Source organism: Phyllobates terribilis, unplaced genomic scaffold, assembly GCF_046119375.1.
Source record: "Phyllobates terribilis strain yellow unplaced genomic scaffold, ASM4611937v1 Scaffold_1__5_contigs__length_1240528914, whole genome shotgun sequence".
Lineage (NCBI taxonomy): Eukaryota > Metazoa > Chordata > Amphibia > Anura > Dendrobatidae > Phyllobates > Phyllobates terribilis.
Window position 1 is genome coordinate 1,119,053,942 of NW_027362761.1, and position 72,089 is coordinate 1,119,126,030.

Consider the following 72,089-nt stretch of genomic DNA (forward strand, 5'->3'; position numbering starts at 1 on the left):
GCAAAACAATTGAAGCAGAAACCATCCAAAACCTGACAAATTCAATGGACGAGAGAGTTCAGAAGCTCCTTTCGAACAAGGGGTCCTATGTGAAAATGTAACATCACCTACAATAAAGTTTTGAGTTGAAAACTGTTTGATTTCAGTTTCTAACAACCTGCTAATGCTTATAATTTCAAAAATGACCATTTTTTTGGTCTTTATTAAAATGAAAAGGTTGATCGAAAAGTTTGGGGGATCTAAGAGTGTGGCAACCCAGTAGTCATGATTACTTCGAATTCTGACATTATGAGGGTCATGCTGCAGGTAGTGCAGCAAGAAGGCACTTATGTGTCTTGCGCATCTCGGAGCCCCAAAATTATTTTCCGGGCTAGATGCAGCTAAAAATTATTTTTAATTTTAAATCTGGTGGAGCTTATTATAGATGGCCTAATAGGATCAGTGCTGCACACTGCTACAAAGCCCAAATTATTTTCCAGTCAAGATACAGATAAACATGATTAGTAATTTGAAAGCTTAAAACGGTTGGTAGGGTGATTTTAACCAATCATCAAGCTTTTACTCTCCCCAGGATGACACAGGGGTAGAAAAGTCGTTTTGGATCCATGATTTGTTCATCTTTATGAACGTGAGTCTGTCTACATTATCAGTGGAGAGCCGCGTGCGCTTATCTGTCAGCACACCACCAGCAGCGCTGAACACACGTTCAGACAGAACGCTGGCTGCGGGGCATGACAAGATCTCCAAGGCGTAAGTGGCTAGCTCCGGCCATTTATCCAGATTGGAAGCCCAAAAAGAGCAAGGGTCCAGTGACACAGTCGTGGCTTCAATGTTTACTTGGAGATACTCCTGTACCATCGTCTCTAGGCGTTGACTATGTGTCAGACTTCTTGTCTCCTGTGGCCTTGCATAGGATGGGCTAAAAAAGTGGTGAAATGATTCCGCAAAATTGATGTTACCAGCAGATACTGTGGTTCTGTTACGGTTTGAGTGCTGAACACTTGACGGTCCCACGGTTGGCAAGTTGGAACTGTGAGATTCACTACGTGCACCACTGGTATTTTGTGGAAAAGCACATGTAAGATTCTGCAACAGTCTCTGCTGATACTCCTGCATGCGTGCATCCCTTTCTATGGCAGGAATAATTTCTGCAAATTTACTTTTGTACCGGGGATCTAACAGTGTGGCAACCCAGTAGTCAGGATTATTTCTAATTCTCACAATTCGAGGGTCATGTTGCAGGTAGTGCAGCAAGAAGGCACTCATGTGTGTTGCGCATCCAGGAGCACCAAGTCCCTGTTGTGTTGGTGGCGAGGTAACAATCATGCTTCCTTCCTCTGTCCTCTCCCCCCAACCTCGCACAACAGAAATGTGATCAAGGTCTCCCTCATCTGATGAGTCTTCCATCAGTTCGTCCTCCACTTCTTCCTGGGCTCCTGCACCTTCCTCACTAGTTTGGCTGCTACCATGCGCCCTGGTAAAATCATCTCCCCCACCCTCACATGCCTGCCGCCCTGGTGCTGCCGACCGTCTCGACCTTGCAGATGTTAGCCCTTCCGCATACAACTCCTCCTCCTCTACTTCCTCCACCTCCTCTTGTGCCACCACCTGACTCCGAATTCTGTTTAACATGTGCTCCAGCATGTAAATCACCGGAATAGTCATGCTGATAATGGCATCGTCAGCACTAAACACCTTCGTCGCCATTTCAAAACTGTGCAGAAGGGTGCATAGGTCCCTGATCTGAGACCACTCCTCCAGCGTGATTTGCCCCACCTCTGAATCTCGTTGGCCCAGGCTATACATCAGAACGTATTGCACCAGGGCTTGTCGGTGCTGCCACAGTCGCTGCAACAAGTGCAGAGTTGAATTCCACCGGGTAGGCACATCGCATTTTAGCCGGTGAAGTGGCAGGCCCAACGACTTCTGTAGAGATGTAAGCTGCGTGATGCGAACGGCGGAAGTGAGCACACAGCGACCGTGCCCTCTGCAGAAGGCCATCTAGTCTGGGATAGTGGGCTAAAAATTGCTGGACAACCAGGTTCAACACGTGAGCCATACAAGGCACGTGTGTGACATTGCCCCGGCGAAAGGCCGCACCCAGGTTTGCAGCATTGTCGCACATGGCCTTCCCTGGTTTCAGGTCCAGTGGAGACAACCATTCATGAAATTGGTTCTCCAGAGCTGACCACAACTCCTCAGCTGTGTGACTCACATTTCCCAGACATTTCAAAGTAAAAACCGCCTGATGACGTTGAGCCCTACTGCCAGCATAGTAAGGAGGTGTGCAGGATCCCTTCTGCGCAGTTAGAAAGCTTGTGGCATGACCAGACAGGCTTTGGGTGCAGGTGGAAGACCGAGAGGAGGTTGAGGAGGCAGAAGCAGTGGAGGAACTTTGACATAAAGCGGATTGACGCACAACTCGTGGGGACGGCAAGACTTGGACAGCAGCCCCTTGTCCTGCTGTCACCATAGTTACCCAGTGCCCAGTCAGCGACATGTAACGCCCCTGTCCATGCCTACTCGTCCAAGTGTCTGTGGTGAAATGCACCCTGTCACACACAGAGTTTCTCAAAGAAGCGGAGATGTTGTGTGCGACATGCTGGTGGAGCGCAGGCACACCTTTCTTTGAGAAGTAGTGCCGACTGGGCATCTGGTACTGGGGCACTGCGACGGACATAAGGTCTCGAAAATCCTCTGTGTCCACCAGGCGGAAAGGCAGCATTTCTGTAGCCAAGAGCTTGCAGATGGTGAAATTCAACCTCTTAGCTTTCTCATGGCTAGGAGGAAATGGTCTTTTACTTGTCCACATCTGAGGGACCGAGGGCTGGCTATTGTGCTTAGACGAGGTTGATAAGGGTGTCCCCGGCAAACTGCCGGTCTGTGAGGAAGATGCAGGCGGACATGTTAGGTTGCCTTGATCCAAAGGTTGTGCTATCGATGTCGGACAGCGCTCAACACCAGCTGGTGTTACCACCTCCAAAGAAAATGATGACCTGCCAATCACGCTGGCTGTTGCGGGTAAAGAGGTGGCAGGTCTGCGCCCCAAAAGAGGTGTGACTGCTGTCCCCCCAGTCACAGAGGATGAAGAGGCCGCGGATGCACAAGAAATGGCAGACGGTGGTTGGCCCGGCCGGCTAGGCCGCATTGTAGCACACTGAGCTTCCCACTGCAACTTATGCTTCATGTCCATGTGCCGGTTCATGCATGAAGTACTCAAACTATGTATTTTTTGGCCTCTACTTAGCTTTTGCTGACAAATGTTACAGATAACACGATCTGAAAAAATGCCCAGGCTATGCACGGCTTAGCACCCATGCGACCTGAAGAGCCACCACGACTTGTGGTGAGAGGCAGAGTTGTGTTTGAGGATGCAGTTGTTGACGTGCTTCCAGTACTACGTCTCTGTCCAGGAAGGCGCAACCTGACCTCGTCGTCACTAGCATCTTCCTCCACCTCCTCTGCTGACCTCATCTCTTGGCTGACTGTGGGTTGACAGTAAGTGGGATCTCCAACCTCATCATCATCACCCTGTGTGTTATCACACCCGTCGTCCTCAGAGCCAACCTGTTCCTGCCCTGACAAAAAACTAAAGTTGTCGCTCCAATCAGGTATTTGAGTCTTATCATCGTCTTCCTCATTGTCTCCACCAACAGGAGTTACAGTTTGGGAATGAGGGTCTACATTATGGTCAGAACCTTCTGCGTCTGGTCCTGGATCTGACTCATAAAGATTCTGGGCATCAGTGCAGATCATTTCCTCGTCTGGATTCACAGAAGCGCTGGAGTCGACCTCTGATTCCCAGGCTATAGTATGAGTAAACAGCCTGCAGACTCAACCATCTGTTCTACCTCATACTCAGACGGGCAGCTGGAGATTTGGGAGCTGTGAGGAAGCAAGTGCGATTTGGGTGACACCTTTGAGGACTGGAGTATTTGTGATGTTGAAGTTGATGTGGAGGAGAGCCCACTTAAAGGAGCACTTGATATCCGTTGAAGCACCTGCTGTTTTTGTGCCTCATCTGGAATTTGTAGCGATTGGCGTGGCCGTAAGAAAGGGATCTTATCACATTGTCCGCTAAAAGAAGTAGACATTTTAGTTTGGCTGGAAGATGGTCTTTCTTCTGCAGATGTTACTGTTGCTTTAACACCTACCCCACGGACACAACCTTTTTTCCCCTTCCCAACACGCCTATTCCCCTTTCCACCAGCAGCAGGCTTTTTCCACTCATTTTGGTGGTTAACTAATTCACAACTCTGGAGTTGTTTGCACAAAAAAACAATGGATGGTAACCGAGCAGAGCTCAGTGGGCAAACTGTGGTATTAGGCCAAAACTATTGGCTGGGTTAGATGCAGAAAAAAATTATATTCAATTTGCAACCTGATGGAGGTCAGTATAGATGGACTAATACAACAAGTCCCACACACAGCTAGAAGCCCAATATTTTTTCAGAGGTAGATGCAGAAAAAAATATATTCAGTTTGCAACCTGAAGGAGGTCAGTATAGATGGACTAATACAACAAGTCCCACACACAGCTAGAAGCCCAATATTTTTTCAGAGGTAGATGCAGAAAAAAATATATTCAGTTTGCAACCTGATGGAGGTCAGTATAGATGGACTAATACAACAAGTCCCACACACAGCTAGAAGCCCAATATTTTTTCAGAGGTAGATGCAGAAAAAAATATATTCAGTTTGCAACCTGATGGAGGTCAGTATATATGGACTAATACAACAAGTCCCACACACAGCTAGAAGCCCAAATATTTTTTCAGAGGTACTGTAGATGCAGATAAAAATTATTTTGAATTTGCAACCTGATGGAGGTCAGTATAGATGGACTAATAGAGAAAGTCCGACACACTGCTAGAAGGCCAAATATTTTTTCAGAGCTAGATGCAGAAAAAAATTATATTCAGTTTGCAACCTGATGGAGGTCTGTATAGATGGATTAATAGAACAAGACCCACACACAGCTAGAAGCCCAATATTTTTTCAGAGGTAGATGCAGAAAAAAATATATTCAGTTTGCAACCTGATGGAGGTCAGTATAGATGGACTAATACAACAAGTCCCACACACAGCTAGAAGCCCAAATATTTTTTCAGAGGTACTGTAGATGCAGATAAAAATTATTTTGAATTTGCAACCTGATGGAGGTCAGTATAGATGGACTAATAGAGAAAGTCCGACACACTGCTAGAAGGCCAAATATTTTTTCAGAGGTACTGTAGATGCAGATAAAAATTATTTTTAATTTGCAACCTGATGGAGGTCAGTATAGATGGACTAATAGAGAAAGTCCGACACACTACTAGAAGGTCAAATATTTTTTCAGAGCTAGATGCAGAAAAAAATTATATTCAGTTTGCAACCTGATGGAGGTCAGTATAGATGGACTAATACAACAAGTCCCACACACAGCTAGAAGCCCAATATTTTTTCAGAGGTAGATGCAGAAAAAAATATATTCAGTTTGCAACCTGATGGAGGTCAGTATAGATGGACTAATACAACAAGTCCCACACACTGCTAGAAGCCCAAATATTTTTTCAGAGGTACTGTAGATGCAGATAAAAATTATTTTGAATTTGCAACCTGATGGAGGTCAGTATAGATGGACTAATAGAGAAAGTCCGACACACTGCTAGAAGGCCAAATATTTTTTCAGAGCTAGATGCAGAAAAAAATTATATTCAGTTTGCAACCTGATGGAGGTCTGTATAGATGGATTAATAGAACAGACCCACACACAGCTAGAAGCCCAATATTTTTTCAGAGGTAGATGCAGAAAAAAATATATTCAGTTTGCAACCTGATGGAGGTCAGTATAGATGGACTAATACAACAAGTCCCACACACAGCTAGAAGCCCAAATATTTTTTCAGAGGTACTGTAGATGCAGATAAAAATTATTTTGAATTTGCAACCTGATGGAGGTCAGTATAGATGGACTAATAGAGAAAGTCCGACACACTGCTAGAAGGCCAAATATTTTTTCAGAGGTACTGTAGATGCAGATAAAAATTATTTTTAATTTGCAACCTGATGGAGGTCAGTATAGATGGACTAATAGAGAAAGTCCGACATACTACTAGAAGGCCAAATATTTTTTCAGAGCTAGATGCAGAAAAAAATTATATTCAGTTTGCAACCTGATGGAGGTCAGTATAGATGGACTAATACAACAAGTCCCACACACAGCTAGAAGCCCAATATTTTTTCAGAGGTAGATGCAGAAAAAAATATATTCAGTTTGCAACCTGATGGAGGTCAGTATAGATGGACTAATACAACAAGTCCCACACACAGCTAGAAGCCCAATATTTTTTCAGAGGTAGATGCAGAAAAAAATATATTCAGTTTGCAACCTGATGGAGGTCAGTATAGATGGACTAATACAACAAGTCCCACACACAGCTAGAAGCCCAATATTTTTTCAGAGGTAGATGCAGAAAAAAATATATTCAGTTTGCAACCTGATGGAGGTCAGTATAGATGGACTAATACAACAAGTCCCAAACACAGCTAGAAGCCCAAATATTTTTTCAGAGGTACTGTAGATGCAGATAAAAATTATTTTGAATTTGCAACCTGATGGAGGTCAGTATAGATGGACTAATAGAGAAAGTCCGACACACTGCTAGAAGGCCAAATATTTTTTCAGAGCTAGATGCAGAAAAAAATTATATTCAGTTTGCAACCTGATGGAGGTCTGTATAGATGGATTAATAGAACAAGTCCCACACACAGCTAGAAGCCCAATATTTTTTCAGAGGTAGATGCAGAAAAAAATATATTCAGTTTGCAACCTGATGGAGGTCAGTATAGATGGACTAATACAACAAGTCCCACACACAGCTAGAAGCCCAAATATTTTTTCAGAGGTACTGTAGATGCAGATAAAAATTATTTTGAATTTGCAACCTGATGGAGGTCAGTATAGATGGACTAATAGAGAAAGTCCGACACACTGCTAGAAGGCCAAATATTTTTTCAGAGGTACTGTAGATGCAGATAAAAATTATTTTTAATTTGCAACCTGATGGAGGTCAGTATAGATGGACTAATAGAGAAAGTCCGACACACTACTAGAAGGCCAAATATTTTTTCAGAGCTAGATGCAGAAAAAAATTATATTCAGTTTGCAACCTGATGGAGGTCAGTATAGATGGACTAATACAACAAGTCCCACACACAGCTAGAAGCCCAATATTTTTTCAGAGGTAGATGCAGAAAAAAATATATTCAGTTTGCAACCTGATGGAGGTCAGTATAGATGGACTAATACAACAAGTCCCACACACAGCTAGAAGCCCAAATATTTTTTCAGAGGTACTGTAGATGCAGATAAAAATTATTTTGAATTTGCAACCTGATGGAGGTCAGTATAGATGGACTAATAGAGAAAGTCCGACACACTGCTAGAAGGCCAAATATTTTTTCAGAGCTAGATGCAGAAAAAAATTAGATTCAGTTTGCAACCTGATGGAGGTCAGTATAGATGGACTAATAGAATGATGCTATGCCCAAAAGATTTTACTTCACTAGGTGCAGTAAAAAAATTGGTATTCTATACACAGGTGGTATATCTTGCAACACAGATAGGCTACTTCACTGACTAACACACTCTGCAATAGGCCAAAAAGGATTAGCTTTGCTAGATTCAGCCAAATGCTGTGAAAAAAACTTGCACAGCACTGGCACAGACCTGCCTGGCAAAAACTGTTAGGAACTGATGTAACCTAGTCCTGAAAAGGACTCCAATTACAATTAGTCTTTACTCCCACAACCTATCTATTTAAGAGCACAGACCTGCCTGATAAAAGTCGTAGGAAATGCTGTAACCTAGTCCTTAAAAGGACTGCAATCACAACTATTCCCTACTCCCAAGCAATCTGTATATTTGTGCGAAAATTGGCTTGAAATTAACAAGGTATAGCGCACACAGCAACAGCGGTGCCGTCTAACACGCAGCTGCAGCAGTGAGAAAATGGTGGCGACGGGGAAAATGGCTTGGTCTTATAGGGCAAGGACATGTGACATACACTGCCAATGACACATGCCCTTGCTTGTGTGAAAAAAAGCACTTCGCTCCGTGTGTGCGCTGCTGATACGCTGACAGATTGCACCTCCCCACTGTAAATGCGGGAAAGAGAAAAAAAAATGGAGATCTTCATTGTTCCTGCAGAGATCCATCCCCTGCCCCTCCCCCACCCCGCTGTACACTCAAACTGCGTATTAACATTAATTTTCATCATTACTGAGAAAAAATCCAGTTATGATTTTGGTGCACGAACAGTTATCGAACATAACCTCGAACAGCCGAATTTTTCTCAAATTGTTCGTGTTCGCCGAACGGCTCGAACACCGCCCAAAACAGCTCGAATTTGAGATTGGCGAACAGTTCGAGTAGAACAATGCTCATCTCTAATCACAATTTGTCTAAAAAAGAAAACAAAGAGTAATCTTGCTATTTTCATAATGAGCCGAAGAACTATACTAAACTCACTTCCTTTTCTTTCAGGAGTTTTCAGAAGCCTCATTATCATCAGAGGCAGGGTTACAATGACAGGTAACACTTCTACGCAAAGCTAACAATACAGGATCTACCATTCACAATAGGCGATGTCACCTCTTCTCCTGTTCCTCTCACTTCACATTGACCTTTCTACACTCTCATTAGATACTTCAATACAAAAAAATAGGGTGTGAGTCAGTCTACTGCTGCTAATGAACGTGTGTTGTTTCCTGAAAGAACAGGAAGTTGAAGTCTAAAAAAGCCCCAGTGGCCGTTGTGAAAATTACAATATTTTTTATTTTTAATATAGATTGTGATTTAGAGAAACAAATTTAAACAAAAAGCTAATTTAAATGAGAGGTTGTTTTCTGATGACGCATGCCCTTTAAACATTTGTTTTGTACAAGGACATTTAGTATCCTCGTCACTGAACTAACTAATAATTTATTTTGTATAATTTTTGTATAGTAAAATAAACAAAAAACATATTTAAATTTTTCGACATCTACCCTTCCAAAAAATGTCATCACTTGCACATTAATATGTAACTTATGATGCCTATATTAGTACAGCTCCTCCTGGCTGCTGAGAGTAAAAATAAAAATAATTTCCAGCACAATCAAGACCAAAAGTGAAAATAATAATAAATATATTATTAAAAAAATAAAATAAATAATCTTCTTTGTTTCATAATTGATGGGCGTTGCATCTCTTCAGAGAATGAACGGAACATACTTTGAGAATATTTACTTCATTTACACCGTTACCTATGTTTTTGTGCTCTGGTCAGTCCATGTTTATGATTTTTATGTTTATGCATAAATTACTTGTAGGGATTTTACCAAGCAAACAATGCACAACGCCCCTGGGCAGATGGAGCCCCAATATCTCACTATAAGGCTATGTTCACACACGTTGGGTTTTGCAGCGTATTTTGCAGCAGAGTTTTATGCAAATTTTCAGCTGCGTTTTGCAGTCCCAGCAAAGTCTATGAGAAACCAGAATTCTCTGTTCACACATCTTGTTTTTTTTTTGCTGTATATTTTGTGCCTTGGTTGGGTTTTTGGAAAATAGAGCATGTCACTTCTTTCAGCGTTTTTTTAGCGTTTTTTCACCCATAGGAAGTAATGGGTGGTGAAAAAAATGCTGCAAAAAAAGCACCAAAAAACACAAGTAAACTTTTTCAGCGTTTTTGATGGCAAAATAGAATTGCGTTCTTTTTTTTCACAGAACTTTGTGTACATGCATAAATAGAGACAGAAGGACAGTGAAAAAAACACATAAAAAACGCATCAAAAAATACAGCAAAACATGCATTTTTGACGCAGCTGATTTCTTGCCAGAGATCAGTTTTGCTGCAGATTTATGACATAAAAAATACACAACATGTAGAAATATAGCCTTACAGTAAGGTGTATGTGGCAAAGTCTAATAGATTATGTTAGTCTATTAAAATATAATTAGCCAGTGTCATCCACTGTGATTTGTTCGTCATCAGATTAAAACATTTCTTGCTCTGTAATAACATGGTGCTCTGGAGGCAGGAGGCGAGGCAAGGTCCAACCAAATAAGCACATTGTCCATTCTACATCACTATACCGATGGAGGGGATTTACTTTTCAGAGCGAATCTGAATTTCCAGCTTTATTATGAACGGTTTATCTTATCTCCGCAACGCACATCTGAAAATTTCAATTCTGGATTTCAGCAGTCAGCATTTCATATACATGTCAAAATTAACATCCTCGAGCAGCACGAAAAACATCAACATGTCCGATGGGAAAAGCCAAGGTGAATAGGGAAATTTATAGGAAATCCACGGTCGCATAAAGGACACGATTGTGCAGACAGAGTGATATGACGTGAACACATACGCCACCATACGAGAGACCGGTAATCTAAGAGCCATGTGCTGCTCCGCTGTGTGATGAAGGATATCCCATGTGGTCCGTGTACATGCAAGCAGAAATAAAGACCATATGCTGTCACATGAAGGTCTAGAGAAAGATAATGGAGAGTGACATGGACATTTTGTTTTTGCTTAGGTATGTAAATTAGTGGCATTCACAGCATACGTAGCTCATGTGCCTCCAGGCCCTAATTGGATCTATTATACACTCCACTCATATCCACTCATGTTCTGAAATATCACAGTAACATTTGCACTCTCTGCTTTGCATTTTACTGCCTATCAGAATGGAGAGCTATTCACTGAGGATTAGACTAACAGGAATGGCAGAAAATATCAACAGAAACATCTCAGTTCTCTATATTATTGCTCTATAAAATGTCATCATCTGTGCGTTAATTATTTTATACCATACAATAGCCATATATGTCTCTGCTGAAGTTTATTAGGCCGTAACATTTATGTAAACTAGCAAGTACCATATTTTTCGGACTATAAGACGCACCGGACAATAAGATGCACCTAGGTTTTAGAGGAGGAAAATAAAAAAAAAATGTAAGCAAAAAATGTGGTTACGATGCACTGTTAAGGGGGAGCAGGTCTGCTGCTGACACTGGTATAGGGGTAATGTCCCCCAATTCTGATAATATCCCCCATCCTGGTAGATATGCCCCCCCTTCCTATTATACGTGGCCCCCATCCCCATCCTAGTATGCATGGCATCCCTCCATCCTGATATGCATGGCACCCCTCCATCCTGATATGCATGGCACCCCTCTATCCACGTATGCATGGCACCCCTCATCCTTATCCTGGTATGTATGGCACCCCTCATCCCTATCCTAGTATGCATGGCACCCCCATCCTGGTAGGCATTGCACCCCTCATCCCTATACTGGTATGCATGGCCCCCTCATCCTTGTCCTGGTATGCATGGCCCCCTCATCCTTATACTGGTATGTATGATCCCCCTCATCCTTATTCTGGTATGTATGGCCCCTCATTATTATCCTGATATATATGGCCCCCTCATCCTTATCCTGGTATATATGGCCCCCTCATCCTTACCCTGGTATGCATGGACCCCTCATCCTTATACTGGTATGTATGATCCCCCTCATCCTTAAACTGGTATGTATGATCCCCTCATCCTTATCCTTGTATGCATGGCCCCCATCATCCTTATTCTGGCATGTATGATTCCCCTCATCCTTATCCTGGTATGTATGGCCCCCTCATCCTTACCCTGGTATGCATGGACCCCTCATCCTTATACTGGTATGTATGATCTGCCTCATCCTTATACTAGTACGTATGTATGATCCCCCTCATCCTTATCATTGTATGCATGGCCCCCATCATCCTTATTCTGGCATGTATGATCCTCCTCATCCTTATCCTGATATGTATGGCCCCCTCATCCTTACCTTGGTATGCATGGCCAACCTCATCCTTATACTGGTATGTATGATCTCCTCATCCTTATACTGGTATGTATGATCCCCTTCATCCTTATCCTGGTATGCATGGCCCCCATCATCCTTATTCTGGTATGTATGACCCCTCATCCTTATTCTGGTATGTATGATCCCCCTCATCCTTATACTGGTATGTATGGCCCCTCATCCTTATCTTGGTATGTATGGCCCCCTCAGCCTTATCCTGGTATGCATGGCCCCCTCATCCTTATCTTGATATGCATGGCCCCTCATCATTATTCTAGTATGCATGGTCCCCCTAATCCCCATCCTGATGCACATAAAAAAATAAACACTCCTACTCACATCTCTTTTCTCTCCTCCAGCGCTGCGTCCTGTCTGCCCGCACTGATCTCGCCATGTGAGCCGTGCATGTCATTACTGCCATGCGCGGCTCACAAGGAGAGATCAGCTGCCGTAAATCACTGCTCCCCATGCCAGGAATGAGTGCCTATGGGCATGGGGAGCAGTGAATGTTCATTTTCTTTAGCAGCGGGGACAATGTAGGCTGCAGCAGGCGGCTGCTGCCTCCTGTGCCCCACTCCTCCTCCTCAACCGCTCCCCCTACACCCCACACAGTATATATACACCCCCTAATATTCAGACTATAAGACTCACCCCCCATTTTCCTCCAAAATTTTGACTTCCTGTTTCTAGAACTTAAAGGATTCAACTAGTCACTTTTTAATCATGTGATGTCATAGATCTAATGGAAAAGAGAAGAATTAGCTGGGTAGAAAGGCAAAATCAGCAATTGTAACTACACAGTGCTATGTATTATGATGATTGCAATATATTAAGAGGATGAAAACTTTGATGGGAGGAGGAGGAGTGCTTCTTTAAATTAAAGTCTAAAATTCTACAGTATGCTTAGTTGATGTATAATAAATAAGAGGCAGCCGCGAAACGTTTGTCCGGGTTTTGGTCCAGGTCTTCCCAGGTGTTACCGTTCCTTTACCATCATGATCTGTTATGAATTTGATTCAATTTTCAGACATGGATCTGTTTATTTGGTGATGTGGCTCCACTGTGATGTGACTAATTAATGATTTATATATGTATCCATGCAACAATATAGGTGCTATCATACCATTTAAGCACTGTCTATTTATCCTATATCCATGACTGCTTTTTGTTACTTGCTGGGTGTCCTGGATATACAGTTATATGAAAAAGTTTGGGCACCCCTATTAATCTTAAGCTTATTGTTTTATAAAAATTGGTGTTTTTGCAACAGCTATTTCAGTTTGATATATGTAATAACTGTTGGACACAGTAATGTTTCTGCCTTGAAATGAGGTTTATTGTACTAACAGAAAATGTGCAATCTGCATTCAAACAAAATTTGACAGGTGCATAAGTATGGGCACCTCACCAGAAAAGTGACATTAATATTTAGTAGATCCTCCTTTTGCAAAAATAACAGCCTCTAGTCGCTTCCTGTAGCTTTTAATGAGTTCCTGGATCCTGGATGAAGGTATTTTTGACCAATCCTCTTTACAAAACAATTCCAGTTCAGTTAAGTTTGATGGTCGCCGAGCATGGACAGCCCTCTTCAAATGATCCCACAGATGTTCAATGATATTCAGGTTTGGGGACTGGGATGGCCATTCCAGAACATAGTAATTGTTCCTCTGCATGAATGCCTGAGTAGATTTGGAGCGGTGTTTTGGATCATTGTCTTGCTGAAAGATCCATCCCCTGCGTAACTTCAACTTTATCACTGATTCTTGAACATTATCGTCAAGAATCTGCTGATACTGAGTGGAATCCATGCGTCCCTCAACTTTAAGAAGATTCCCGGTGCCGGCATTGGCCACACAGCCCCAAAGCATGATGGAACCTCCACCAAATTTTACTGTGGGTAGCAAGTGTTTTTCTTGGAATGCTGTGGTTTTTTGCCGCCATGCATAACGCCTTTTTGTATGACCAATCAACTCAATCTTGGTTTCATCAGTCCACAGGACCTTCTTCCAAAAAGAAATTGGCTTCTCCAAATGTGCTTTTGCATACCTCAGCCGACTCTGTTTGTGGCGTGCTTGTAGAAATGGCTTCTTTCGCATCACTCTCCCATACAGCTTCTCCTTGTGCAAAGTGCGTTGTATAGTTGACCGATGCACAGTGACACCATCTGCAGCAAGTTGATGCTGCAGCTCTCTGGAGGTGGTCTGAGGATTGTTCTTGACTGATCTCACCATTCTTCTTCTCTGCCTCCCTGATGTTTTTCTTGGCCTGCCACTTCTGGCCTTAACAAGAACTGTCCCTGTGTTCTTCCATTTCCTTACTATGTTCCTCACAGTGGAAACTGACAGGTTAAATCTCTGAGACAGCTTTTTGTATCCTTTCCCTGAACAACTATGTTGAATAATCTTTGTTTTCAGATCATTTGACAGTTGTTTTGAGGAGCCCATGATGCCACTCTTCAGAGGAGATTCAAACAGGAGAACAACTTGCAAGTGGCCACTTTAAGTAGCTTTTCTCATGATTGCTTACACCTGGCTATGAAGTTCAAAGCTCAATGAGGTTACAAAACCAAAAAAAGTGCTTTAGTAAGTCAGTAAAAAGTAGGTAGGAGTATTTAAAACAAGAAAATGATAAGGGTGCCCATACTTATGCACCTGTCAAATTTTGTTTGAATGCAGATTGCACATTTTCTGTTAGTACAATAAACCTCATTTCAAGGCAGAAACATTACTGTGTCCAACAGTTATTACATATATCAAACTGAAATAGCTGTTGCAAAAACACCAATTTTTATAAAACATTAAGCTTAAGATTAATAGGGGTGCCCAAACTTTTTCATATAACTGTATGTGTCCCCTATTCTCATTTTTATAATATTATATGTGTTTTATTTGAATACCAATAAAATTTACGATATTCTATTTGTTGTTTGTTTTTTTTGCTTCCATCTTGCTATTGGCTATATTGTTTATAAGGGAGTTGCTCCTTCTACATTTTTACCACTTATTGTATAGCTTATTTATATATTTAAAGGGGCCACCGGTCTGATATGAGTCAAAGTTAAATGGCCTGGAAATAGATGTTCCCAAGAGTCTGCTTTTAGAGCTTATTTTATATGAAAGGAGGGGTTAGCAGTGCGAGACATTGTAGATCAGGAGATCGGACTGTCATCTCAGCTGCTGCACTCTGCATAGGCAGTAATCAAGATGAGAAGCTGAGTAGTTATTCAATGCACTGCACATAATTCAATATTGTCTTCATTCATTATTAAGAGATGCTATTATATTTTTTCTAACCTGAACTAGGGCTAGTATATGAAAATAGTTGCATAAAGAAATGTAAAACAAATGTAAAATAGAGTTGAAAGAATGTAAAACATTTAATTTTTAATAATGGATGTCAGATTTCACTAAAAATAACAGTTCTGAATAAATTAGAGTGTCAAAGGGCATATGATATATTTTCATACAATAAAATACATGTGATTGGCAGAAAATGGAGTTCAGTGCTTGATTGATAGTAGGTACTAAGGGATTGCTTATGGTCCCAGGGTTAGGGAATGCAAAATACTTCCTTTACCCCAGGTGCTGGCAACCCATGCTACACCACTGAGTAGAGGCTAAGTATCAAGAATATTAAAGGGAATCTGTCAGCAGGTTTTTGGTTCCTCATCTGAGAGCAGCATAATGTAGGCAAAGAGACCCTGAATCCAACAATGTATTACTTAGATAACTGGGTGCCGTCGTTCTCACACAATCAGAGTTTTTAGATTTAGCAATACAGCTGAGCTGAGAATTCTAACTCCACCCACATCACAGCTAACCTCATCCTAACCAGGCTCTCTGTGTACATTGTTTACAGACAGTGAGCTGCTTATCACAGAAGGGGGCGGAGTCAGACTAGTTTCCAAGTGCCAGCTAGTCACAGCAATGATAATCACCAGATGATAAAACCTTCAGTGTAAGTAAACAACAGCACACAGCTGGACAAGTGACACATCGTTGAATTCTGTGTTTTAACCCCTACCTCATGCTGTCCTCAAATTACATAGCAAAATCAACTGACAGATTCCGTTTAATAGTAATGGTAGGTTTTCCATTATAATATATTGAGATTTATCTCCCAGATATCTAGAGTCCTATGCAATGTAAACTGTTTACAGGCAGCCACGGTGAATAATTGCCATGCTGAGAACCAGTTATCCTCAGTGTGACTGTCTACCTGCAATCATTTGTAGAAAATCAAGATAAAAAGCAATGCAGCTGGCTGTGCAAAGGACAAGTGATGAGAGGTGACTTATATAAGTTTTCCTGCCTCCACAGTCCCAATGAGACATATAATGATTGCTGCAGCTATCTGACTTTGCACTGTGACTGTGATGATGAGACGGGTGATGTGACAAACTGACCTGAGTCACCATGTGCGAGAACTCAGCGTCTCCTGAACATTCTTGTACAGAACTTTTTTGTATGGAAATTATTGGAACATTCTGCACAAAGTTTTGGAGAGTGATTCACATAGTATTTGCATTAGTCACAAACTCGAAGATCTCAGACACAGGAACTAATAATTTGGGGAATAATTTTATTGAATTTATAGATATTAGTCACAAACTCAAAGACTCAGGAATGAACATTTGCCAGCTAATTTTTTTAATTACATTTATTACAAGAATTTTTTTTTTTTACCAGCTCCTCAAACTAATATGAAAATGCTTATAGGTTTACATCTAAGGCTAATTTCTTAAAGAAATAGTGCCAATCTTGTCACATAAGTATTCCATGGATAAGTATGGCACTGAACTAGCAGAAATTAGCCATGATTTTCTGATCACATTCAATTGCTCCAGTGAAAAAGTGTGATACGTCCAATCCATTGAAGGTCATAACAGAAAAGGGTCTTTTGCAGTTCAGTAGCTCCTCATAATGCAAAATTCCACCTGCTTTGGAATTAGAAATGGCCCCCTTACCACTTAGGCCCCTACACAGTTGCACAAATTGTACCAATGATATGTCCGCCTCTGGTCCCTTCATTTGTTTTTATAAAATATGTAGAATAAGGAAAAGGCAGGAGACATCAGCTCACCATATCACCCAGTAATTCTTGTTGTAATATTATTTACTGTGCACAAATTCGAGATGTGGAATCAGTTCTTGGAAAAAATGTAGCAATCCAGCATCCACAAAAGAAAAAACAAAGGTTAAAATTCTATTTTTTATTTAAGCTTCTTTAAAAATGCAAAAATGACAGTAACAAAATAGCAGTAATATAAAAATGCACGATAAAAATCATGTGGCCTATTTGTTTTGAACCCAAAAGAGTTCTTCACAATAGAGATGAGCGAATCACTTTGTAGGACTCGGATCCAGTAGCCACATCAGTAGTCCGTGCTCACCGGATGGGACTCGTGCCAATCGTCTTCTGCTTTCCAGAATCCCAGGCACCTCTTCTTATTTGGAGTCCTAGCATGATGTTATCGTAGAAGCATTGTCCATACAGGAGAATAGGGTTCGGTACAGGAGTACCATGTGGTGACATGCAGATTGTCTACAGCTCTATGTAGTGGATGTATTAGCAATTTATGTGCTACTCTATAGATGCTGGCACTGATTCATCATTTGCATTGTTTCTTTTAACTCACTTTCCTTTTTTTGCCTTGTGGTATTTGTTGCTGTATTTTGAGCCAAATTTTTCAAAATAGCAAATACAGGGCATACATTTTGTGCAATTTAAAATATGTTCTTTTTTCTGTCTTTAAAGAGGTTGTCCACTACTTTTAAATTGATAGCCTACCGTTAGGATAGGACATCAATGCCTGATTGGCCGGCGTCCGACACCCAGCACCCTGCCGATCTGCTGTTATTGGCAGCCGCCAGCTGGAAGCACCCACTTGCTGAGCTGCTCCATCTTCTTGTAGTATATTGACATGAATAGGTGGATGTGCAGTACCAAGCCTTGGCCACTACAAGTAGACAGAGCAGCTCAGCAAGTGAGTACTTCTGGCCTGAGGCCTCAAATGGCAGCTGATTGGCGGAGGTGCTGGGTGTCGGACCTCAGCAGATCAGACATTGATGAACTATCCTAAGGATAGACCATCAATGTACAGTGGGTACAGAAAGTATTCAGACCCCTTTAAATTTTGAACTTTTTGTTTCATTAAAGCCATTTGGTAAATTTTAAAAAGTTCATTTTTTTCTCATTAAAGTACACTCTGCACCCCATCTTGACTGAAAAAAAACAGAAATGTAGAAATTTTTGCAAATTTATTAAAAAAGAAAAACTGAAATATCACACGGTCATAAGTATTCAGACCCCTTGCTCAGACACTCATATTTAAGTCACATACTGTCCATTTCCTTGTGATCCACCTTGAGATCGTTCTACTCTGAGACTACCAGAAGTCTTCCTAGACCTGGCCGTCCAACCAAACTGAGCAATCGTGGGAGAAGAGCCTTGGTGAGAGAGGTAAAGAAGAACCCCAAGATCACTGTGGCTGAGCTCCAGAGATGCAGTAGGGAGATGGGAGAAAGTTCCACAAAGTCAACTATCACTGCAGCCCTCCACCAGTCGGGCCTTTATGGCAGAGTGGCCCGACGGAAGCCTCTCCTCAGTGCAAGACATAAGAAAGCCCGCATAGAGTTTGCTCAAAAACACATGAAGGACTCACAGACTATGAGAAAAAAAGATTCTCTGGTCTAATGAGACGAAGATAGAACTTTTTGGTGATAATTCTAAGCGGTATGTGTGTAGAAAACCAGGCACTGCTCATCACCTGCCCAATACAATCCCAACAGTGAAACATGGTGGTGGCAGCATCATCCTATGGGGGTGTTTTTCAGCTGCAGGGACAGGACGACTGGTTGCAATTGAAGGAAACATGAATGTGGTCAAGTACAGAGATATCCTAGATGAAAACATCTTCCAGAGTGCTCTGGACCTCAGACTTGGCTGAAGGTTCACCTTCCAACAAGACCATGACCCTAAGCACACAGCTAAAATAACAAAGGAGTGGCTTGAGAAAAACTCTGTGACCATTCTCGACTGGCCCAGCCAGAGCCCTGACCTAAACCCAATTTTGCATCTCTGGAGAGACCCCTGAAAATGGCTGTCCACCAACGTTCACCATCCAACCTGACGGAACTGGAGAGGATCTGCAAGGAAGAAAGGCAGAGGATCCCCAAATCCAGGTGTGAAAAACTTCAACCCCAAGAAGACTCATGGCTCTACTAGCTCAAAAGGATGCTTCTACTCAATACTGAGCAAAGGGTCTGAATACTTATGACCATGTGATATTTCAGTTTTTCTTTTTTAATAAATTTGCAAAAATGTTTTCAGTCAAGATGGGGTGCAGAGTGTACTTTAATGAGAAAAAAATGAACTTTTTAGAATTTACCAAATGGCTGCAATGAAACAAAAAGTGAAAAATATAAAGGGGTCTGAATACTTTCCATATCCACTGTATACTTGAGGAATAATGTCCATAGCAGGAGAGCAGTAAGTGCCCCACTGACCGGTGCCTGGACCATCCTCTACACATGGACCAGCCAGAATGTATGGTATAATAACGAGCCGGACATTTCGGCAGGGGCACTGTGCGTCATTATAAGACCCGACTTACTTCCGTGACTCGCGCTTTGTGTGGAGGATGCACAACATCTGTATCTAATGCTTGGCCATATTGTCACTGACAATTTTCCGCTGATTGTTATAAATATACTCTTCAATTTAGAAAACACCTTATCTTGGGATTTGTACTAAATGTTTCCCATAATCTGGGATAAAGATAATTACACGGCTGGCACTTTTCATCACTGGCAGCAAATCAATTGATGGTTGTGTCAGGTTAGATTGCAGTAGCCATGGTGATATGATCTTTGATTACATCGTGAAACAAATGTATATAATGTATCTAAGTGTATATTAGATGTAACTAATCATGTGTCGCATCCTCTGCCTGCTACATCCATAAAGGATCCTAACTATTAACCTTGTAATCACGGCGAAGAATCTACTGTTATGTATAAATGTGGAAATGAATGACACCTATCAGATGCAGACCGCTGAATATTTCTATTTGTAATGAAATATTTCTGAAGCACCTGTACATAGATCTCGGCACTGTCTCTCCTCTGTTAGTCCTCCTGGAAATTAATATATTCATTGACATCTGGGTTTTACCATCCCCATTATCAAAGGTGTGTGACTCCATACAGTTCTGGTGCTGATTCGACACTTCCAAACTGTAGAGGGCAAAACACCGAACACGGACTTCTCCCGGAAGTCTACGGCAATGTTTGGCGTTCTGGGTGAAGTCCGGTAGAGGGGAGAGAGAGATTTTTTTTTCAAGATCCATAGTTTGAGTCTCCATTATGGGTTTGGGTTCAATTTTAAGGTCGGGTACTGTTCTGGTGCCCAAACCAACCTATGGTTTAAAGTTTGGGCCGGGTACCAGAACCCGAAGTTTCAATGGTCCGCTCATCCCTATTGATGGGTCTCTATAGAGAAGTATCATTGTTAGGGTAGGTTCACACAAGCATATAAAAAATCATTCAGAGTTTCATCTCACAGCTATTAATTATTTGCAAGACCATTTACAGTTTGCTACATTACAGAGCTGCAATGTATCCATGAAAAACGGATGCTATGCTGAGGCTCCGTATGGCATCCAATTTTTTTTTACACACCCATAGATTTGACGGGGTGAGTCTCATCCAATTTCCTGAAGAAACTAGTGCATGTTGCGATTTCTTTCACGTTCAGATTCAGTCGGTGAAAAAAAACGCTCATCTGCGCTGCCTCTTTGAATAACTTTGATCCAAGTGCCGTCCATTGTTTTCATGCAAATTGAGATTATGGCTCTGGCTTTTTATCCGAAGTCATGTGATAAGACTCCTTATAGGGTTGATATTGACTTTTAGGATTGCTACTTCCTATAGGTGGCACTAGAGTTCTAGTCCTCTTCCTCACTGAAGAGACAATTTGCTTGTTTTCATGGATAACACTTGGATCGAAAATATGGTTGTGTGAATGAGCCCTTAACAAGCAAGGAGGGAATATTGACTAAAGAGCCATAAAAGGGAGTGGATAGGGAAACAACCAGCAAACACCTAGCACTAGAGGTGATTGGATCTGCCAAGATCTGAATTTGCCAAATTGCGCATATTTTACAGGAGATTTGATTCACAGCGCAGATATTCTGTGCGAAATGAATGCTTCTTATTAAGCTTTGGGGTCTCTCCAGACCTCAGAGCATAATTAACGTGAGATATAAAAACAAAAATGGGAAACAAAAATAATACTTGCCTCACTGCTCAGCTGTCCTGCTGTCCCCGTAGCCCACCATGCAGTCCTCATACCTTTTCTTTTCCCCTTCTCCTCTTGCTCACGTTCTCTTCAGCCTCTACACTCCAGGCCATGTATTCTGGCTCATCTAGGCATCTGGTGTCACTGTACACTATGCAGTCATTCAGGAGATCAGAGTCGTAACATCATGACGTCATGACGCATGCCATGACACCACAGTGTGCAGTAGCGTCAGTCTGAGAACTGGTCAAGTCCTAAGCCGCAACCTGGAGTGAAGAGGCGGAAGTAAATTCACACGAGAGGGGAAGGGGAAAAAGAACATGGGCCAAGGACCAGACAGCGGGCTGTGGGGACGGCAGGACATGTAAGAAATGAGGAGAGCATTATTTTTTTTTTTGACTATTTACCTGGCTCTCTACGGTTTAGTACTATAGTGGCCACCACTGGTTGAAATTTTGCTGAATTCGTGCAGAGCAAATTGCAAAAATTCCATATTCTGGAGAATAAGATATTTTGTTTAAATTCGAGGAGAATTAAATTCTACTCAAACAAAATCCCTTATCTCTATCTCGTACCATAATTGGGGGCCCTGTTTTATCATTGTTCATAGGACCCTTCTCTTCTAAGTACACTCCTGAGGGCCATACTTGACCTCAGTCCAGAATAAAGAGGAGGATTCCCAGTCACCCAGAAGAGTTAGCAAATCTCCTGGGCACTGTCAATGCTTTCCAAAACCTCCTACTGGAAGACCTGGGAGAGGGGAATGGGTCATAGATGGCATATGAATTAAACAGAGTATGCCACACTAAGAAACCGCATACACGAGCGTCGCAAAAAATTAACAAGTTCATGGCTGGCATTATAGTGACTAATATACTGTGCATTTTTACAAGAGTAAGATTCCTCCCTACATGTGATTTGTGATTTTTATATACTATATATCGGCCCCCTTTAAAATGAATGCATTTTCTGTGTCTTCTTAAAATGGATGCAAAATTAAATACGTGAATAAAATAATAAAATAATTAAATAAAATATTAAAAATAATAATTATAATAATAGATATTAATATGAACGAGTTTGTAAATATTTACTGCAGGAAGCGAAAAAGCAGAAAAGAGAAACTTATATCAGATGTTCTCGGAATACCAAGTATATATAGGATTTTAGTAATAGTGGCGAATATCCATTTACTGTATATACCTGATGAGAGTCAGTATACCGGAACTGACCCTCCAGCTCCATATTTCCCTATCTGTATGCATGCATCTATCACTTAATTGCTGATCACTTTGGTATCCCTTCTGTTTATGACAGAGAAAACAAATGTTCCTGGTTTCCTTTTCCGACAAGTACAGTGAATAATAGCCAGGTGATGGTGGGAGAATTATCTGAACAGCAACGTATAAGGAAATAATCAATTTTATGAATGGCTTTCAGTACCGTGAGCGTAAACAGTGGAACACGGATGCCTAATAGAGTATTTTTTCTTCCCGAGGAAAACAACCTCCATTAAAAGATAAACCCCCTGGTGCTTGAAGGATCTTGTGTGATATAGTAGACTTGCTAACCCATGGGCCAAACTGCGGTGACTGCGCCATATAGTCACTTCCTTCCAGTAATAGACGGCAGCGGTGATTTATAACTGTGTTGGGCGCATTATCTGAGCCTAGCTTTAAGGTAAGAGTGGCTCGAGCTGCAATCCTATGCCGGATTACTGTAAATGCCGAGATGTGTTTGACTAAAGCGAGGAATTCATATTTCATTGTTAGTGGCACAGATGTTGTGCGGAATAACACTGTCATATCCTCGGCCGGTCTTTCACACTAGCTGTCAGGATTTGCCTGGATGACATAGCGAGTCCACTCAATGAATGACAATATTCTGTTTACAGCAATGATAGGTGTAATGGAAATACAAAGCGTAGATTATACCACTTAATACTGGTGAATTGAGGCCATCACTACGTATCGCTTTGCTTAAGCATTAACGGTACATGGTTAATACAAGGATGGTTGAAATATGACATAAAACAAGCGGAGCCCCATAGCAATGGAGTCTCCCCTAGGTAAATCCATTTTCCTCCAGAAAAGGATTGAAGAAAAATGAATCGAGGCCGTAATATCCTTCCTTATAACGTCGCTGATGGACTGTATTGTATTTGATGGCATTGCCGGCTTGATCGGCTTATAGACTGTCATTTGCAGCCAACTGTTTTACAATTGCTCTTATTGTGACTTGTATATTAAAGGAAAATTGGGGAATATAGACTCAGTATGGGAGAGCTAGCAAGGAGTCAATTTCCGCTTATTCGATTTTTCAGGATTTTTTTTCTTTCGCATACGCCGTAAATATCGTGTTAGCTTCTTTATATTATGCAGTTGTTATGGCCTTTTATAAAATGAAGGCACAATTTTGGAACATCTCTAATACAGTTTCGCCATTTTTGTGATTTTATATACAAAATAAATAGCATTTTGGTAAAAGAAAAAAAATCTTTACAGTTTTCTTCTTTTGTTTGCTGAAAGATTAATGGTTGAATTCAGAGAGACGTTTCTATTAGGATCTGAACACCAGGTTCATTTTTGGGAACTGCTTTCAGGGAATTGTCCATTTTTGCATTTTTAAAGGGAGTTTGCTGCCCTCAAAATCAATAATAAATGCTCTATATATTGTTATAGGAGATTTAGCTCCTAGGAAGATCATACTATATCATACTAGCACTGTATCTGTTAGTGGTACAGTGCCAGAGAAAAATACTTTTGATTTGCAAGCAAATAAGGAGGCTTTGGTAAACCCTTGTCACGGCCAACAGTTTGGTGCAAGATTACGCCCCCTCAATTTGCATGGTGAGGGCCTCCCCTGCTTCTGATTGACTGGGCTTGCTTCCCTAAGTGAGCACTGCCTGAACTCGGCATGCTTCTGAGGCGCCCAGCTGCGCTTGGTACCACAGATCCTAGAAGAGTGCAATGATGGAATCCTCCACAAGAGGCCCCCATAAACATTCACACATCTCCACCTTCCACCTCAGACCAGCAGAGGGAGCCCGTTAGGGATATAAATAGGGAAGGTGGAGCTAGGCAGTAGAGTTCCTAGCCTGCTAGACTGATTCAGCAGTTCCTCTGAAGAGTTCCTGCAGTAGAGAAGCCTGAGAGAGGTCAGTCTACGGTGGAGCTCAGTCTAGTTTAGAGAACTCAGCTAATAGTTCAGCAGTGGAGCACGAGGCTCCTGCTAGCTAGATTCAGGGAGCTCAGTTAGAGCTTAAGGTGTGCTGGCACCATAAGATCGGTGAAACGCGGCAAGCTGCCGTTAGTGTGTATAGCCTAGTGAGGGTCCCGAGTAGGCCGAAGGCGAGTGGAGAGTTAGTAACATAGGGGGCAGAGGAGCTTAACCAGCTCACCCCGAAGCATTTACCGGACACCGGGTCCGAGCTTACCGGGATCTCCAAAACCCAGTAAGGCATAACCGGAATCCCTGGAGAACTATAGGTCCCAGGATCACCAGAGAGCTGATACGTAACAGAGCCAGAAGACACAACGGCCCCGTAAGCTGGGAGCGTGCACTCCAAGAAAAGGCCCTACCACAACGTCAGCCGGTGCAGGACAGAGATAAAGTTAGGCCAAGCTTTAGGCAGGTCAGAAACTTACTACGCAGAGGCAAGAAAGAGGAGACCCTACACCCGCTCATTGAGGAGGATCCTGATATGCACCCTTCACCCTACAGTGCTCCGGGATGTGCCTGAATTACCACCAGTAAAAGGTACTGAAGTGACTATCGTGTCGGTCTCTGTTCTTGCTCTGTCCCGGCTGGGTCTTGCCTGTCCTGCATCCCCCTCTCCGTACGCTGCCCTGAGGCCTAGCTCCACCTGTGGGGAGCTATACCATCGAGCTGCCTTATCACCGGCCTCAGCGGACTGCCGCAGCGCTGGTAATTCTCACCAGAAACCACAGGTGGCGTCACAAACTTTCTTATAATTAACAACCAATCCACCCTTTTAAAAGCTGACCTCAGGGTACGGACCCGGGAGCCGACCACCACGACATCCCCAAGGTCAGGCAAAAAGCCCGGGTACCGAGTTGTCCCCATTCCCCTGGGCTAGTCACTTGTGTGCGCATGCGCGCTGTCTAAGCCTACGTGTCAGTGATGGCGCCAAAACAGTGTGGGCGGGTATTTTCTCCTCCCTCAATATACTAAGACACCCGGAAGTAAAGTGAGAGGAGTCTTCAGAGAGGAGCCAGGAGAAGAACATGCCTACCACACTGTGTGCACACCGACTCTGCTGGGCTTAGACAGTGTCAGTGCGCATGCACACAGCCAGACTTAGTTCAGACAGTGCTTGCACTGCGAAGCAAGCAAAGTCAATCAGAAGTGGGGGAAAGCCATGAACATGCATAATGAGGGGTGTAATGGTTCACATAACTTTTGGCAAGTCAAGGGTGCTACAAAGCCCCCTCATTTGCATGTCAATTAAAAGTGTTTTTCTTACTCACATTCCCACTAACAGGTACACCACCATTATGATTTTTATAGCTTCCAAGTCCTCTATATTACTGTACAGATTATTTACATATTGATTTTTGGGGTGACAAATTCCCTTTAAAGGGGTTGCCTTGAAATTGTTTTTCTCATGGAAAAAGGATAAACTGACCAGTAGGCGAGTGATGATAAACCATTTCCATGTATACACATTATGGCCGAAAGAACATGTCGTCTAGATCAACCTCATGTTCATTTGTCACAAGCACACCGCTTTAGATCCTACAAAATGTAAGTTGCAGAGTATTTTAGGAACAAAATTTTGTGGCACTTACTAACATATTACAAGTTCTCCTCCTTTATAGAAGACAGCACAGCTTCATGTCTCCAGGATGGCTAATGATGGACCATAATGTGACCAGACGTGTCCATCAGCCTCCTCCGATTAAAAACACTTCACATGGGGAATCTGATTTTCAATTGGAGGAGGCTGATGGACCTGTTTGTTCTCTGTTAGAAGCTGTTCTGTGGCCAAGAGGCTGTGGAGAGCTGTGAGGTCAGTGATGAAGGCGGAGAACCTGTAATACTTGTATATTAACAAGTGCCACAAAATCAGGTCCCCCAACATATCTGTCTGATAAAGTGGTTGACTTCTTATAAACAGATGGGACCTTCCTTACTTCTTTACTTTTCCTTTTGACTCCACATATTCCTGAAATGAGTGGCATGAAATGACTTGCTTTGAAAAAAATGATATTCTGTTGGGAGATGTTTATGTCATATGTGTCCGTATGTTGCCACCAAGTGTTTGTGGATGTGAATTGCATCCTTTTGTGCTTCTTTCTACCATGTTGTGATAATTTGGAGTCCAAGATTGCCAAAAAGGTAAGGATAGACACATCTGTATGCCAGAAGCTCATAATACAAAAAAAGCAGCCCTGTTTTTAACATGGATGAAAAATAATTATTATTGATTATGCATTGCTTATATAGCTCCATCATAATCCCCAGTGCTTTACAGACATCATCATCACTGTCCCCATGGGGGCTCACAATCTAGATTTCCTATCAGTATGTCTTTGAAGTGTGGGAGGAAACTGGAGAAGCCAAAGGAAACCCACACAAACACGGGGAGAACATACAAACTCCTTGTAGAAGTTGTCCTTGGTGGGATTTGAACCCAGGACCCCAGTGCTGCAAAGCTGCAGTGCTAAAAACTGAGCCACCAGGTATGTTGATTTTAAGATAAAGAAATTTACAGCACAACAGGATTATATATCTTTAAAAGATGGCGTCTTAAACAGTGATTAATGGCTGTATACCCACAGACAGAAAACGGCAAGGGAGAAGAGCGAGAGCGACTTTCTAAAGTGTACAGTAAATACAAAGTTTACCAATTTGATTTCCCATAGAGGGCAGTGCTTCATGACAAGTGATCTGATCAATCTGTCTTTCAGTGTTCAGTCCCTGAAACTCTGACATACAGAGCAAGATGTGAAGATTAAAATGTCATAAAATGACCGAATTGTCACCTTCAACCATAATTTGTATCACCGGTTTTGATGTATTATATACTTCTAAGTTCCGGGACGTTTTTTATTTTGTAGTGTTATATGCACAGGCGGCAGCTAAAGAGAGAATTGAGATTTACTTCTGAAAAACACTGTAACTTACTCGACACACAAATAGCATATGGCCGACACTTGTAGAATCGCAGGTTTTCTTCACTTCCAGTGCATTTCTGCCTCCAAAAATAATATTAATTTACTGGAATCTCTCACAATTTGCTTTTGTTGTGTGATTAAATCCGTCTATTAAAGTAATCGAATTCAACTGCTTTGTCTCTGTGTTGACTGGATGCCATCTGTACGGAAAACTCGCTAGCATTTTGTCTATAACTATGTGTTGTAATAGCGAAGACCCATCTGCCGGGAAGGAGGTATTAGGCAGGGGTGACAGATATGTAAATAGGAATTGCAGACCTGCCAAACTGGGTTAACCCTTACATAAAGAATCCTGCTGCTCTCTGCCAGAAGACGTAGCATTGCAAAGGGTCCTACAGGAGAAAAGGAAAATGGAGCTTTTACAGCGATATCCTTCCTGACTGATTCTTCTGTGGTGTTGGGTGCTGTTAGAGTACGGGCACACGTTAAGTATTTGGTGCACCATTTCTGAACCCCCTCGGCAGGAAAAATATTTTTGCCACATTCTTGATGCATTTTTACTTAATTTTTGCCATGTTTTTGCTGCATTTTTGCCGCGTTTTTGATGCATTTTTGCCGCGTTTTTGATGCATTTTTGATGCATTTTTGCCGTGTTTTTGCTGCTTTCTATACTTGCGTTTTTGGTGCATATTTTCCCCATTCATTAGTATGAGTGGAATCTGCATCAAAAATGAAAGAATTGACATGCTGCAGATTGAAATCTACACCAAATCTGCAAATCGAAAATAAGCAACGTGTGCATGAGACTTTAGGATTCCCATTCACTTTTCTGGAAACAGGAAACCCTTCAGGTTTCATGACAAATTTGCGTAGATAAAAAAGATACAAATCTGCAACAATTCTCCAAAGTGTGCACAGGCCCTTAGTGCCCTCTTCACTAAGGTGAGGTGATATCTGCAGCCCATTCAGGTTGCACAGGTAGTCCAGCTTTTACCGGATGGCACAGCCATACACAGGGACAAAATTATAATAGGTGCAGAGGGTTGCAATCACACCTGGGTCCTGGAGCTCAGGGCGTCCCAAAAAGTCTCTTTGCCCCATATGAGACACACACTGCCATATTTCTCGCTTTTTCTCGCATCATAAACCTCAAACTGGCCAGCACCTCTCCTGGCCTGAGCATAACAGCTGCATAGAAATCCATCATGCTGTCATGTTCAGGTCAGGAGAGGTGCCGGCCAGTTCGTTCAGTGCGATGTAATCCTCGCACGAGTTATAAGGCAGTCTGTCTCTGCCCTTAAATTCTTGTTATAATTGGGGATCTTGTTGGAGATTTTGCATGTAGGCCCACAAGCTTCAAGTTACACCACTGTCCATACATGACATTTGGTGAGTGTTTGAGCATGGGGCAGATACCAGGAAACAGGGAAAGCTGGAAAGGGCTGTAAAAAGTCATCAACTTTGCAGCAGGGCAAGGAAATGCTCTTCTCTGCATGGAGGAATAGAGGAGCATTGCCAGCGCCCTACAAGATGACCTCTAGTGAGATACCGGTATGCTTTTTCTGAAAAACCCACTGATGCCATTATCCAGATCTGGCAAAAAAAAACACCAGAACATCTCATCAGGAGCACAACCAAAGTGTTGTCAGGGGTGCTCACATGGAAGGAGAAGGGTCATATACACTATTGATTCATATTGCGAGTTGCTGTGGTAAAATTTACACAAATTGGACCCAACTGTGATTTCCATTTTTAACTTTTATTTTTGGGGTGATTTGAAATCAATAGTTGTTGGCTTTGGTTTCCTTTTTGCTGGTGATATTTTCTCACTTATATAATGTTATCATATTCCACAGTGCTTTACATACATTATCATTACTGTCCCCCATAGGTGCTCACAATTTACATTCCCCATTAGTAGGTCTTTGGAATGAGGAAACTCAAGGAGGCAAGGGGAGAACATATAAACTTCTTGCAAACTTTGTCCTTCATGGGATTTGAACCCAGTGCCCCAGGAGCTGCAAGGCTACAGTGCTAACCACTGAGCCACCGTGTTGCCCCTAGATATTGTATTTAATTTTCAATGAGTTACGTAATTTGTATCAGAAAAGATTCCTTGTTGTTCAGAAAGATCTCATGTATGATCTAGGCATTGTACATAACAGAGGTGTTGTATAGGACAGAGTTGGCGACAGTCATGAGTCTGTTGGGGATATGATACACTATAGAAAATGACTGTTAGAACCTTGCTCTTAGGTTTTTTTTCCTTTGCTGGTCACATGACCTTGTTGGCCTATTTAATCCTGCTCCGCCCTTCTGGCTTTGCTGGACTTCATTGTATATCTACTTTCTAGCTAGCCTGTGCTCTGTGTCTTGCTCTGTTAGTTTGCTTTGTCTACTGACCTCTATGTTCTATATATTTTGTTTGTTCGTCTGTCTGCTACTATTTCTGTTAGGAGGTGTCCCATATTCCTCCCAGTCCTTAGTACTTGTAGGGATTCCTTCCCCACATCTATAGGTCTCCGTACAGACTAGCTTAGGACTTTAGCAGGTCTGATCGCAGGATCAGGTCCCCTGTTACATCGTAGGGATTCAGCTGAGTTCTATCGTAGGGACAGATCTCCTCTCTTTCCTTAGCTCTGGTAGCAGAACATAACAGTAAGTCCAGCCTGCAAATTCTCTAAGGAAAGATTTTTCTGTTCCACCATGGTGTCGGTTCAGGATTTGGTTCATCGCCTGCAGGGACTCTCTCTGGAGGTGGCCGAGCTCCGTCAGCACGTGAGTAGCTGTCCTGGAGCACATTTCTTGGAGCCTAAGGTATGTTTGCCGGATTTATTTTTTGGTGAACACCGAGAATTTTTTTCAATTAAAAATGCTTGCTTTTTGGATATTCTTTTGAGACCTAAGTCCTCTGGGGATGAATCCCAGCGCATAGGGTTCATAATGTCACTTTTGCGCAAAGAGCCTCAGGAGTGGGCCTTTTCTTTGCAACCTAGTGATACATGCTTCAGATCAGTGGATAGTTTTTTTTCTGCTTTGGGACTATTATATGATGATCCTGACCGTGTCGCATCAGCTGAGACTGAGTTGAGACGTTTAAAACAGGGATCAGGTAATGTGGAAAAATATTGTACTCATTTCCGTCGTTGGTCTACTCAAACAGGGTGGAACGATTCTGCTCTGAAAAGTCTATTTCTTGCTGGGCTCAGTGAAAGGGTTAAAGACCTGCTAATTGCTTATCCTACACCTGAAGATTTGCAACAGGCTATGCAATTAGCTATACGGGTGGATAGAAGACTGCGTGCAAGGGTTAATGAGAGCAAATCCTCTGCTATGTCAGTTTCTGGTTATGAGAATGTGTGTACTAACAGTGGTGAACCGATGGAGATTGGATCGATGGCACCTCGCTCTCAAGAAAAAGACCGCCGATTTTCTGAAGGTTTGTGTTTCTATTGCGGAAAATCTGGTCATTTGATTAAAGGCTGTGAGCTTCGTATGAAGAAAGAAAAAAAAAAGGTCAGTCACGCCCGTATTGCCTGTTTAAATTCCAAGGGTATATTTTTAGCTGCTTCCACGATTGCTCAGAAAAAATTAATGGAATTTTGGGTGTTTGTTGATTGCGGGTCTACTCTGAATGTAATTGATGGGGGATTCGTGGAAAGACTCAATTTAAAACCTGAACCTTTATCATCCCCCATTGCTGTGGTTTCTGTGGATGGTTCCCCTTTGAAGAATATTACTCTCAAGGTCTGTGAATTTCCTCTCACTATTAATGGTGTTCACCATGAGAAATTGGATTTGGTAGTGTTGAATAACTTGCCTTCTCCAGTAATATTGGGATTACCCTGGTTAAAATTTCACAATCCTGTACTGGATTGGTCTACCAGTGAAATTAAATCCTGGAGCCATAAATGTTATGACAATTGTTGTAACGGGCGTATTGAAGCTTTGGATAGGGGAGAATTGCCTGTTCCTATTCAGGATTTTTGGAGAGTTTTTTCTGAGAAGGAATCGCAGGTTTTGCCTCCCCATAGAGACTATGATTGTTCTATTGAATTTGTCCCTGGAGCGACTCTTCCTAAAAGTCGTTTATTTAACCTTACTATTCCTGAGAGGAAGGCTTTGGAGGAATACATACAGACAAGTTTGGCCGCCGGTCACATTAGGCCCTCTAAGTCTCCTGTGGCGGTTGGATTTTTTTTTGTAAAAAAAAAGGACGGCGGTTTACGTCCTTGTCTGGATTTTCGTGAGATTAACAAAATTACTGTACGCAATCCTTACCCACTGCCATTGATTCCTGATCTGTTTAACCAGTCAATGGGGGCCAAGTGGTTCTCTAAAATTGACCTTAAGGGGGCATACAATCTGTTGCGCATGAAGGAGGGTGACGAATGGAAGACTGCTTTTAACACTCCTGTGGGTCATTTTGAGAATCTGGTTATGCCTTTTGGTCTTACTAATGCTCCTGCATTTTTTCAGAATCTGATTAATGACATCCTTAGACCTTTGATCGGTAAAAATGTGGTTGTGTATTTGGATGACATTTTGATTTATTCGCCAGATCTGGAGTCTCATTGGCGGAGCGTGCGTGAGGTATTACAGTTATTAATGGACAATTCGCTTTTTGCTAAGCTGGAGAAATGTGAGTTCGCTGTACAGAGAATTAGTTTTTTGGGCTACATTATCTCCAGCAAAGGTTTTGAGATGGATCCGGTTAAGGTTCAGGCTGTGCAGGAATGGCCTAGGCCTATTGGTTTGAAATCGATACAGAGGTTTTTGGGTTTCGCCAATTACTACAGAAAATTCATAAAAAATTTTTCTAGTATTGTCAAACCTCTGACTGATCTCACTAGGAAAGGTGCTGATGCGATTCAGTGGTCTTCTGAGGCCATTGAAGCTTTTGTGTATCTCAAGGAGAGGTTCACCTCTGCTCCCATCCTTATGCAGCCTGATGTTACTAGGCCGTTTTTGGTTGAGGTTGATGCTTCCTCTGTGGGGGTTGGCGCAGTATTGTCTCAGGATAACGGGGATGGATTACATCCCTGTGCCTTTTTTTCAAAAAAATTTTCGGAGACTGAACTGAATTACGATATTGGTAATCGGGAATTATTGGCTATTAAACTCGCATTTGAACACTGGCGCCACTTCTTGGAAGGTGCGGAATTTCCCGTTCAGGTTCTTACGGATCATAAAAATCTGATATATCTTGATGCTGCCAAGCGCCTGAATGCCCGTCAGGCTAGGTGGGCACTGTTTTTCTCGCGGTTTAATTTCTCCGTTACTTACATCCCTGGTACTAAGAATGTTAAGGCGGATGCCTTGTCTCGCAGTTTTTCTCCCATAGTCGGTGCTGAGAAAGAGGAGAACATTTTACAAGAAGGTGTTGTGATAGCTGCTTTGGACTCCGTTTTGGAAAATGAGATTCTTAAAGCACAGGAGAATGCCCCTTCTAACACTCCTCATGGGAGGTTGTTTGTGCCTGGGACCTTTAGGAGAGATTTGTTTGTTGAGTGTCACGAATCTCGGTTGGCAGGTCATCCCGGAATCTCTGAGACCAAGAGACTGGTGGGTCGCAGTTTTTGGTGGCCTGGATGGCAGAAGGAAGACATTAAGTGGGTGCGTCAATGTACTATATGTGCTAGATCTAAGTCCTCACATACTCCTGCTGCGGGGTTGCTTTGTCCTTTGGAGGTTCCCAGTGTTCCTTGGACACATTTGGCTATGGACTTTATAACTGACCTTCCCCCCTCTGAGGGTTTTACTGTCATCTGGGTGGTCGTGGACCGTTTTAGCAAGATGTGTCACTTGGTTCCTTTCGTCAAACTGCCCTGCGCTAAAACTCTCGCTAAGGCCTTTGTCAAGGAAATTGTCAGACTTCATGGCGTTCCTACTGACATTGTTTCTGATAGGGGTCCTCAGTTCATGGCTCGTTTTTGGCGTGCCTTTTGTGATAGGTTGGGAGTTCATTTGTCGTTCTCGTCCGGATATCATCCTGAATCTAATGGCCAGACAGAAAGGAAAAACCAGGATGTTGAGCAGTTCTTGCGTTGTTTTGTGGCAGACAATCAAGAGGGGTGGTCTGAGTTTCTGCCACTTGCTGAATTTGCTCTGAACAATCATACATCTTCTTCTGCTGGTTGTTCGCCTTTTTTTTGTTGTTCTGGGAGACATCCGTCGTTTGGGTCGTTCTCCAAGTTGGGATCTGCCGTGCCTGAGGAGGAGAATTTTTCCGGTGATTTGGAGAGAGTTTGGACGGATGTGCGTGGTAATCTTCAGGAGGCCAACAGAAAATCTAAAGACTACTTTGATAGGAAACGACAGGAGGTTTTGTTCGCTGTTGGTCACATGGTTTGGTTGTCCTCTAGGAATCTGCGGTTGAGGATTCCTTCAAAGAAATTGGGTCCCAAGTTTGTAGGGCCCTTTAAGGTGCTTCAGGTTGTCAACCAATCTGCTGTTAGGTTGGAGGTTCCTACCTCCTGGAGAATTAATCCGGTATTTCATGTCTCTCTGTTGAAAAAAGCTGTTGTATCGGATTGTGACGCCTCTGCCTCTGTTCCTCCGGTGGTGGAGGACGGGGAATATGAAATTTCTCGCATCCTTAACTCTAGACGGTATAGAGGTAGTTTGCAGTATCTTGTGGCCTGGAAAGGTTTCGGTCCCGAGGATAACTCTTGGGTGAGGTCGGATGATGTTTCCGCGTCCAGACTTATCAGAGCGTTTCACAGGAGATTTCCTGATAAGCCTGGTCCTAGGGGATCCGGAGGATCCTCTTAGAAGGGGGGGTACTGTTAGAACCTTGCTCTTAGGTTTTTTTTCCTTTGCTGGTCACATGACCTTGTTGGCCTATTTAATCCTGCTCCGCCCTTCTGGCTTTGCTGGACTTCATTGTATATCTACTTTCTAGCTAGCCTGTGCTCTGTGTCTTGCTCTGTTAGTTTGCTTTGTCTACTGACCTCTATGTTCTATATATTTTGTTTGCTCGTCTGTCTGCTACTATTTCTGTTAGGAGGTGTCCCATATTCCTCCCAGTCCTTAGTACTTGTAGGGATTCCTTCCCCACATCTATAGGTCTCCGTACAGACTAGATTAGGACTTTAGCAGGTCTGATCGCAGGATCAGGTCCCCTGTTACATCGTAGGGATTCAGCTGAGTTCTATCGTAGGGACAGATCTCCTCTCTTTCCTTAGCTCTGGTAGCAGAACATAACAATGACATTGTTGAAATTATGACAAATTAATGGACTAGTGATCTTTCTCCCCTACTTCAATGAGAGCAGAACTACAGTTGTGCTCAAAAGTTTACATACCCCAGCAGAATTTTTCCTTTCTTGGCCTTGTTTCAGAGAATATGAATGATAACAAAAAAAAATTTTCTCCACTCATGGTTATTGGTTGGGTGAAGCCATTTATTGTCAAACTACTGTGTTTTCTCTTTTTAAATCTTAATGTCAACCAAAAGAATCCAAATAACCCTGATCAAAAGTTCACATACCCTGGTGATTTTGGCCTGCTAACATGCACAGAATTTGTCACAAATGGGTTTGAATGGCTACTAAAGGTAACATCCTCACCTGCGACCTGTTTGCTTGTAATCAGTGTGTGTGCATAAAATCTGAGTGAGTTTCTGGGATTCAGACAGACTCTTGCATCTTTCATCCAGCCACTGACGTTTCTGGATTGTGAATCATGGGGAAAGCAAAAGAATTGTCAACAGATCTACCAGATCTACGGGAAAAGGTAGTTGAACTGTATAACATAGGGAAGGGATACAAAAAAATATCCAAGGAACTGATAATGCCAGTCATCAGCGTTCAAACTGTGATTACCAAATGGAAAATCAGGGGCTCTGTAAAAAACAAACCACGGTCAGGTAGACCAACAAAAATTTCGGCCACAACTGCCAGGAAAACTGTTTGGGATGCAAAGAAAAACCCACAAATAACATCAGTTGAAATTCAAGACTCTCTAAAAACTAGAGGTGTGACTGTTTAAACATGCACAATAAGGAGGCCTTGAAGAAAAATGGGCTGCATGGTCGAGTCGCCAGAAGAAAGCCATTACTGCGCAAATGCCACAAAGTATCTCACCTACAATACGCCAAACAGCACAGAGACAAGCCTCAAAACTTCTGGAACAAGGTAATTTGGAGTGATGGGACCTAAATTGAACTTTTTGGCCACAACCATAAACATTACATTTGGAGAGAGATGAACATGGCCTATGATGAAAGGAACACCATTCCTACTGTAAAGCACGAAGGTGGATCGCTGATGTTTTGGGGATGTGTGAGCTACAAAGGCACAGGAAACTAGGTAAAAGTTGAAGGAAAGATGAATGCAGCGCCTTATCAGCAAATACTAGAGGCAAATTTGCACTCATCTGCCCGGAGGCTGCGCATAGGACGTACTTGGACGTTCCAATATGACCACAATCCAAAGTACAAGGCCAAGTCGACCTGTCATTGTCTACAGCAGAACAAAGTGAAGTCTCCTTACCTCAATGTCATTGAGCCACTCTGGTGAGATCTCAAGCGTGCAGTTCATGCTAGACAGTCCAGGAATTTACAGGAACTGGAGGTTTTTGCCAAGAAGAATGGGCAGCTTTACCATCTGAGAAAATAAATTACCTCATCAACAACTACAAATAAAGGGCACAGACTGATATAAAATGCACAAGGTCCAAAATAAGCACAAAGAAGTTAAAGGGAATTTTAGAGCCTATTATATTATAAAGTAGTTTCTTTTTCTTTTATTTTTAATTTACCACAAGCGTGTTGGTCTTTGCAGTGTGGGAAGGGTAATGCAGGCAATGTTTTAAGCTCCATATGATAGAACATGGGGTGCACTGACATATGACATATTCATTGGGGCTGATATTGGCACCTATGGAAGAAAAAACAGATCAATAGGCAGATAGGAAAAAATCATAGTTACATTTTGCAAGCAGCATACACAGCATTAATGAGACAGGGTGACTCAGTCAGTTGATTTTGTCCCCTTTGGCTGGACTTGATGTCACCAGGTTTACCTATGGCCAAACCATATTTTGAGACATTTTTTAATTCCAACCTATGGGGTAAATGTAACTTCATCCTGTGGGAAAAGCATCCAATGTTCCAATAACTTTCCATTTCCCTTGTGACATGCTTAGCATTAAGATCTGAGTCTAGGCAATACCAAGGTCTTCCTACATTCCCTGAAGGAATTCATGGATCACATACCAAGACTTCGATGTAAATGTCATTTCAGAGAGCCTTTTCTGCCTTCTGAAGTTTATGTCATATTACAAGGGAAAATTTCTTGAACCTTCACTATATTCCTGCTGTTTCCATAAAGTGGAAAGTTTAATCATGTAACATTGTATAAATAATAATATTAATCTTTATTGAAAAGAGATATGGAGGAGATAACATATATACTGTTCTTTTTATTTTTACTGTCATAGACTATTAAATGTATAAATGGAGGTAGTTGGCAGTTTTTATGCTAGGTTATAAGTTTGGCTATTGAGGTATGGTTTTATGTAAAATGTGATCAAATGGGATATAGTGGAGTCTTGGAGAAGAGAATCTAAATGGACAAGTGTAAAGGGAAAGGAAGGTCTTGAGAAGACCATACATTATGAGCAACTGAGGCATAACTGTAAGGTGCAGAGGTTGCTGTTGCACCTAGGCTTTGGAGCTTAGGTGGGGACAGGCATAAAAGGTCCTGTTAGGCTCACATGGTGAGGTGGATTAACAAAGCCACAGGTCAGGGAGGACACACAGACCCAGGGAGTTGGCACAGCAGACTGAAAGGCATATGGACCCATAAAGACCTTGACAACAGGCTACGGTGGGCAGCATGGTGGTTCAGTGATTAGTACTGCAACACTGGAGTCCTGGGTTCAAATCCCACCGCGGACAACATCTACAAGCAGTTTGTATGTTCTCCCCGTGTTTGTGCAGGTTCCCTCTGGTTTCCTCCTACACTCCAAAGACGAACTGATAAGGAATGTAGATTGTGAGCCCCAATGGGACAGTGCCGATAATGTCTCTCAATTGTCTGAATTGTAAAGCGCTGCAGAATATGTTGGCGCTATCTGAAAAAAAGATTACTATTATTCTTATTAAGGTGGACAGTGAACAAACAAGCAAGGCAAGACAAAACCAAAAGTCACAGAATCAGGTGGGGAGATGACAAGGTAAATGACAGATTTGAAGCAGCGCAGAGATGTAGGTTGCAATATCCAGAGCAGATAATAGATTATTGGGAATAGTCTCTAATAACAGTTTGTGATGCTCACAGCAAATGATGAGTTAACCAGCGAAGAGCAAGTAGAGGGCTTGTAGACCTCACAGCAGGTGTGAGAGTTTGCAGAAATCACAGGAGTTGGCACAGATGAATGCAGCGTAGTTATTAGTCTCTAACTTTCAATTCATAATGCTTACTGCAAAATTGGGTAAACCAACAAGTCTTGAGGAGCAGAAGGTGCTAATTGTAGAAATCACAAGAGTCTGAGGAGATGACAGCACAAACGATACTGGATGGTGGCAAAGTCCAAACAGCAATCGAACACAAAATGCTCTTAATTCTCAGACACAGGGGTGTATCCAACTGAGTCTTAACACCCTAGGAAGATGATGTCACTTAGGAACACTGAACCACTTGGAATACTCGACATGGAGCACAACAATGGTCAGCGGCCAAATGGAAGGGAGCGGCTCAGAAGTAAAAGGTGCAACATGCCCTTTTGAACATATGAGAACAATACTATTAAGCACTAGTAATAGTTAGGGACCCTGTTGGAGATTTTGCATTCGTGGCCAATGAGCTCCTAGTTATGCCACTGATGAATAGGTTGATATCTAATGAAAAAATATAAAAAGAGCCAGATTGTGAAATGCTTTGTATGTCATTGGGAGAACTTTGGACTATATTGACTATTCTGACTATATTTTTATGATTGCATAATCAAGAGATAACAAAGCAATGACTTCTTCTGATGTCCTAAGTAGTGTTGAGCCACCCCCGTATTGTTCAAGTTCGGTTCGGTTCGTCGAACACCCGTGTGTTCGCCGAACTGTTCGTTGGACTGTTCGTCGAACACCTTCGAACACCGTTAAAACCAATGGCAGGCAAACAAAAACAAATAGAAACACATAGAAAACACCTTCAAAGGTGTCCAAAAGCTGACAAACTGCTCAGAAGACATAACTAACACATGGAAAAGTGACAAGTACATATAGTCATGCGAAAAGAAAAGAGGTGGAGAAGTAAAAGGAGGGGGAGACACAGATATAGGCATGTCATGCCCTTCTAAAATCCAAAAAGTGAGAAGCCGACACGGCCAGTTCGTTCCTGCCCGTGCCACCTCCGTGTCACCGGGTTTGTGCCAAAGCTGCGGTGGACCCTGACGGCCAGCCCCCCTCTCCCAATACTGGTGCCTGTCCGCTGGTGGGTCGAGCCCCCCCACGGTGTGGGGGGGGTAACATCTGCAGAAGAAAGACCATCTTCCAGACAAACTAAGATGTCGACTTCTTTTCGTGGACAATGTGATACGATACCTTTCTTACGGACATTGCTACAAATTCCAGATGAGGCACAAAAACAGCAGGTGCTTCAGCAGATATCAAGTGCTCCTTCAAGTGGGCTCTCCTCCACCTCAATTTCAACATCACAAATACTCCAGTCCTCAGAGGTGTCACCCCAATCGCACTTGCTTCCTCACAGCTCCCAAGTCTCCAGCTGCCCGTCTGAGTATGGGGTAACACAGATGGTTGAGTCTGCAGAGCTGTTTACTCATACTATAGCCTGGGAAGCGGAGGTCTGCTCCAGAGCTTCTGTTAATCCAGACGAGGAAATGATTTGCACTGATGCCCAGAATCTTTATAAGTCGGATCCAGGACCAGATGAAGAAGGTTCTGAGCATAATGTAGACCCTCGTTCCCAAACTGTCACTCCTGTTGGTGGAGACAATGATGAAGACGATGATGAGACTCAAATACCTGATTGGAGCGACAACTTGACTTTTCGGTCAGGGCAGGAAGAGGTTGGCTTTGAGGACGACGGGTGTGATAACACACAGGGTGATGATGATGAGGTTGGAGATCCCACTTACTGTCAACCCACAGTCAGCCAGTCGATGAGGTCAACGGAGGAGGTGAAGGAGGATGTGAGTAGCCCAGGGGATGGGGATGACTCGGTACCGGGGCCTTTGCCTGGCCTTGGGGATGTCACGGTGGTCGGCTCCCTGGCCCGTACCCTGGGGTCACTCTTTAAAAGAGTGGATAATTGTTAATTTTATAAGAGTTCGTGACCCACCTGTGGTATCTGGTGAGAAGCACCAGTGCTGCAGCAGTCCTCTGAGACCTGTGATAAGGCAGCTCGATGGTATAGCTCCCCACAGGTGGAGCTAGGTCTCAGGGCAGCGTATGCAGGGGGAATGCAGGACAGGCGAGACCCAGCTGGGTCAGAGCAAGAACGGGAACGGACACGGTAGTCACTTCAGTACCTTTTACTGGAGGAAATTCAGGCACATCCCGGAGCACTGTAGGGTGAAGGGTGAATATCAGGATCCTCCCAAATGAGCGGGTGTAGGGCCTCCTGTTTCTTGCCTCTGCGTAGTAAGTTTCTGACCTGCCTGGAGCTAGGCCTAACTTTGTCTCTTTCCTGCGCTGGCTGACCTTGTGGTAGGGCCTTCTCTTGGAGTTCACGCTCCCACTATGCGGGGCCTAAGCGTCTCCTGGCTCTGTTACGTATCAGCACCTTAGCGATCCTGGGACTTGTAGTTCTCCAGGGATTCCGGTTATGCCTTACTGAATCTAGCTAGCAGGAGCCTCGTGCCCCACTGCTGAACTATTAACTGAGTTCTCTAGACTAGACTGAGCTCCATTGCAGACTGACCTCTCTTAGGCTTCTCTACTGCAGGAACTCTTCAGAGGAACTGAACTGCCTAGCTCCACCTTCCCTATTTATATCCCTAACGGGCTCCCTCTGCTGGTCTGAGGTGGAAGGTGGAGATGTGTGAATTTTTATGGGGGCCTCTTGTGGAGGATTCCATCAATACACTCTTCTAGGATCTGTGATACCAAGCACAGCGGGGCGTCACAGATGCTATTGACGACGAGGTTAGGTTGCGCCTTCCTGGACAGAAACGGAGTACTGGAAGCACGTCAACAACTGCATCCTCAACCACAACTCTGCCTCTGACCACAATTCGTAGTGGCTCTTCAGGTCGCATGGGCTCTAAGCCTTGCATAGCCTGGGCATTTATTCAGAATGATAAGGATGAACCAACTCGTGTTATCTGTAATATTTGTCACCAAAAGCTAAGTAGAGGCCAAAAAATCCATAGTTTGAGTACTTCATGCATGTACCGTCACATGGATATTGTAGCGTCGGCGTCCCTGCCTCCTGCTAGGCAGGGACGCTGTTCCCCTCACCTCTCCGCTCCGTGCCCGGCGTCTTCCTCCCGCTCTGCTGGCAGCGCACGCTCCTCCCCGGTCACTGTGCTTAGGGAGCGCGCACGCTCCCCCTCTCTTAAAGGGGCCGCGCGCGCCGCCCTAAGGAGTCCCCGGCCAATGGCCGGAGGACCTCTCCATATATAAGGCACCTCCTCCAAGATGGAGGTGCCCGAGCAATGTTGTTGCAAAGCCTTCACTCTGCTTCAGCCCTCAGGTCCCGTTACCAGTTACCTGCCAGTCACCTGCCAGATTCCTGCTTGTTACCTGCCAGTCACCTGCCAGATTCCTGCTTGTTACCTGCCAGTCACCAGCCAGATTCCTGCCTGTTACCTGCCAGTCACCTGCCAGATTCCTGCTTGATACCTGCCTGATATCCGCTTACCTGCTTGCAAGCCTGCGGTCCGACGGTCTGCCTTCCGACACCTGTCAGTCTGTCTATGGACCAGCCTGCCCGCTCACCTGGGAGCGCTCACCTGCTACCTGCCTGCTAGCCTACCTGGAGGCTCTGCCGTCACTTGCCGTGACCACCTGCCTGTCCAGAAACTCTTGCCCGCTCACCTGGGAGCGTCCACCTGCTACCTGTCTGCCAGTCTACCTGGAGGCTCTGCCGTCACTTGCCGTGACCACCTGCCTGTCCAGAAACTCTTGCCCGCTCACCTGGGAGCGTCCACCTGCTACCTGTCTGCTAGTCTACCTGGAGGTTCTGCCGTCACTTGCCGTGACCACCTGCCTGTCCAGAGACTCTTGCCCGCTCACCTGGGAGCGTCCACCTGCTACCTGTCTGCTAGTCTACCTGGAGGTTCTGCCGTCACTTGCCGTGACCACCTGCCTGTCCAGAGACTCTCGCCCGCTCACCTGGGAGCGCTCACCAGTCACCTGTCTACCTGCCCGTCTACCCAGAGACTGTCCCTGTCACTTGTCGTGACTACCTGCCCGCCTTCCCTGGGTGTCACCCGCTTCCTTACAAGGACTGCCCCTTTGTATAGTTGCTCTGTGGTTCCACCTCCCAGACCCGTTACAGATATGAAGCATAAGTTGCAGTGGGAAGCTCACTGTGCTACAATGCGGCCTAGCAGGCTGGGCCAACCACCGTCTGCCCCATCTTGTGCATCCGCGGCCTCTTCATCCTCTGTGACTGGGGGGACAGCAGTCACACATGTTTTTGGTCGCAGACCTGCCACCTCTTTACCTGCAACAGCCAGTGTGATTGGCAGGTCGTCAGTTCATTGGGAAGTGGAAACACCTGCTGGTGTTGAGCGCTCTCTGACATCGAGAGCACCACCTTTGGATCAAGGCAACCTAACATGTCCGCCTGCATCTTCCTCACAGACCGGCAGTTTGCCGGGGACACCCTACTCAACCCCGTCTAAGCACAACAGCCAGCCCTCGGTCCCTCAGATGTGGAAAAGTAAAAGACCATTTCCTCCTAGCCATGAGAAAGCTAAGAGGTTGAATTTCACCATCTGCAAGCTCTTAGCTACAGAAATGCTGCCTTTCCGCCTGGAGGACACAGTGGATTTTCGAGACCTAATGTCCGTCGCAGTGCCCCAGTACCAGATGCCCAGTCGGCACTACTTCTCAAAGAAAGGTGTGCCTGCGCTCCCCCAGAATGTCGCACACAACATCACCGCTTCTTTGAGAATCTCTGTGTGTGACAGGGTGCATTTCACCACAGACACTTGGACGAGTAGGCATGGACAGGGGCGTTACATGTCGCTGACTGGGCACTGGGTAACTATGGTGACAGCAGGACAAGGGGCTGCTGTCCAAGTCTTACCGTCCCCACGAGTTGTGCGTCAATCCTCTTTATCTCAAAGTTCCTCCACTGCTTCTGCCTCCTCAACCTCCTCTCAGTCCTCCACCTGCACCCAAAGCCTGTCTGGTAATGCCACCTGCTTTCTAACTGCGCAGAAGGAATCCTGCACACTTCCTTACTATGCTGGCAGCAGGGCTCAAGGCATCAGTGTTTACTTTGAAATGTCTGGGAAATGTGAGTCACACAGCTGAGGAGTTGTGGTCAGCTCTGGAGACCCAGTTTCATGAATGGTTGTCTCCACTGGACCTGCAACCAGGGAAGGCCGTGTGCGACAATGCTGCAAACCTGGGTGCGGCCCTTCGCCGGGGCAATGTCACACACGTGCCTTGTATGGCTCACGTGTTGAACCTGGTTGTCCATAAATTGTTAGCCCACTATCCCGGACTAGATGGCCTTCTGCAGAGGGCACGGTCGCTGTGTGCTCACTTCCGCCGTTCGCATCACGCAGCTCAACGACTTACATCTCTACAGAAGTCGTTGGGCCTGCCAGTTCACCGGCTGAAATGCGATGTGACGACACGGTGGAATTCAACTCTGACCATGTTGCAGCGACTGTGGCAGCACCGACAAGCCCTGGTGTAATATGTTCTGACGTATAGCCTGGGCCAACGAGATCCAGAGGTGGGGCAAATCACGCTGCAGGAGTGGTCTCAGATCAGGGACCTATGAAGTTGACGCGCCCCCTGGGCTGTGGGGTACCCTGAGCCGGGCCGGTAGACGCTGGGGGTTGTAGTCACTGTGGCGGTGACCCGGTCCGTGATCCAGGGCGGTCAATCCAAGGGTAATTTGTATATATGGGTTTTATAATGTCCGACTACGCCACCTCTGGAGTGGGGCAAAAGGGGCCGCCGCTGCGGAACAGTACTCTGAAGCTGGTGGTTTTGCAGCAATGGTATTATTACTCACCACAGGAAGAGTGTAGCTTCAGGGCAGTGTGGGTGGATGATGGTGGTTGTAGTGCAGGGAGTCAGTGATGAACACAGAGTCCGTGTGATGCAGTCCCAAGATCTTTACTCACAGTTGTTGCAGTCCAGATTACAGGTACCAGAGCAATCTCACCCGTCGTGCTGTGTGTACTCAGTGAGGGGCTCAGTCCACCCCCAGATAGCTCCGGAGTACTTAGCAGGACCCCCTTCTGTGTGTCCTTTCTCTGGCCTTCTCCCTGCACCTCACACCCAGTGACACTTCTATCCGGTATCCTCGGGCCTTGGCGGGTGACGTGTGTTCCGTCCCCTGGGTCCTATGTGGCTACCTTCTTAGTGAGACTGGTGTGGACTTTTACCTGCAGTACATGAAATGCTGCAGCCTCCGGTGTCTAGTTGAGCCTTGCTATTTCTCCGCTAGTTGAGGGACCGGTTCCCCTTATCTGGCCTGACCCCTATACCTCCTGGTAGCAGCAGGAGTACGGGTGGCCTTCTGCACGGCCCGTAGCCCTAGGGTCCCTTCGGTTCCTGGAGCCTTCCTGCTCCCACTCCTCTCTTCTCTTCTTCAGTCCTGAGCCTCCCAGGCTAGGCCCGCCTCTGGAGCAGAGCTCATGCCGAGCCTCTGCTCCTGTCACTTTTCCTCCTCTGACTGGCTTGCTCTTTCTAAGATGGCTTCCTATTTATACTCTCCCTGTCATGTGCTCCGCTAAGCTGCTCCCCTAAGCACCCACTACATAGGACCCTCCCACCAGCTAGGGACCTGGGACTGTGCTCTCCCTTAGGAGCAATCTCGCCCTACCCCCACTGCGGGTATGTGTTGGATGCAGGTGTTAGGGTCCCGAGCCATATGCCTTCCTTACCTGAGGGTGAGATACCACAACTATGGGTGAGATGCAGTAACTCTGTGGCGACTGAACTCTCAGGGGCGCCACACACCCTTCTGCACAGTTTTGAAATGGCGACGAAGATGTTTAGTGCTGACGACGATGCCATTATCAGCATGACTATTCCGGTGATTTACATGCTGGAGCACACATTAAACAGAATTCGGAGTCAGTTGGTGGGACAAGAGGAGGTGGAGGAAGTAGAGGAGGAGTCGTATGCGGAAGGGATAACATCTCCAGGGTCCAGACGGTTGGCAGCACCAAGGCGGCAGGCATGGGAGGGTGGGGGAGAGGCATTAACGAGGGCGCATGGTAGCAGCCAAACTGTTGAGGAAGGTGCAGGAGCTGAGGAAGAAGTGGAGGACGAACTGGCGATGGGCATGGAAGACTCATCAGATGAGGGAGACCTTGATCACATTTCTGTTGTGCGAGGTAGGGGGGAGAGGGCAGAGGAAGGAAGCATGATTCTTACCTCGCCACCAACACAACAAGGACTTGGTCCTCCTGGATGCACAAGACACATGAGTGCCTTCTTGCTGCACTACCTGCAACATGACCCTCAGATTGTCAGAATTCGAAGTAATTCCAACTACTGGGTTGCCACACTCTTAGATCCCTGGTACAAAAGTAAATTTGCCGAAATAATTCCTGCCATAAAAAGGGATTGACGTATGCAGGAGTATCTGCAGACGCTGTTGCAGAATCTTACATGTGCTTTTCCACAAAACACCAGTGGTGCACTTAGTGAATCTCACAGTTCTAACTTGCCAACCGTGGGACTGTCGAGTCTAAAATCACTCAAACCGTAACAGTAACACAGTATCTGCTGGTAACAGCAATTTTGTGGAATCGTTTCACCACTTTTTTAGACCATCCTTTGCAAGGCCAAAGGAGACAAGAAGTCTGACACATAGTCAATGCCTAGAGAGGATGGTGCAGGAGTATCTCCAAGTGAACATCGAAGCCATGACTGTGTCACTGGACCCTTGCTCATTTTGGTATCCAATCTGGAAAAATGGCCGGAGCTCGCCACTCACGCCTTGGAGATCTTGTCATGCCCTGCAGCCAGTGTTCTCTCTGAGCGTGTGTTCAGCGCTGCTGGTGGTGTGCTGACAGATAAGCGCACGCGTCTGTCCACTGAGAATGTAGACAGACTCACGTTCATAAAGATGAACAAATCATGGATTCGCAAGGACTTTTCTACCCCTGTGTTATCCTTGGGAGACTAAAACCTTGAGGATTTGGTAAAATCACCTCACCAACCGTTTTAAGCAACTGTGGGGCAATTGATGCCACTTAACCCTAGAACGCATGACCATAAAAATCTACACTTTCATATACCTGGGGCCTTTTAGGCCTGTGTGCAAATAACATGGAATAACTCAAACTCAAATGACAAACAACTATATACATGAAGAATACCTAGAGTTTCAAAATTCTAACTAAAGTAATCCTGCAGAAAATAGAAAACAATTAACAGGGCGGGCCTGCGAGGCCCCAGGTATGCATTCTAGGGTTAAGTGGTGTCTGTGCCACAATTTTGGGAAAAAAATGGAGACTCTTTTTGGAGTCCCCTTGCTGTGTCTTACGTGACGTTGGCATTGTCAATTCCAGGTGGGTTGGGTCCCCCCCCCCCTTTTAACTGTAATAAACTACATACACTATGGCTTGGGGTAACACAGATGGTTGAGTCTGAAGAGCTGTTTACTCAGAGGTCTGCTCCAAATCTTCAGTGACTGCTAGTCAGCGTAGAATTTTTAACTGCATCTAGCCTAGGCAATACTTTGGGCGTAGTAGCCCAGCTGCGAAGCAAGCTGCACCGCCTGTGTATCTAATAAGAATTTTTAAATGCATCTAGCCTAGGCAGACTGTGGGGACCCCCAACCAAACCCAGATGCTCAGCCCCCCTACCGCCCCCCTTTCCTTGACAATACAATAATGTAACTCTTACAACTGGATGGGTGAGGATCGGTCACAGCTTTATTAACTCTTTATACTCATTCCATTAGAAAAGCATTTTATTTAGAAAATAATTCAGCTTGTTGCAGCATGCCCTGGGTCTCCACTCCGGCAAGTTGGCCAACAAGTGTAACTCTCCAACATGTCCTTTCTATTTCCAGGCCACGGAGGATCCTGCGTACTCGTATGCAGGACTCTGACCCCCACCCATCACTCTTAACGCTTGTTCCACTCCGTTCTGGAGTCCTGACAGGAATATGTCCAGTACAATATCCATTAAGTGAACAACGTCGGGCCGTATGAGACCTGCTTTATCTCCTTCCAGTTGTCGGTGTCGTACCACTACACCGCCTGTCTCTTCTAAATTTTGCCATCCGAATATTTATTACCCGCCTTGTCCGTTCGATGGCCGTGATGTCTCGCGCACCTTGCCATACCGCTGTCGGCACAATCTCTGACCATACTATAGCTAGTTTTGTGAAAAATTCTCTGAAGTGCCCAGTGTCTAGTTTCATTATTGCCATTAGTTATGCACTCTTGTGATGACCTAGGTCTTTTCCCCCGGCCTGTATAACTAAGATGACCGGACATATTGCCTCTCTCCCTACCTTGATTACCTCCATTAGTACCTGTGGCCATAGCAGGCCTCTAATACCTCTCTAGTTGAAATGTGTGTTATGAAACTCTAATTTCCTCCCGCCTGGGCAGACTTTCTCCCTTTTTTCTGCCCAATACATATACGAGTGGCCTATCACCCACACTGTTGGCTTAGCGTAACCTGTAAAAGAAACAAACCACGTTAGGATAACAAGTCCGGTCTTATGTATCTTGCCAAACACGTGGATCGCCATCTCCCTATCCTCTGAACTTCCGTTTCTGACAGTCCTGCTCTTGCTGCTTCCGTGGCCGCGCCTATGCGGAATGAGTGTGTCACGTAATCTTTGGGGTGGTTCCCTGCCGATGTTATGCATTTATTAAATATAGCTTGGAACTGGTATCTTGATAATGGCATTCCATCAATGTGTGATAGGAAGAAATTACTTTGTGATCTGATGATTAGATATGTTTTTACTATTGTTACCCGACTCAGTGTACCGTTTGTGGGTTGTAGAAGTACCCAAGTTCCCCTGCCCGCTGGAACCGTTTTCGATTTGTGTATGCGTAGACGTATTGCATTATTGGCTATGACTACGTCCTGGTGTAATAAGCCTCCACTGGTGGTAATTTTGGATTGAGGGACTAATTCGCTTATGCATAACGCCCCGAAGAAGGCGATCACAAATGCAGTAGACAGTAGTGTTGCTTCAAATTGTGAGTGTCATGTTAATGGTGTTAGGGATATGATGTAAGAAATCAGTTTTAGTGACACGGGACGGGACGTCTACACTCCTGACTTGGCTGACCCCTTTTCCACCCTTTTATGGATTGTCTGATGATGAACCTTTGTCACATGTCCCCAATTCAGTAGTTGGATGTGAAATGCTACTCCGGTCAGACACCGCTGCGCTGACGCCCCTGATAGGCCCCTCATAATTAGCTGGTGGAGAAATTCTATGGTGACTTGTGATCTGGCTTGTTCACATTGGTCAACCCGTCTGCCTGCTACTAGTCGTGTCCACTCTTCCCATGCCTTACAGTATGCTTGCCACGTCGACGGGGCAACTGACGCTCTGATTAATGGCATCAAGTATTCGCCACTAGATCCCATAGGGAAGGTGGGCAACTGTTGCCCGATGGGTGGGCGTTGTGGAAGAGCTCTGTGAAAATCTGCCAATTGAATTGTTATAAAGCGTTAGCAGCAGCTTTAGACCCCTCAGCAACCTGATGGAGGTCAGTATAGATGGACTAAAAGAGAAAGTCCCAAACACTGCTAGAAGGCCAAATATTTTTTCAGAGCTAGATGCAGATAAAAATTATTTTTAATTTGCAACCTGATGGAGGTCAGTATAGATGGACTAATAGAGAAAGTCCCACACACTGCTAGAAGGCCAAATATTTTTTCAGAGCTAGATGCAGACAAAAAATTATTTTGAATTTGCAACCTGATGGAGGTCAGTATAGATGGACTAATAGAGAAAGTCCCACACACTGCTAGAAGGCCAAATATTTTTTCAGAGCTAGATGCAGACAAAAAATTATATTCAGTTTGCAACCTGATGGAGATCAGTATAGATGGACTAATAGAGCAAGTCTCACACACTGCTAGAAGCCCAAATATTTTTTCAGAGCTAGATGCAGATAAAAATTATTTTTAATTTGCAACCTGATGGAGGTCAGTATAGATGGACTAATAGAGAAAGTCCGACACACTGCTAGAAGCCCAAATATTTTTTCAGAGCTAGATGCAGAAAAAAATTATATTCAATTTGCAACCTGATGGAGGTCAGTATAGATGGACTAATAGAACAAGTCCCACACACTGCTAGAAGGCCAAATATTTTTTCAGAACTAGATGCAGATAAAAATTATTTTTAATTTGCAACCTGATGGAGGTCAGTATAGATGGACTAAAAGAGAAAGTCCCACACACTGCTAGAAGGCCAAATATTTTTTCAGAGCTAGATGCAGATAAAAATTATTTTTAATTTGCAACCTGATGGAGGTCAGTATAGATGGATTAATAGAGAAAGTCCCACACACTGCTAGAAGGCCAAATATGTTTTCAGAGCTAGGTGCAGACAAAAAATTATTTTGAATTTGCAACCTAATGGAGGTCAGTATAGATGGACTAATAGAGAAAGTCCCACACACTGCTAGAAGGCCAAATATTTTTTCAGAGCTAGATGCAGATAAAAATTATTTTTAATTTGCAACCTGATGGAGGTCAGTATAGATGGACTAATAGAGAAAGTCCCACACACTGCTAGAAGGCCAAATATTTTTTCAGAGCTAGATGCAGACAAAAAATTATATTCAGTTTGCAACCTGATGGAGATCAGTATAGATGGACTAATAGAGCAAGTCTCACACACTGCTAGAAGGCCAAATATTTTTTCAGAGCTAGATGCAGATAAAAATTATTTTTAATTTGCAACCTGATGGAGGTCAGTATAGATGGACTAATAGAGAAAGTCCCACACACTGCTAGAAGGCCAAATATTTTTTCAGAGGTAGATGCAGAAAAAAATTATATTCAGTTTGCAACCTGATGGAGGTCAGTATAGATGGACTAATAGAACAAGTCCCACACACAGCTAGAAGGCTAAATATTTTTTCAGAGCTAGATGCAGAAAAAAATTATATTCAATTTGCAACGTGATGGAGGTCAGTATAGATGGACTAATACAACAAGTCCCACACACTGCTAGAAGGCCAAATATTTTTTCAGAGCTAGATGCATAAAAAAATTATATTCAATTTGCAACCTTATGGAGGTCAGTATAGATGGACTAATAGAATGATGCTATGCCCAAAAGGTTTTACTACACTAGGTGCAGTAAAAAAATTGGCATTCTATACACAGGTGGTGTAGCTTGCAACACAGATAGGCTACTCCACTGACTTACACACTCTGCAATAGGCCAAAAAGGATTAGCTTTGCTAGATTCAGCCATATGCTGTGAAAAAAACTTGCAGAGCACTGGCACAGACCTGCCTGGCAAAAAGTGATAGGAACTGATGTAACCTAGTCCTTAAAAGGACTGCAATCACAACTATTCCCTACTCCCAAGCTATCTGTAGATTTGTGCGAAAATTGGCTTGAAATTAACAAGGTATAGCGCACACAGCAACAGCGGTGCCGTCTAACACGCAGCTGCAGCAGTGAGAAAATGGTGGCGACGGGGAAAATGGCTGGGTCTTATAGGGCAAGGACATGTGACATACACTGCCAATGACACATGCCCTTGCTTGTGTGAAAAAAAGCACTTCGCTCCGTGTGTGCGCTGCTGATAGGCTGACAGATTGCACCTCCCCACTGTAAATGCGGGAAAGAGAAAAAAAAATGGAGATCTTCATTATTCCTGCAGAGATCAATCCCCTGCCCCTCCCCCTGCCCCGCTGTACACTCAAACTGCGTGTTAACTAGTGTTGAGCCACCCCCGTAGTGTTCGAGTTCGGTTCGGTTCGTCGAACACCCGTGTGTTCGCCGAACTGTTCGTCGAACTGTTCGTCGAACACCTTCGAACACCGTTAAAACCAATGGCAGGCAAACAAAAACACATAGAAACACATAGAAAACACCTTCAAAGGTGTTCAAAAGCTGACAAACTGCTCAGAAGACACAACTAACACATGGAAAAGTGACAAGTACATATAGTCATGCGAAAAGAAAAGAGGTGGAGGAGTAAAAGGAGGGGGAGACACAGATATAGGCATGTCATGCCCTTCTAAAATCCAAAAAGTGAGAAGCCGAGACGGCCAGTCCGCTCCTGCCCGTGCCACCTCCGTGTCGCCGGGTTTGTGCCAGAGCCGCGGTGAACCCTGACGGCCAGCCCCCCTCTCCCAATACTGGTGCCTGTCCGCTGGTGGGTCGAGAGAGCCCCCCTGTGGTGGAGGCAGCTCTAAGCTTTTTAATTTAAATTGTCCCTCTAATTTGAATGAATACACTTTAAATCCATTTACAAGGATCTATTGGAGGGCAAGTCTCATGCCAGCAGCCGCGTAATTCCAGCTCCAGTAGCGTCCACTAAAGCTGCTGCAGTTAAAAAGCTTTTATAAGGATCGAGCTCGGCTGTCCACCGCAAGGCATCCTAGTGCCAGTCCCAGCCCCTATGCCTTGGGGTGCCTCCTGATGCTCTTCACTGAGTATCCCGTGGTCCCGAAGCATTTCCTTTGAAAAAATTAAGTGTCCAAACTACAGGTGGTGTAGCTTGCTTAACAGCCGGGATAATCCGCTGACTAGCAGACACTGCTACTAGGCACAAAGTATTTCCTGGGCTAGATGCAGTTAAAAATTTGTAAGTAGATACTCTCGTTGGATGCTGAGAAAGCATTCCATAGAGTCTCCTGGCACGCCATATATGATTCTCTTAAAAAGCTTGGGGTAGGGGTCTAGGGGACCCTTTTATAGCCAAAATCACGGCCCTGTATCACAATACGTCACCTAGGCTGAAGATAAATGGAACTGTAGCACCGAGGGCTCGGTTGCTACAGACGTATTGCACCTCACCCAGAGGTGTGATATCTCACTCTCAGATAAGGATGGAGTGTGGATCAGGAACCGACACCTGCATGCATTACACCACATTGCCGTGGGGCAGGGCGACCAATATGCCCCTGAGATGGGCACGACAGTCCCTGTCCCTGGCTGGAGTGGGGGGAGGGAACACTGAGGAAGGGGAACCCTGCAGTGCAGGAGCAGGGAGGAAGCAGTTCCTGGGTGCATTGAGAAGGGAGTATAAAAGGTGGGCACCATCTTAGTTCAGTGCAGAGAAGTCTGAGCAGAAGTGGCAGGGAGCAGGGGCTCTGCATGAGCTCTGCTCCGGAGGCGGGCCTAGTAACAGAGGCCCAGGCCTGCAAGAGGGAGAAGGAAGGAAGAGGAGCGGAGAAGGCTCCAGGAACGAGGAATGAAGGGATCCCAGGGGTGCGGACGGGCGATTCGCCACCGCACGCCCGAATCCACCTGCGTGGAGGGGTCAGGCCAAAGGGGGAGACCGGTCCCCGAACTAGTGGAGGCAGGAAACGACCCTCAGCTAGAAACCGGAGGCTCTGACATTTTATGTGGCGCAGCCCCTTGCTCCACCCGCTAGGAAGGCACCACATAGGGTCAGGGAAACTGGCGCCAAGTTTACCAAGAGGATGCCCGAGGCAGCCGGACAGAAGTGTTGGTAAGAAAGGCCAGACAAAGGACACACAAAGGGGGTCCTGTGAAGCGCTCCAAAGTTATCTGGGAGTTGTCTGAGCCCCTCACCTGGTGAGCACAGTACGACGTGGGCAGCCGTTACCTGCAGACGTGGTCTGGATAATAAGAACTGTGAGTAAAGGCCCTGAACTGCATCACTGACTCCGTGTCGTTACTGCTGCTGCCCTGCACCATCACCCCCATCCTCCGCATACACTGCCCTGAGGCTATACTCCTCCCGTGGGGAGTTATGCTACGCTCTGCTGCACCCACAACACCAGCCTTAGCGGTCTGCCCTGTAGCGGCGGTTCACTCTGACCGCAATCCACGGGTGGCGTAGTCGGACATTTAAACATCAAAACCACATAAATAGTTCCGCCACTGGTTTGACCGCCCTGAGCCACGGAACCGGATCGCCGCCACGAAGACTACAACCACCAGCATCCACCAAAAAGGGTCCGGCTCCGGGTGTCCCAAGGCCCAGGGGGTGCGTCAGAACATTTTCATCACCTTTCACAATCACCAATGGGACAAGGCAGGGATGTCCTCTGTCCCCTCTCTTATACATCCTAGTGACGGAGCACCTGCTCTCATCAATTCGCCATAACCCCAATATTAGGTGGATTGAGGTGGGAGGCACCGAGTACAAGTGCTCTCTATTTGCTGATGATGTCCTAGTATATATCACTCAATCACATATATCCATCCCTGCTGTTATGGCTGAAATAGATCACTTTGTTACATGGTAAAATTTTAAAATCAATGCAGCGAAGTCTGAGGCCCTCGATGTCTCCCTCGCTAAATCCATATAGGATTCCATCCAGTCCAACTTTCCCTTTGCCTGGCCCTCACAGGGTATCAAATACTTAGGAATTCCTATTCATAGAGACCTCTCCCATCTATGTTATCTTAATTTTGGGCCCTTTATTGAACAATTCCATACAGACCACGGTTGGCAAGTTAGAACTGTAAGATTCACTACGTGAACCACTGGTGTTTTGTGGAAAAGCACATGTACACCGCGTTCCAAATTATTATGCAAAAAGTGTTTAGGAGTGATAAGGGAAGAATTTGTTTGTCAGTTAAACTCATTGATTGTGATGTGTGTCAGGGCTCTTTATATCACTGTAAGCAATTGCAGACACCTGTGCTAATTAGTTTGGCAGGTGTGTCCAATGAAAGGCAAGACTACTTAAGAAGGCTCTCTCACATTATTAAGCAGCCTACATTTTCTGCCAAAATGGGAAAGAAAAAGGATGTGTCGGCTGCTGAGAAGCAACAAATTGTGGAGTGTTTAGGTCAAGGCATGACTACAATCAACATTGTGCGATGATCAGGATGAAGTGTCTTGGCAATCAAGAAGTATGTAGCTGATTCACAGTACACACGTGTGCGTGCTGATAAGGGCAAATTGAGGACTCTTTCCTACAGGCAATTACGTCAGGTTGAAAGAGCAGCGGCAAAAAAGCCTTGTCATAGCAGCAGACAAGTTTTTGAAGCTGCTTGTGCCTCCAACGTCCCCCGAACAACAAGATGCAGGGTCCTTCAGAGGTTTGCAGCTGTGCATACGCCATCCTGTCGACCTCCTCTATCCACTTCACACAAGCAGAAACGGCTCCAGTGGGCCAAACATTACATGAAGACTGATTTCAAAACTGTTTTGTTCACGGATGAGTGCCGTGCAGCGCTCGATGGTCCAGATGAATGGAGTGGAGGATGGCTGGTTGATGGACACCCCACGCAAACACGGCTACAGCGCCAACAAGGAGGAGGTGGAGTAATGTTTTGGGCTGGAATCATGGGGAGAGAGATTGTCGGCCCCTTTAGGATCCCTGAAGGCGCTAAAGATGAACTCCATAATGTATGTGGATTTTCTCAAACAGCACTTCCTGCCATGGTTCAAGAAGAAGAACCGTGTATTTCACAGCAAGATCATTTTTCTGAATGATAATGCACCATCTCATGCTGCACATAAAACATCTGCATCTCTGGCTGATATGGGCATAAAAGGGGACAAACTTATGGTGTGACCCCCATGCTCCCCTGACCTCTACCCCATTCAGAACCTTTGGAGCATCATTAAAAGGAGTGTCTATGATGGCGGGAGGCAGTTCACATCTAAGCAACAGCTCTGGGAGGGTATTCTGTCCTCATGCAAAACAATTGAAGCAGAAACCATCCAAAACCTGACAAATTCAATGGACGAGAGAGTTCAGAAGCTCCTTTCGAACAAGGGGTCCTATGTGAAAATGTAACATCACCTAGAATAAAGTTTTGAGTGGAAAACTGTTTGATTTCAGGTTCTAACAACCTGCTAATGCTTATAATTTCAAAAATGACCATTTTTTTGGTCTTTATTAAAATGAAAAGGTTGATCGAAAAGTTTGGGGGATCTAAGAGTGTGGCAACCGAGTAGTCATGATTACTTCGAATTCTGACAATATGAGGGTCATGCTGCAGGTAGTGCAGCAAGAAGGCACTTATGTGTCTTGCGCATCTCGGAGCCCTAAAATTATTTTCCGGGCTAGATGCAGCTAAAAATTATTTTTAATTTTAAATCTGGTGAAGCTTATTATAGATGGCCTAATAGGATCAGTGCTGCACACTGCTACAAAGCCCAAATTATTTTCCAGTCAAGATACAGATAAACATGATTAGTAATTTGAAAGCTTAAAACGGTTGGTAGGGTGATTTTAACCAATCATCAAGCTTTTACTCTCCCCAGGATGACACAGGGGTAGAAAAGTCGTTTCGGATCCATGATTTGTTCATCTTTATGAACGTGAGTCTGTCTACATTATCAGTGGAGAGCCGCGTGCGCTTATCTGTCAGCACACCACCAGCAGCGCTGAACACACGTTCAGACAGAACGCTGGCTGCGGGGCATGACAAGATCTCCAAGGCGTAAGTGGCTAGCTCCGGCCATTTATCCAGATTGGAAGCTCAAAAAGAGCAAGGGTCCAGTGACACAGTCGTGGCTTCAATGTTTACTTGGAGATACTCCTGTACCATCGTCTCTAGGCGTTGACTATGTGTCAGACTTCTTGTCTCCTGTGGCCTTGCAAAGGATGGGCTAAAAAAGTGGTGAAATGATTCCGCAAAATTGATGTTACCAGCAGATACTGTGGTTCTGTTACGGTATGAGTGCTGAACACTTGACGGTCCCACGGTTGGCAAGTTGGAACTGTGAGATTCACTACGTGCACCACTGGTATTTTGTGGAAAAGCACATGTAAGATTCTGCAACAGTCTCTGCTGATACTCCTGCATGCGTGCATCCCTTTCTATGGCAGGAATAATTTCTGCAAATTTACTTTTGTACCGGGGATCTAACAGTGTGGCAACCCAGTAGTCAGGATTATTTCTAATTCTCACAATTCGAGGGTCATGTTGCAGGTAGTGCAGCAAGAAGGCACTCATGTGTGTTGCGCATCCAGGAGCACCAAGTCCCTGTTGTGTTGGTGGCGAGGTAACAATCATGCTTCCTTCCTCTGTCCTCTCCCCCCAACCTCGCACAACAGAAATGTGATCAAGGTCTCCCTCATCTGATGAGTCTTCCATCAGTTCGTCCTCCACTTCTTCCTGGGCTCCTGCACCTTCCTCACTAGTTTGGCTGCTACCATGCGCCCTGGTAAAATCATCTCCCCCACCCTCACATGCCTGCCGCCTTGGTGCTGCCGACCGTCTGGACCTTGCAGATGTTAGCCCTTCCGCATACAACTCCTCCTCCTCTACTTCCTCCACCTCCTCTTGTGCCACCACCTGACTCCGAATTCTGTTTAACATGTGCTCCAGCATGTAAATCACCGGAATAGTCATGCTGATAATGGCATCGTCAGCACTAAACATCTTCGTCGCCATTTCAAAACTGTGCAGAAGGGTGCATAGGTCCCTGATCTGAGACCACTCCTCCAGCGTGATTTGCCCCACCTCTGAATCTCGTTGGCCCAGGCTATACGTCAGAACGTATTGCACCAGGGCTTGTCGGTGCTGCCACAGTCGCTGCAACATGTGCAGAGTTGAATTCCACCGGGTAGGCACATCGCATTTTAGCCGGTGAAGTGGCAGGCCCAACGACTTCTGTAGAGATGTAAGTCGCTGAGCTGCGGGATGCGAACGGCGGAAGTGAGCACACAGCGACCGTGCCCTCTGCAGAAGGCCATCTAGTCTGGGATAGTGGGCTAAAAATTGCTGGACAACCAGGTTCAACACGTGAGCCATACAAGGCACGTGTGTGACATTGCCCCGGCGAAGGGCCGCATCCAGGTTTGCAGCATTGTCGCACACGGCCTTCCCTGGTTTCAGGTCCAGTGGAGACAACCATTCATGAAATTGGTTCTCCAGAGCTGACCACAACTCCTCAGCTGTGTGACTCACATTTCCCAGACATTTCAATGTAAAAACCGCCTGATGACGTTGAGCCCTACTGCCAGCATAGTAAGGAGGTGTGCAGGATCCCTTCTGCGCAGTTAGAAAGCTTGTGGCATGACCAGACAGGCTTTGGGTGCAGGTGGAAGACCGAGAGGAGGTTGAGGAGGCAGAAGCAGTGGAGGAACTTTGACATAAAGAGGATTGACGCACAACTCGTGGGGACGGCAAGACTTGGACAGCAGCCCCTTGTCCTGCTGTCACCATAGTTACCCAGTGCCCAGTCAGCGACATGTAACGCCCCTGTCCATGCCTACTCGTCCAAGTGTCTGTGGTGAAATGCACCCTGTCACACACAGAGTTTCTCAAAGAAGCGGTGATGTTGTGTGCGACATGCTGGTGGAGCGCAGGCACACCTTTCTTTGAGAAGTAGTGCCGACTGGGCATCTGGTACTGGGGCACTGCGACGGACATAAGGTCTCGAAAATCCTCTGTGTCCACCAGGCGGAAAGGCAGCATTTCTGTAGCCAAGAGCTTGCAGATGGTGAAATTCAACCTCTTAGCTTTCTCATGGCTAGGAGGAAATGGTCTTTTACTTGTCCACATCTGAGGGACCGAGGGCTGGCTATTGTGCTTAGACGGGGTTGATAAGGGTGTCCCCGGCAAACTGCCGGTCTGTGAGGAAGATGCAGGCGGACATGTTAGGTTGCCTGATCCAAAGGTGGTGCTATCGATGTCGGACAGCGCTCAAGACCAGCTGGTGTTACCACCTCCAAAGAAAATGATGACCTGCCAATCACGCTGGCTGTTGCGGGTAAAGAGGTGGCAGGTCTGCGCCCCAAAACAGGTGTGACTGCTGTCCCCCCAGTCACAGAGGATGAAGATCCCGCGGATGCACAAGATATGGCAGACGGTGGTTGGCCCGGCCGGCTAGGCCGCATTGTAGCACACTGAACTTCCCACTGCAACTTATGCTTCATGTCCATGTGCCGGTTCATGCATGAAGTACTCAAACTATGTATTTTTTGGCCTCTACTTAGCTTTTGCTGACAAATGTTATAGATAACACGAGTTGGGTCATCTTTATCGATCTGAAAAAATGCCCAGGCTATGCAAGGCTTAGCACCCATGCGACCTGAAGAGCCACCACGACTTGTGGTGAGAGGCAGAGTTGTGTTTGAGGATGCAGTTGTTGACGTGCTTCCAGTACTACGTCTCTGTCCAGGAAGGCGCAACCTGACCTCGTCGTCACTAGCATCTTCCTCCACCTCCTCTGCTGACCTCATCTCTTGGCTGACTGTGGGTGGACAGTAAGTGGGATCTCCGACCTCATCATCATCACCCTGTGCGTTATCACACCCGTCGTCCTCAGAGCCAACCTGTTCCTGCCCTGACAAAAAACTAAAGTTGTCGCTCCAATCAGGTATTTGAGTCTTATCATCGTCTTCCTCATTGTCTCCACCAACAGGAGTTACAGTTTGGGAATGAGGGTCTACATTATGGTCAGAACCTTCTGCGTCTGGTCCTGGATCCGACTCATAAAGATTCTGGGCATCAGTGCAGATCATTTCCTCGTCTGGATTCACAGAAGCGCTGGAGTCGACCTCTGATTCCCAGGCTATAGTATGAGTAAACAGCTCTGCAGACTCAACCATCTGTTCTACCTCATACTCAGACGGGCAGCTGGAGATTTGGGAGCTGTGAGGAAGCAAGTGCGATTTGGGTGACACCTTTGAGGACTGGAGTATTTGTGATGTTGAAGTTGATGAGGAGGAGAGCACACTTAAAGGAGCACTTGATATCCGTTGAAGCACCTGCTGTTTTTGTGCCTCATCTGGAATTTGTAGCGATTGGCGTGGCCGTAAGAAAGGGATCTTATCACATTGTCCGCTAAAAGAAGTAGACATTTTAGTTTGGCTGGAAGATGGTCTTTCTTCTGCAGATGTTACTGTTGCTTTAACACCTACCCCACGGACACAACCTTTTTTCCCCTTCCCAACACGCCTATTCCCCTTTCCACCAGCAGCAGGCCTTTTTCCACTCATTTTGGTGGTTAACTAATTCACAACTCTGGAGTTGTTTGCACAAAAAAACAATGGATGGTAACCGAGCAGAGCTGAGTGGCCAAACTGTGGTATTAGGCCAAAACTATTGGCTGGGTTAGATGCAGAAAAAAATTATTTTTAATTTGCAACCTGATGGAGGTCAGTATAAATGGACTAATAGACCAAGTCCCACACACCGCTAGAAGCCCAAATATTTTTTCAGAGCTAGATGCAGAAAATTTTTTTATTCAATTTGCAACCTGATGGAGGTCAGTATAGATGGACTAATAGACCAAGTCCCACACACTGCTAGAAGCCCAAATATTTTTTCAGAGCTAGATGCAGAAAAAAATTATTTTTAATTTGCAACCTGATGGAGGTCAGTATAGATGGACTAATAGACCAAGTCCCACACACCGCTAGAAGCCCAAATATTTTTTCAGAGCTAGATGCAGAAAAAAATTATATTCAATTTGCAACCTGCTGGAGGTCAGTATAGAAGGACTAGTAGAACAAGTCCCACACACTGCTAGAAGCCCAAATATTTTTTCAGAGCTAAATGAAGAAAAAAATTATTTTTAATTTGCAACCTGATGGAGGTCAGTATAGATGGACTAATAGACCAAGTCCCACACACTGCTAGAAGCCCAAATATTTTTTCAGAGCTAGATGCAGAAAAAAATTATTTTTAATTTGCAACCTGATGGAGGTCAGTATAGATGGACTAATAGACCAAGTCCCACACACCGCTAGAAGCCCAAATATTTTTTCAGAGCTAGATGCAGAAATTTTTTTTATTCAATTTGCAACCTGATGGAGGTCAGTATAGATGGACTAATAGACCAAGTCCCACACACTGCTAGAAGCCCAAATATTTTTTCAGAGCTAGATGCAGAAAAAGATTATTTTTAATTTGCAACCTGATGGAGGTCAGTATAGATGGACTAATAGACCAAGTCCCACACACTGCTAGAAGCCCAAATATTTTTTCAGAGCTAGATGCAGAAAAAAATTATTTTTAATTTGCAACCTGATGGAGGTCAGTATAGATGGACTAATAGACCAAGTCCCACACACCGCTAGAAGCCCAAATATTTTTTCAGAGCTAGATGCAGAAAAAAATTATTTTTAATTTGCAACCTGATGGAGGTCAGTATAGATGGACTAATAGACCAAGTCCCACACACCGCTAGAAGCCCAAATATTTTTTCAGAGCTAGATGCAGAAAAAAATTATATTCAATTTGCAACCTGCTGGAGGTCAGTATAGAAGGACTAATAGAACAAGTCCCACACACTGCTAGAAGCCCAAATATTTTTTCAGAGCTAAATGAAGAAAAAATTTATTTTTAATTTGCAACCTGATGGAGGTCAGTATAGATGGACTAATAGACCAAGTCCCACACACTGCTAGAAGCCCAAATATTTTTTCAGAGCTAGATGCAGAAAAAAATTATATTCAGTTTGCAACCTGATGGAGGTCAGTATAGATGGACTAATAGAATGATGCTATGCCCAAAAGATTTTACTTCACTAGGTGCAGTAAAAAAATTGGTATTCTATACACAGGTGGTATATCTTGCAACACAGATAGGCTACTCCACTGACTAACACACTCTGCAATAGGCCAAAAAGGATTAGCTTTGCTAGATTCAGCCAAATGCTGTGAAAAAAACTTGCACAGCACTGGCACAGACCTGCCTGGCAAAAACTGATAGGAACTGATGTAACCTAGTCCTGAAAAGGACTCCAAATACAATTAGTCTTTACTCCCACAATCTATCTATTTAAGAGCACAGACCTGCTTGATAAAAGTCGTAGGAAATGCTGTAACCTAGTCCTTAAAAGGACTGCAATCACAACTATTCCCTACTCCCAAGCTATCTGTATATTTGTGCGAAAATTGGCTTGAAATTAACAAGGTATAGCGCAACAGCGGTGCCGTCTAACACGCAGCTGCAGCAGTGAGAAAATGGTGGCGACGGGGAAAATGGCTTGGTCTTATAGGGCAAGGACATGTGACATACACTGCCAATCACACATGCCCTTGCTTGTGTGAAAAAAAGCACTTCGCTCCGTGTGTGCGCTGCTGATAGGCTGACAGATTGCACCTCCCCACTGCAAATGCGGGAAAGAGAAAAAAAAAATGGAGATCTTCATTGTTCCTGCAGAGATCCATCCCCTGCCCCTCCCCCCGCCCCGCTGTACACTCAAACTGCGTATTAACATTAATTTTCATCATTACTGAGAAAAAATCCAGTTATGATTTTGGTGCACGAACAGTTATCGAACATAACCTCGAACAGCCGAATTTTTCTCAAATTGTTCGTGTTCGCCGACCGGCTCGAACACCGCCCAAAACAGCTCGAATTTGAGATTGGCGAACAGTTCGAGTAGAACAACGCTCATCTCTAGTGTTAACATTAATTTTCATCATTACTGAGAAAAAATCCAGTTATGATTTTGGTGCACGAACAGTTATCGAACATAACCTCGAACAGCCGAATTTTTCTCAAATCATTCGTGTTCGCCGAACGGCTCGAACACCGCCCAAAACAGCTCGAATTTGAGATTGGCGAACAGTTCGAGTCGAACAACGCTCATCTCTAGTCCTAAGTTGACTGTAAAAATGAGAAAGAGACTAATTATCAAAAATGTATCTTATACTTAGTCGGTGGCATTTTTTTTTTTTAATTTCTAATTAATACGAGAGAACACAATTTTGTAAAATGATAAAGTACAAAATAAAAAGTGGGATCTGAGCCCATGCCAGGCCATCAATTTCTTTCTTCTTATATGGATGTCAGTTCTCCAAGGAGTATCACCTATTCATAAGAAAAGGAAAACAATCACATACAATTTGCAGTCTCGTTTGTCAGCACTGATGATTCCAATTAGCTCACTAAAAGCTCAAGTCATTCATTGCAGCTAAGAATTACAGTAATTACTGTTTCATTACAATGATTGCCACAAGTACTGATGACCACAAATACCAGGTCTCTTTCTCATGAGAAAACTGTTTCAAAATTTACAAGACTGAGAATAAGTGTCTGGCACTCAACCAGCTCTAAGCAGTAGGTGAAGTATGGGTGAAGGTGACAGCTTGCCTGTGGTTGAACAAGCAAGGGTCCCATGTGACTCCCTAGCCGTGCCACCGTCCATGTGTTTTTTCTGCTTCAGTCATCAAATTTGCTATGCATCATAACGTTGGAGTAAAGAAATATCTCAATTAGAAATGGTAGAAGGTGATACATTCTAACACAGTGTTTCCCAAGCTCCAGTCCTCACGGACCTCCACAGATAATGTTTATAGGATTTCCTTAGTATTGCACAGCTGATGGATTTATTATCAAGGCATCAGAAATTTCCACTGGTTTTCTCACCTGTGTTATACTAGGGGAATCCTGAAAACATGAACTGTGGGATTCCGCGAGGACTAGAGTTTGGGAAACACTGTTCTAACACAAGAGAATAGGTGTCCTTGGTTAATCAACTGACCTTTCCATTACCAATTTTAGCTGGATAGCACCCAGGAGAGACACCATCGGCTTTATTTTCTTGGTGGTTCTTGTAGTGCAAATTAAAGCCATCCATTAAAACAAAGTGATGTATGTTGGTATTGTTTAGAAATTGTACTGTAGTTTTATGAGATTATTATTAGTGATGAGCGAGTATGTTCGATTAACCCTTTCACCGAGTATACTCGGCCGAGCACCGAGTATTTATAGCGTGCTCGGGCTTTAAGTTTTCGTCGCTCCGTGAACATGATTTGCGACTGTTTGACAGATTTAATACATGTGAGGAATGCCTGTTTTACCAGCATTCCTCACATGTATTAAATCTGTCAAACAGTTGCAAATCATGTTCACGGAGCGGTGAAAACTTAAAGCCCGAGCATTCTATAAATACTCAGTGCTCGGCCGAGTATATTCGGCGAAAGGGTTAACCGAACATACTCGCTCATCACTAATCATTATGTGTCAGTGTTACTATTTGTGGACTCTATGGGAGGATTATTGTCATGCACAGTGTCTGAAAGACTAAGTGTAACATGAAGGGAAGAGGGGGAGGAAGCCCAAACACTAAGGAAAAAGGTAAGTGGAGACCTCTAGGCAAATCTAATATCACCCTGCCTACACTACTGTTCCTATATAGGTTCCACACCTATCACCGTGCAGGACCCTAAGCCCTGTATGTCCCTAGAGCTTGGCTCTAGATAGGGAGGGGGAGAGATGAGCACTGGTCAAGCCCCACTACAAACTAAAGACCACAAGGTAGACAAACAAGGGGGATAAACTTAGCTAGAGTAGACACCAGAGGAGTAACGCCAATTGTCCTCCAAGGGCACCAGAGAAGAAGCTAGCCAACTGCTAGTGCTCCAAGCCTGCACAAAGGTACATAGAAGTATCACCGGCGATTCCCTTGAGCAAACTGAGTGTTTTTAACTGCCAGGCAAGGGTGTTTCAAGGGTGTGTCAATCAGCAGCAGGAGGGAGGTCGCCGCATGGTCCTAAAGGAAGAGGATTAAGTAGGCGTCTGTAATGTCAAGCGCAGTGACCTTCTACAGCCAGATCCAGAGCGACTATCTATCACAGCTGACACACCCATGACAATTATTTGGATACTGCATATTATTTGGGAGCTATATGATACTATTATATAGACTGTATATGTCAGTATTATATTCGTATTATATGATGGTATGGATCAACAGTATTAGCTAGAGTAAAATTACAAAAAAATGTGTCTAACTTGACAGTGTAGGCTACTTTGCATTTTGCTCAAGACCTCATTTCCTATAAAACCAGCCCTAGGCTTTTTAAAATAATACACACTATAAAAAAAAACAGCTACAACCACTACCATGATACATTAAAATACATTTTATTTTGCATATTTAACAAAAACAATAAAAAAAGTGATAATCTTAAAGGGTAAGTGGTCCTATATATACAGTTATATGTCTCAGTATGCACAAAACAATCACACAATAAAGGTAATTTCACAAATTCATTGATTCAGTTAAATCACAATTTAATTAAGTTGTATAGTGCAAGGTAAGTAAAAAATGGGAAATTTATACTGAAAATAGCAAATACATTTATACAAAGAATAGTAATAAATATATAAGGTAACTCTATCAAATCTAAAGTGTCATTAGGCCATAAATTGTTTCTTCAGACACTATAGGATTCGTTATTATAAAGTATAATATTTTAGACTATATTAAGTATGAGGTAACATTTACCAGATCACTACCCTTCTGCTGTCTATGTTTCACCTCTGCTTCCTCAAGGGGTGGATATTTTTTAAGATAATAGCAGTATCAATTTCTTTATTGGAAGTGGTGAATAAGGTGCTGGGTGACAGCTTTGTGGATGGATTATCTCCCACAGAACAAAATGATTGGACTGCCAAGCCCTCCTTTGTTCTCTATGAGGAAGCCGCTGCCAGACTCCAATGGCAGTGATTTATCAAACCATCGACATGCCGGATGCTTCTCTACCTCGACACTTGATATGTGACATATGTACTGTACGTATGAGAGTCAGGAGTCCCTGATACATACTACATTTTTGGCCAAATCCACTGATATCAGTAGACTCTGTGAACATCAGTTTAATGTGTATGGGGGTTTTAAAGAACAGGTCATCAGTAATATAAGTCAAAACTCTTTACGGCAAGCTTTTTAAAGCTAGAAGGCCAACAAGATGTCATATATCCATGTCCCAGGAGGGGGAAACACATGGTATTGCTACTGTTATAGATGAGTCTACTTTTTATCGTTTATAATATTTTGCTTTTTAGCCGCCATGACATGTTCACTAGCACAAGAGCCAAAAAGGCCAGGGTTTAGCTTAATTGAAGTAATGTCTCATTAACGGCCATTGTACGGTTACCGAAAATATTTTCCTGTTCATTAGGCATAAGCATCTTATCTTTGTCAGGAGGACACGATGTCTCTCACCAAGACTAAACATGATCAGTAATTCAGTTCATGATTTTGGCTTAACAAATTAGACATCCTGTAATAATCCTATTATCTCGACATTACATTAGTTGATGCTGTCAAGATGCTTTGCAAGGTTCCCAACTACAAATAGTCTGTCATTGAGTGTGTCATGACTTCAGCATATTTAATTCTATCTCTTTCTAAGGAATAATACAAAACTGGCATGAATTATCTATAATCCCCATAGAAACATACAATACAAACCTTCATTAAAGGGAATATCAGGAAACTGCTTAATTGACAATTACTTAATGTAATGTTACCACTGGAAAGTTTTCTTTGGCATAGAGATGAGCAAATTGTTTCAAGGTGAATCAAATTCACCTTGAATCTGTCAAAAATGATGGAGTTGTCAGAATGCCGGCTGGCCGATATATTTCTGGAATTAAAAAGTCCAGGAAAGCTCTTCCTTGCTCTCACTAGTCTTCATCACCGGACACCTATCTTCATCATGCAACAGGTCTTGTTGGGTCTTTGATGCCTCCAGCATGCACTGGGATTTATTCATTACACCACGGCCTGACCCACTGGCAGCTAACGGCACCAAAAACCTGACGGGACCCATGGTGTGAAGAAGACCTGTAGCCTGTGAGTCAAGACTGTACCGGAACCACCAAGCAGAAAACTGCGCAGACAAGATGAGAGCCTGGTAGATTTATGTAATTTATTTTCTTTTTTTCACCCTTATTTTATTATATTCTGAGTCAGGATATGATAATAACTTTGTAAAAATGTCCCATAGAGGATAAGGTAAAAAAAAAATATTATAAATCTTTAAAGGTCATGTGCCTGGTCCTGACCTCCTGAGAAGTCATGCTGTTCTACAACCCTCCTCGCTTTAACTGACATCAGATAGGCTCGGGATACTTCATTACAAGCCAACTCAGGTGACAACCAGCTCATATTGGTTTAACTTGGCCTCTACGATGTCAATGAAGGCAAGAATGGCTTCTGAGGAGACCGGAACCGCCCAATAGACTCTTAAAGGTAATGTGCACTATTTCACCTTGGAAATCTTCAAAAGGAACCTGCAGATCTACCTCTTCCGACAAGCCTACAGCCACCAGTAACCCTCGTTCCACTATACCGCTTCATGACCAGCTCTACCCTCACCTATCCATTGTAGATTGTGAGCCCTCGCGGGCAGGGTCTTCTATCCTCTTGTGCCACTCGATGACTTGTTTTGTTCAAGATGATTGCACTTGTTTTTTATTATGTATGCCCCTTTTCACATGTAAAGTGCCATTTAATAAATGGTGCTATAATAACAAATAAAAACAATTTGCCTTTTTTATCTTAAGTGACAAGTGACATTTCAGAAAGTGACAGCTGCCATCATGCATCGTGCAACTGCCACCACTAGAGGGAGCACACAACATATGGATTTTTCTATACAGTTCAAAAAGAGCATTATAAAATCATATGCAGTAAGCTCCCCCTGGTGGTGACTACAGGCAGCCAAAATGGTGACATTTTACTCTGATTATGTGGCGTGAGGTGGGGGATTCAGAGCTCTGTATGATGAAAACAAGGCTTTAACAAAAGAGCCGTGTCATTAGCAATCATATGAGTAAATGTATGCAAAAAGGGAGGCAGTGGATGTTTTTTGTCTGGTAGGTGATTATATGAATGTATTTATAATAGAAAATTTGTAGGATTATTCATGTAAATGATGTCGGTAGGGCATCTCTGACAGTAATTGTTTATCTCGTTCTCTATACATTGTACATAGCCTGGTGCCTCTAGACGGTGCGTGGGCTAATCCTTCTTTAATCAATCTACTGTCTTACCACAGTGTCACCCATGCAGTCTTATTGTCGGCTTAGCTTCTGTTTGCTCTCTACTTTCTCCAATCTCCTGTGAGCCCCCGTATCTGTCACAATTACAATTTCACCATTTCCTACAAGCGTGGATTTGTCTATATTACATTTCCCTTTTGGCTTCTTCTAATAAACCAGCACTTGCAAAGGTGACAATTTTGTGAAAGCCATATGACTTGAAGACTGATTCCATAGCTCATGTTTTTATTGCCACGAAGGATCAGGTACATCCATGTTGTATTTAATCCCAAAGAAAATAAAGATCTTCTAAAGTAATCTCCCAAAGATTATTGGTGTTCTTCAATGTCTACTAGCAACTGTTCACCTACATGTGAAAAGGATGCTAAGATAAACCATCTTTAAATGGAAGCTATATTCCTAAAACATATTGTGTTAAATCAAGTTTCTGAGTTACACTTAGTTAAAAACAAATCATATTATGATCTGCATTAAACAACAAAATTAATAAAAATTATCCATAGATTATTACACTCATATTTGGTGCTTTAGTTGTACAACACATTACTGTCTGGAATATTTGACAAATGATTTAAGACTAGTGTTGAGCCACCCCCGTAGTGTTCGAGTTCGGTTCGGTTCGTCGAACACCCGTGTGTTCGCCGAACTGTTCGTCGAACTGTTCGTCGAACACCTTCGAACACCGTTAAAACCAATGGCAGGCAAACAAAAACACATAGAAACACATAGAAAACACCTTCAAAGGTGTCCAAAAGCTGACAAACTGCTCAGAAGACACAACTAACACATGGAAAAGTGACAAGTACATATAGTCATGCGAAAAGAAAAGAGGTGGAGGAGTAAAAGGAGGGGGAGACACAGATATAGGCATGTCATGCCCTTCTAAAATCCAAAAAGTGAGAAGCCGACACGTTCAGTCCGCTCCTGCCCGTGCCACCTCCGTGTCGCCGGGTTTGTGCCAGAGCCGCGGTGAACCCTGACGGCCAGCCCCCCTCTGCCAATACTGGTGCCTGTCCGCTGGTGGGTCGAGCGAGCCCCCCTGTGGTGGAGGCAGCTCTAAGCTTTTTAATTTAAATTGTCTCTCTAATTTGAATAAATACACTTTAAATCCATTTACAAGGATCTATTGGAGGGCAAGTCTCATGCCAGCAGCCGCGTAATTCCAGCTCCAGTAGCGTCCACTAAAGCTGCTGCAGTTAAAAAGCTTTTATAAGGATCGAGCTCGGCTGTCCACTGCAAGGCATCCTACTGCCAGTCCCAGCCCCTATGCCTTGGGGTGCCTCCTGATGCTCTTCACTGAGTATCCCGTGGTCCCGAAGCATTTCCTTTGAAAAAATTAAGTGTCCAAACTACAGGTGGTGTAGCTTGCTTAACAGCCGGGATAATCCGCTGACTAGCAGACACTGCTACTAGGCACAAAGTATTTCCTGGGCTAGATGCAGTTAAAAATTTGTAATTAGATACTCTCGTTGGATGCTGAGAAAGCATTCCATAGAGTCTCCTGGCACGCCATATATGATTCTCTTAAAAAGCTTGGGGTAGGGGTCTAGCGGACCCTTTTATAGCCAAAATCACGGCCCTGTATCGCAATACGTCACCTAGGCTGAAGATAAATGGAACTGTAGCACCCTGAGGGCTCGGTTGCTACAGAGGTATTGCACCTCACCCAGAGGTGTGATATCTCACTCTCAGGTAAGGATGTAGTGTGGATCAGGACCCGACACCTGCATGCATTACACCACATTGCCATGGGGCAGGGCGACCAATATGCCCCTGAGATGGGCACGACAGTCCCTGTCCCTGGCTGGAGTGGTGGGAGGGAACACTGAGGAAGGGGAGCCCTGTAGTGCAGGAGCAGGGAGGAAGCAGTTCCTGGGTGCATTGAGAAGGGAGTATAAAAGGTGGGCACCATCTTAGTTCAGTGCAGAGAAGTCTGAGCAGAAGTGGCAGGGAGCAGGGGCTCTGCATGAGCTCTGCTCCGGAGGCGGGCCTAGTAACAGAGGCCCAGGCCTGGAAGAGGGAGAAGGAAGGAAGAGGAGCGGAGAAGGCTCCAGGAACGAGGAATGAAGGGATCCCAGGGGTGCAGACGGGCGAGTCGCCACCGCACGCCCGAATCCACCTGCGTGGAGGGGTCAGGCCAAAGGGGGAGACCGGTCCCCGAAACTAGTGGAGGCAGGAAACGACCCTCAGCTAGAAACAGGAGGCTGTGACATTTTATGTGGCGCAGCCCCTCGCTACACCCGCTAGGAAGGCACCACATAGGGTCAGGGAAACTGGCGCCAAGTTTACCAAGAGGAGGCCCGAGGCAGCCGGACAGAAGGGTTGGTAAGAAAGGCCAGACAAAAGACACACAAAGGGGGTCCTGTGAAGCGCTCCAAAGTTATCTGGGAGTTGTCTGAGCCCCTCACCTGGTGAGCACAGTACGACGTGGGCAGCCGTTACCTGCAGACGTGGTCTGGATAATAAGAACTGTGAGTAAAGGCCCTGGACTGCATCACTGACACCGTGTCATTACTGCTGCTGCCCTGCACCATCACCCCCATCCTCCGCATGCACTGCCCTGAGGCTATACTCCTCCCGTGGGGAGTTATGCTACGCTCTGCTGCACCCACAACACCAGCCTCAGCGGTCTGCCATGACCGCAATCCACGGGTGGTGTAGTCGGACATTTAAACATCAAAACCACATAAATAGTTCCGCCACTGGTTTGACCGCCCTGAGCCACGGAACCGGGTCGCCGCCACGGAGACTACAACCACCAGCATCCACCAAAAAGGGTCCGGCTCCGGGTGTCCCAAGGCCCAGGGGGCGCGTCAGAACATTTTCATCACCTTTCACAATCACCAATGGGACAAGGCAGGGATGTTCTCTGTCCCCTCTCTTATACATCCTAGTGACGGAGCACCTGCTCTCATCAATTCGCCATAACCCCAATATTAGGTGGATTGATGTGGGAGGCACCGAGTACAAGTGCTCTCTATTTGCTGATGATGTCCTAGTATATATCACTCAATCACATATATCCATCCATGCTGTTATGGCTGAAATAGATCACTTTGTTACATGGTCAAATTTTAAAATCAATGCAGCGAAGTCTGAGGCCCTCGATGTCTCCCTCCCCAAATCCATATAGGATTCCATCCAGTCCAACTTTCCCTTTGCCTGGCCCTCACAGGGTATCAAATACTTAGGAATTCCTATTCATAGAGACCTCTCCCATCTATGTTATCTTAATTTTGGGCCCATTATTGAACAACTCCATACAGACCACGGTTGGCAAGTTAGAACTGTAAGATTCACTACGTGAACCACTGGTGTTTTGTGGAAAAGCACATGTACACTGTGTTCCAAATTATTATGCAAAAAGTGTTTAGGAGTGATAAGGGAAGAATTTGTTTGTTTGTCAGTTAAACTCATTGATGGTGATGTGTGTCAGGGCTCTTTATATCACTGTAAGCAATTGCAGACACCTGTGCTAATTAGTTTGGCAGGTGTGTCCAATGAAAGGCAAGACTACTTAAGAAGGCTGTCTCACATTATTCAGCAGCCTACATTTTCTGCCAAAATGGGAAAGAAAAAGGATGTGTCGGCTGCTGAGAAGCAACAAATTGTGGAGTGTTTAGGTCAAGGCATGACTACAATCAACATTGTGCGATGATCAGGATGAAGTGTCTTGGCAATCAAGAAGTATGTAGCTGATTTACAGTACACACGTGTGCGTGCTGATAAGGGCAAATTGAGGACTCTTTCCTACAGGCAATTACGTCAGGTTGAAAGAGCAGCGGCAAAAAAGCCTTGTCATAACAGCAGACAAGTTTTTGAAGCTGCTGGTGCCTCCAACGTCCCCCGAACAACAAGATGCAGGGTCCTTCAGAGGTTTGCAGCTGTGCATACGCCATCCTGTCGACCTCCTCTATCCACTTCACACAAGCAGAAACGGCTCCAGTGGGCCAAACATTACATGAAGACTGATTTCAAAACTGTTTTGTTCACGGATGAGTGCCGTGCAGCGCTCGATGGTCCAGATGGATGGAGTGGAGGATGGCTGGTTGATGGACACCCCACGCAAACACGGCTACAGCGCCAACAAGGAGGAGGTGGAGTAATGTTTTGGGCTGGAATCATGGGGAGAGAGATTGTCGGCCCCTTTAGGATCCCTGAAAGCGCTAAAGATGAACTCCATAATGTATGTGGATTTTCTCAAACAGCACTTCCTGCCATGGTTCAAGAAGAAGAACCGTGTATTTCACAGCAAGATCATTTTTTTGCATGATAATGCACCATCTCATGCTGCACATAAAACATTTGCATCTCTGGCTGATATGGGCATAAAAGGGGACAAACTTATGGTGTGACCCCCATGCTCCCCTGACCTCTACCCCATTCAGAACCTTTGGAGCATCATTAAAAGGAGTGTCTATGATGGCGGGAGGCAGTTCACATCTAAGCAACAGCTCTGGGAGGGTATTCTGTCCTCATGCAAAACAATTGAAGCAGAAACCATCCAAAACCTGACAAATTCAATGGACGAGAGAGTTCAGAAGCTCCTTTCGAACAAGGGGTCCTATGTGAAAATGTAACATCACCTAGAATAAAGTTTTGAGTTGAAAACTGTTTGATTTCAGTTTCTAACAACCTGCTAATGCTTATAATTTCAAAAATGACCATTTTTTTGGTCTTTATTAAAATGAAAAGGTTGATCGAAAAGTTTGGGGGATCTAAGAGTGTGGCAACCCAGTAGTCATGATTACTTCGAATTCTGACAATATGAGGGTCATGCTGCAGGTAGTGCAGCAAGAAGGCACTTATGTGTCTTGCGCATCTCGGAGCCCCAAAATTATTTTCCGGGCTAGATGCAGCTAAAAATTATTATTAATTTTAAATCTGGTGAAGCTTTAGTATAGATGGCCTAATAGGATCAGTGCTGCACACTGCTACAAAGCCCAAATTATTTTCCAGTCAAGATACAGATAAACATGATTAGTAATTTTAAATCTGGTGTAGCTTATTATAGATGGCCTAATAGAATCAGTGCTGCACACTGCTACAAAGCCCAAATTATTTTCAAGCCAAGATACAGATAAACATGATTAGTAATTTGAAAGCTCAAAACGGTTGGTAGGGTGATTTTAACCAATCATCAAGCTTTTACTCTCCCCAGGATGACACAGGGGTAGAAAAGTCGTTTCGGATCCATGATTTGTTCATCTTTATGAACGTGAGTCTGTCTACATTATCAGTGGAGAGCCGCGTGCGCTTATCTGTCAGCACACCACCAGCAGCGCTGAACACACGTTCAGACAGAACGCTGGCTGCGGGGCATGACAAGATCTCCAAGGCGTAAGTGGCTAGCTCCGGCCATTTATCCAGATTGGAAGCCCAAAAAGAGCAAGGGTCCAGTGACACAGTCATGGCTTCAATGTTTACTTGGAGATACTCCTGTACCATCGTCTCTAGGCGTTGACTATGTGTCAGACTTCTTGTCTCCTGTGGCCTTGCAAAGGATGGGCTAAAAAAGTGGTGTTACCAGCAGATACTGTGGTTCTGTTACGGTTTGAGTGCTGAACACTTGACGGTCCCACGGTTGGCAAGTTGGAACTGTGAGATTCACTACGTGCACCACTGGTATTTTGTGGAAAAGCACATGTAAGATTCTGCAACAGTCTCTGCTGATACTCCTGCATGCGTGCATCCCTTTCTATGGCAGGAATAATTTCTGCAAATTTACTTTTGTACCGGGG